The sequence below is a fragment of the Macrotis lagotis genome, chromosome 6 (genome assembly GCF_037893015.1).
Source record: "Macrotis lagotis isolate mMagLag1 chromosome 6, bilby.v1.9.chrom.fasta, whole genome shotgun sequence".
Taxonomy (NCBI): domain Eukaryota; kingdom Metazoa; phylum Chordata; class Mammalia; order Peramelemorphia; family Peramelidae; genus Macrotis; species Macrotis lagotis.
In genome coordinates this window covers 122,596,267-122,668,355 of record NC_133663.1, presented here as the reverse complement: position 1 = coordinate 122,668,355, position 72,089 = coordinate 122,596,267, and the positions used below count along the sequence as shown (strand labels likewise).

The 72,089-nt window shown below is 32.8% G+C and overlaps 2 long non-coding RNA genes across 3 annotated transcripts in view; both read right to left on the bottom strand.

Annotated features, from left to right (window-relative positions):
* Positions 1-30,763: 30,763 nt before the first annotated feature.
* On the bottom strand, positions 30,764-62,257 carry LOC141491813 (uncharacterized). Its single transcript, XR_012469773.1, has 3 exons — positions 62,109-62,257; positions 41,098-41,176; positions 30,764-30,837 (listed from the first exon to the last, which is right to left on the bottom strand). It is a non-coding gene; the product is annotated as an uncharacterized LOC141491813 (long non-coding RNA).
* An 8,347-nt stretch (positions 62,258-70,604) lies between these two features.
* LOC141491811 (uncharacterized) overlaps positions 70,605-72,089 on the bottom strand; it is a 12,110-nt gene continuing 10,625 nt past the window's right edge. For both annotated transcript variants that reach the window (XR_012469772.1, XR_012469771.1), the window contains exon 4: positions 70,605-70,749. This is a non-coding gene — a long non-coding RNA (uncharacterized LOC141491811). The remainder of the gene's footprint in view (positions 70,750-72,089) is intronic.

Genomic DNA, 72,089 nt, shown 5'->3' with positions numbered 1-72,089 from the left:
TATTTGCTGAATTGGCATTGCTGGAAGTAGTGCTTCCTATAAATTAGTGTCTGCAAACGTCGCTTTGAAAAAGTTAGCACTGATCAGCAATGTAGTGTTTATGATCCCCACTGGAAAGAAAATTGAATTTTAAACATTTTTCCAATAAGGGAAGAGAGAAGGGGAAAAAGACAAAAGAAAGGAGAAAAAATATGGGATGTTGGTAACACTGTATGTGGAAAGAAATTTGTAAGTTACAAAAGAAAAAAAGAATGAGAGTAGAAAAGGAAGAAAAATGAAGAAATTGAAGGCATGTCAAGGGCTTTGCAAAGAACTTAAGGAATTGGAATCAGTGCCATCAGCACTCATCCAAATCAATCTAAATCACACAGGATCAATTCATTCAAATAGCTTTTCCTTTTTTATGACTTTCCAGTCAAAGTGTTTCATGCTTCACTATTACTATTGAGGTGAAACAGGAAAAATTCATTTTTTTCCTCTTGACTTTTGGAAGCAACATAAACCATTTCAAAGAATTTAGAGAGGGAGATATCTAATAAGGCATAAGAGGTTTAATTTTGGTCTGTTTTTAATTGAAATATGTTGCCTGTGATTTTGAAAGTTAAGCTGACTGACTGAGAATCATATTATACAATTGTATAATTTTTTTCTGTATCAAGATATTAAAGAGAAGAATAAATGTTATATGCTTTAAAGAGAAGAGGAAAATTACTGGGGACAACTGCATTAGGAATACTTTGAAAGTGGTTGTCTAGTTATATAATTTGATAGTGTCTTCAAAGAGAAAAACACATATATCATTTCTCTCTCCTTAGTTATCTCTTCTTGATTTACAAAATAATATATTTCTTTCTTTCCCTTACCTATACATATTTTGTTTTTGTTGTTGATTTGTTTTTTGAATTCTCATTATTACAATCATTTCTTGGGAATGGGAAAATTCCCAAATAAACCTGTCTTTGTGCCCAAGAAGATCCGTAAGTGAAAACATATACACTGTGATCACATTTGACAAGATATGAAATATTTTACCCTAGTCGTTTACTACCACTAAGCCTGAAATAGTGATGTTTTATTCATCTCTGTTCTCCAGAGTCATCATTTCTTTTCCATTTACTCAGAATTTGGCTTACTTTGGGGATTTCTTAAAAATGTGTATGGTTCTAGTCCTTGGGTATTTTATCCATTTATGCCTATTTATCTCATTCTGTAAAGTTAATATAAATCTTAACATGTTTCTCAGAATTCCTCATTGTATAATTTCTTATTGCATAAATAAATAATATTATATTAAATTCATAAGGCAGTTATTTAGTTGATGGAGACTCATTTTTTCCCGTTGTTTGATGACACAAAGAGTGGATCTATGAAAATTCTGGTAAGTATTGAGCTTTTGCTTCTAACTTTAACTGCCTTGCAGTTAGTGAGATTGCTGCATCAAATGTATGGATATTTTAATTACATTTTTGTATGCAATCATACATTTCAGAAAGTTTAAACGAATTCACAACTCAATCAACTATAAATTAGTAAGACTGTGACCCTGCAATCTCTCCAGCACTGTCAATTCCTGGTTTTTGTGTCATTTTTTGCAAATTTTCAGAGTGGATCATAAAATCTCAGAATTGTTTGATTTGCATTTCTCTTATAATTTGTGATTGAAAGAAAGTTGTCAAATAGTTTTATATATTTGTATATACACAGTATTTCTTTTGAAAATCGTTATCCTTTGATCAAATCTATTGAGGTATAAATTTTAATGTTATATGTTGTATCAATCTTTCCCATGTATCTTGGACATCAGATTTTTCTCATGATAGTATAGAGTTCTCTCTTATTCTAGCTCTACTAATTTTATTGATTGATTGATAACTTTAGTCATCTTTTTTGTTATTTGGGGATTTTTATATTTTTTTGCCCTTTGTTAGATTAAAAATCCTTTGACTACTCATAATTGTAAAATATAACTCTAATGCTCATTTTTAAAAATTAAGACAGATAAGCAAATATTCCCTTTTAATATTAATGACAGCTAAGATTTATATAGCAATTTAAAATATAAAACTGTTATTTTAAACTCCAAGATTAAGAAGTTCATATGCTCTGAGGTCAAATGATATGTACAGTTCAGTCATTTTCTTGGCATAATTCCAAACTGTTCTTTAGAATAACACTAGAAAGTTGAAATACACTCCACTTCACATATATAAACCTTCTGAGTTTGCTTATCTCATCCTTTGTTCCCATTTATGCATCAGGATTCCAGGGTTAAGCTTGCTATATTTCCATCCTCAGTACTCTAGGGTATTTCTGAGGGGCCATTGGATAGCTTTTGGTAATTCTGTTAACTCAAACCCCCACTAGTGTGTTTTTTCATCAAGATTATTGGTTGAAAATCACTTTAGTCAGTCAGCCCTATGTAGATTTTAGAAATGGAAGTGGTACAAAAGAAAGATGTGATACCAAATATCCACAAAAATCTGTGACACATTCTACCAAAAATACATAAAAAGCATATAAAGAAAACTGGGATCAAACTTAGAAATCAAGTGTGGTAAAAAATTAAATACTCACAAATTCTTATTGGTACAAGTTCTCTTTTTTTCTCATTGCCGTGCACAAGAAGTACTTTTTGGTAATATTATGATCTTTTTTTTCTGGGTCTCTTGAAAAACTACTTTATCCTTGGCTCCTAGTGATATTATTTAGAATAATAATGAGGAAAAGAGTGGTCTACCATGTTCCAGACACTCTTCCAAGTCAAGGCTTCTCCTTTTCTATCCCCAATGCACTTGGTACTTTCCTAAAAGGTTCAGCTAGAATTCCACCCCAAAAATTCTGAAGTGAAAATCACTTGGGTGTTTGTAATTATACAGCTACACAAATATTTATTGAAATAGTTTTAAGAGTATCCCATTGAAATTAATTCTAGTTTTTAAGTTTAGACACTTATATACATATATGTATGTATATATATATTTCAATAATTTTAATGGAGCCTCTATCACTGTGATTTGTATGATTTTTAATAAAAAAAATAATATTGTAATTTGTTAAAGTCTTTTTCTACATTTACTGAAATTATTCCTTATTTCTTGTTTTGATTTTTAATATGTACCGAATAAATTGTAATAAAATTGCTAAAAAAGAAATTCCTGGATAATAAAATATCTATCAATTGGGGTTGCCAATATCACTGAAATTTATATTCTTAGATAGCAGCCTAGAGCATTTAAAAGTTACTTAGTAAGAGTCTCATAGTCTGTATGTGTGAGGAAGACTTGAACCATGGTATTCCTTGCTTTGAGTCTTTTTTTCATTAAGGTGAATAATTACTTTTTAAATATTAAACCAACCTTATAGTTCTGTAAAAATATGATTAAATAATGTTGGATTCTTTTGGAGATATTGCTTTCTTGTTTCTAATATTTTTATCTAACAGTTTTGAAACAACATATTGAATTTTAGTTCTCTTTGTTGTACCCTTTTCTTGAATAAGTAATAGTGATATATTTAAATCATAAAAAAGTTAAAATCAGATTTTTTCTTAATTTTTGAGAATAAATTCTGTACTTTAGATTTTAATTGTTCATGAAAAAATGAGATTTCTTCTGTAAATCTGGGTGAGAGATTCCCTTTTTAGTAATTATTTAACAAGTAGCTTTTTCATTAAAATTAGATTGTTTATCACCTCTATTTTATGTTCTCTGGATTATACTATATTGTATATTTCTATATATTCATTCTTTTCACTCAAGATCTGATTTTCAAGAATTTTATATAAAATTATCTGCAGTACATTCTGATAATTATATTTCTTACATTTATGCCTTGATATATTATTCTTTTTCTTTTTTCATTTCATTTTCTTTCCTTATCTTTTTTATTTAGATTACCAATTTGGGTATTTTCAAAGAAATAGGTTTCAGCTTTATTTTTAAATTATATAGACTTTTTTAATTCCATTTTAGCTTCCAGTATTTCTCCTTTGAGTTTAAAAATTTCTTCTTTTATGCTAATATGAGATTTATAGCTTTTGTACTCTTTAAACTGAATTTAGAATTTATCAATCCTTGTTATTCTTCTTAATGTGAGCTTATACTAATGTATAATCTATACTAAATACTAACGTATTTATTCAAAGTTGTCCACATTGTAGATTTCTTTACTTCTATTCTAAAAGTGTTATTGAATGCTGTAATTATTACCATTCACTTTCTCATAGTATTTGTTTTTATATTTTGTTCTTTGGTACACTAATTATTCAGGATATTATTAAATCTCCATTTTAGTCTATATCTTTTGCTTGTGTTCTCTGTATTAATAACTATTATTTTTGTGCTATACCTGAAATGGATTAAGAATTTCTGCTTTTTCATATTTATATATTTTTATATTTATCAAGCAGTCCTTTAGCATAAAACTTTCTAAATATCAAATCAAACTTGCAGTACTGCTATAAATTCAATTAGATAAGAAGTGAATTTTTTTGGACATGTTGCTATTTTTATAGGATTTTACTTATCATTTTTTTTAATCCACATATATTGAACTTTATTTATGTTTGTCCAACCCTTTCCTAGAGATTTCCCAGACCTGGGATGTAACATGCTTCGTTTCTCCCTCTCCCTGTAGAAGATAAATTGAACATTTACTTTTATTAAAAGCATATTGCCTAATTTGCAAATCAAATTGAAAAATAAGTATCATGCTTTCATCAGCACAACCTTTAATGCACTTTTTAAATTTGGACACAGACATTGTGTATATGTAAGTTGTCATTTTCAGCTTTGTTTGTTATTAAAAAATAAGTATTAAAACAAACTGAATAAAGAACCATTCCATCAAACTTCTGTATCAAATAGTTTTAAAACAAAATGATGTCTATTTGATTCATTAGACTGTGAGTTTCTGAAAAAAAAAGCTAATTTTTTGAGGAGGGGGAGGTTAACTCCTGGCATATCGTAGATATTTAATAAAGGCTTGTTGACTTATTGATTTGACTTGGCATTTCTCTCATTCAATATGTTTTAAAAAAGACAAAAGATTTTTGTATGTTAAGTCAATTCAAAAATATAAATTAAAATTTATTCAACTTTATTTTGCTTTTAAATGTCTATTGCTCTGTTTTATAATATGCATCATATACTACAAAAATAATACAGTTATATATGACTGAAACTTCTGGGGAGAAACTTTCTCTACCATGAGAAATTGATAACCTCTCCAATTTATAATATATCTTAGAGAATTATGTTAAGCACTAGGAAGTTGATATATGATTTTGCTCACAATTTTCTTAACTCTGAGGCTCTCTGGGTCCAAAAAACAAAGTCCTAGGTCAATATGTTTATATAACTAGAAAGATATAGATATAGAATATATATAAGATATATAGATCATTTATAAATGGTCAGGTGATATAAATAGATAGTTTTTCAGAGTAAAAATTTAATTACAGACAACCATATGAATTTTTTTTACAAATCATTGCAAATTAGTGAAATGGAAGTTAAAGGAACTTTGAAAGACTAACTTTTATCTCCCAGATTGGCAAAATTGACCAAAAAAAGAAGAAAAGAAAAAATGCTGGAGGAGATATAAGAAAACAAGTAAACTAATGCAACTGTTGTTGAAATTATAAATTGGTTCAAGCATTGTTGAAAGACATATGAAACTATGCCATTCAAAATTGCTAAACTATGCATTTACTTTGACTTAGAAATATCACTAATCGTTCTATACTCTTAAAATATCAAAGAAGGAGGGAAGAGAATCACACATATTTTATGATGAAAAAGAACTAGAAGATAAGAATGTGTTCATTAACTGAAGAATGATTAAACGAATTGTGATTTTTTGAATGTGATGAAGTACTACAAAGAAATAATAGTAGGGTTGGTTTCTGAGAAACACAAGAAGACTTGGTATAACTGATGTAGGGTGAAGTAAGCAGAACCAGGCAAACAATTGAGCAGTGACACAACTTTGAAAGACTTTAGTGCCCTTACACAGTATTAGAGGGCTCATGCTGAAACAGTTTACATACTTCCTTAAAGAAAGTTGATGAACTCAGGGTACAAACTGACAAGTACTTTTTTTTGGCATAGTCTTTCTGAGACTACACATACTTATTAAAACATTTTTATTATTTTTCTTTCTTATTAAATTAAGGCAATAGGAAATATGAGGGAAAGAAGATCATTTTTCACCAATTTAAATTTACTTTATTTTGCAATTATCAACATTTTTTCCTATTTTATCAACGGATGCCAACAAGGGTATCTTTTGCTCTTACAGGAGAGTTCTTAAATACAAGGAGATAGTTACTATGTCCTCTCTTGCACTTTCAAATGAATCTTTTGAAAGTATCTCTTGTTCTCATCCCTACTCCCAACCATGTGTCTCTTTTAAAATATGTAACTCTCATTTTTAAAACATCCTCTTTTAAAATGATCATCAGTCCTGTCATTATCCTCATTTTTTTTTCTCTTTGCTTCCTAAAACATAGCACTGCTAACTGAAATAGTAACCCAGATATATCTTTTGTTAACTGGTGTTTTATTTTTACAGATATGTTATAAATGCTTTTCAATATTCATCCATATGCATATGCATATTAGTAAGTTACATAATTTCCTTCCACCTTCCCTTCCTACCCCCCTCCCCTCAGTAGCAAACAGTCAAGTGGATATTATACATGCATACACGTTTGTGTTAAACATATTTACAGATTAATCATTTTTGGTATGAGGAATTAGGATTAAGGGAAAGAAATATATAAACACAGGCTTATTCTTTATAGGACTGAATGAAATACAACTTAGACTTTCTTTTCTCTATGATAGCTTTCTCTTAATGACATCTAGGACCTTGCGTTTAAGGTAAGATTAGTGTCTAATCTCAAAATAAATAGCACCTTTAAAAAATTATTATCATTTTAGTCAACATATATCTAGGACTTGCTTCTTATGCATATTTTTATATTGATCTTACTGTCTTAGAGAGTTAACTAAAGAACAGAGATGTTAAGTGCCTATATTTTATACTGCAGAGTGAAATTGAATAAAGGTCTTCATGCCTCTTACCTTAGTACTGTCCACTATGTCTCATTGCCACTTCCTCATCAATTATAAACACATATACACAAATTCAGACACACTGCTTTTCTTGTAAACTATAGTCTCCTTAATAGGTCAAAGAAAAAGTTGAATTGGAATGAGTTTGAAGTACATCAGCTTATTTCTTAGATTCCATTTTGATAATGACTATAAGTCAGTTTCATTTTGGTTATTATTTTTCTCCAACAAAATTCTTGCATAAATATGCACCATTTCCCACATAAGCAGCTCTTTGTGGGAAAAAGAAGTGTTACCCTGTTATCATATTTGAAGTAATTATTCATGTACTGTTAATCACATCACTAAATCTAATTCATCATCACCATTCATATAGATGACAGTTGGAGTCCACCACTTAATGTAGACATAGGAGAATACTTAAACTAGGAACTCAAGCATCACATTTCTTTCTTTCTTTCTGTTTTTTTTTTAGTAAAACATGACATATAATATAGTTAAGCAGTATCTTCATAGTCTAAGCCAAGTGGAGAATTAGGGCAATTGTCTGAATAATTCTGGTAAAACATGCACATTTACCTGAATTATATATAATTTTCAAAATTGCCAAGTACTATATAATTTAGCCATTGCTTGAGCTCAAAAGCTTTTGAAAAAAAAGGTTGCCTGGTTTGAACTTCAGCAGATTTCTGCTTTATTTAGTTGTGTTATGCCTTGACCTTTATAGTGTACTAATACCTATAACAGGAATTTTCAACTGTTTTTCCTATTATGTACCCCATTGTCAGGCTGGTAAGTCTAAGGATTCCTTTCTTACAATACTTTTATGCATAAAATGAAATCTATAGCATTATAAAGAAGAACAATTATATTGAAATGTTTAAGAAGTTTAAGAAATACTGACTTTGCAAATCTGGCCTCAGACACTTAATAATTACCTAGTTGTGTGGCCTTGGGCAAGCCACTTAACTCCATTTGCCTTGCAAAAACCTAAAAAAAAAATGTCCTGACTTTGAATATGGCAGACTCACAAAGTTTGTGTTTGTGTGTGTATGTATTTGTGTATATTGGGGCATGTACATATGCAGCACAGTAATAGAAAATGCATATTTTTCTCACTTTGTTCTCTATGACATAAATTTGTTCTATTTCTTTTTCTGGATTATTTTTAGAATAGGACTGGCTAAACTATCACCAGAATAAAAGTGAAAATGCCTTTAATTTTAACCTTGTACTTTTGTTATTGTAAGAAAAAGAGAACTTTTGTTGTTGCCAGAAAATGTAAGATTTAGAAGCCTTACATTTTGTCCATTTTTATTTTCATCATGGTTTCAAATTAATAAATAAGACTAGCTCAAAAGCTTTAATCTCAATTGTGGTATTAAGGCATATGCATTAGGCATTTCCTGTTTTCATTTCTACATTGCTTAGTTTAAAAAGTTTTTTTTTTACATTCATTGAAGACTATTGAAAATCTTAATGCACTATATTGACAGAGTAATAAAAATAGCAAATTACATTTCAGGCTTTGTGCCAACATCATTAAATTCCCAGTCATACCAAAAACAATATAAAGGGCAAAACAAAACCTGCAACCCTTCTTGAGTGCCAACATGATCCCTGCTGAGTTGCATTAAGTAAACCCTAATTCCTCTAACACTGAATAGAAACTCATGTATATTGTGGCATCACTTGTGTGACAATCCTTCACTTCCTTATCCCCAGATTTGTCTAAGTCATGTTCTATTGGTATCAATCCACGTTCTGTGCATCATTGCCTTGAATGTTTATGATTCAAAAAGGAGGGTGTAATCCTCCTTCCCTGCACTGTTCAGATTTACAACCAGAAGCTAATACTCTTTTTAGTTGAGGCAGTGACCCAGAAAACCCATTTCACAATTTTAATTCTCAACTTGCTGTCCATTTCAAACCCACCCATCACAAGTGCTATCTGGCTTTCTCTGCTTAAGAAACACTCTCAGCTGAGTATGAGTAGAAATTAAAGAAAAAAAACAAAAAATGTCTTGTTACTAGTAAGCTTCATTTGAAAACAACAACTATTGGCATGAAATAACTTTAATAGGCATATATTAGGAATTTATTAAATTTATCCAAAGTAGAGTAATATTATAAATTAATATATTTTAAAGGACAACTATATTTCAAAAGAAACAAATGTTAAAACTTTGGAAAATTTTCATATGGTTAGAAACTATGTAGATTCATCTTATTCATTCTGCCTAATGTCATATATTGAATTCATAATATTTATTATGGCATTAAATTAATAATAGAATCAGAGAGAATCTTATAAAAATGAAGAAAAAATTCTTGGTTGTTTTTTTTTTAATTGTGAGGGTTCTCGAGGCAAGACACATACCTTAATTCTCCAATGATGGCTCAGTTGTATGAGGGAAGTAAAGAAGGTTTAGTGGAGACATTTTGGAAACTATTCAAGCATCACAAGAGAAGCATGCCAGATTTACTCAGGACACAATTTTGATCTGTAACCTTGCCTGAAAAATACTTTGTAATAGAGAACTGTTCTTTCACAGTTGTAGAACTACTCAAAACTATTCTCCAACTTCAATCGCTTTATGTAATATCCCAGGAAATGGTTGAGCAGGTTTTCAGTTGCTAGAATGAGATTCATCTTCACTATTGATTTGGTCTTTCCCATGACAATTCTTCTATCTTGAAAGCCATCAGATCTTTGAAACCCTCATTTCTATTCAGTTGAACCTGAAACTTATTTACTTGAATTTCAGAGTTGTAAGGTACAGACTTGTCTTCACCAAGTTTATACATGATCTACTTTGGCCGACATTTATCTCTTTCAGTACTAATTCATGTGCTCTCTTCTCCCTTGCCCCTAGCCTTATGGCCCACTACTACATTAATATGATTCCTTTATGTGCTTACTTTGTGATGTTTTCAGGCATTTCATATTTCCTGAATTCACTTAACTTTTATTCATAATGCTTAACACCACAGGTCAATTGTGACCTGCTTTTTTTTTAAAATAGAGAATGAACTCATTTCATAGTCATTGCACTATACTGAGTTCTTCCCAAAGATACCTGGACCCTTTTGACATTCACAACTGGCTTATTACGGTTACCTTACTAGAGATAGATGAGTCAAAAAACACTGTACCTACTCCTGTATCATCATTTGAAAAGTTCCTGATTCACTACAATTTTCTATCAATGCTTTGTCTTACTGGTTTTCTTTTTTAAAGCATAATACTAATCACTAAATTAAAACATTTAAAAGTCTGAAAAGAGCACTTAAGGACATATCAAAAGCTTAGCACCCTGGAAAGTCCATCGGCTTTGCTAACTCCAAAAGTACCACTTAATGCCCATGTGACTTTCATATACATATGCATATACATATACATATATACAAACAAGAAATGTTGATTTGGATTTGGAATTGAAGATATTCCTAGAGGAAATTCATTGATATTAAATAGACCAGGAAATCCCTACTGAAGGTGAGATTTTAGTTGATACTTTAAGAAAGCTAAGGAGACTGAGAAATGTGATGAGAAGGGACCTTTGGATCTCTGGATCCCAGTTAACTCTTCTGTCATATGATGAGTTTGGACTGGATGATTTCTAAAGCTTCATCCAACTCTAAGTTTTATGATCTCAAATTTCATAGTTCCATTTTTTCCAAAACTAGTCCATATAGATTCATGATTATAAATTATTAATGGGTTCCATTAATCATAGTTTAAAATCTCTTATTATTTTATAGGTGTACTTCATTTAAGAGATTAATAAGATCATATAAGAACCTTAGATTCTAATTCAATGTGACTGTTCTGAAATGTATTTTTCATGCTTCTATATGCGATTTCACTGGAATTTTCACATTGACTTTTAGCTTTTTTGTTATAAAATTGTATTCTGGGCTGTGTTTCACTCAGTTTTGACTCAGATCAGGTCTCTGGTGGTTAATCTATTCTGGAACAAAATTAGACACATAGCTCATTCAACAATTTACAGGAGATTTTCTTAGTAATCACAGAAATATTTTCAGCAAGGATATACATGGCAAACACCTTTAATTGATTCAGCTGAGTAAAGATCCCTTGACTGAATTGGTTCACAGTGTTGCCCATAGCCAAACATTACAGTGAACCTGGAGTATTTCATGGATGTATGATACCCAGAAAACAAGGAAATTAGGTCAAAAGTCTGAGGTCAATAACAGAAAAAAAACTTAATATTTCACCATTTTACCTAAGTCCCTATATACATGTGAAAAAAAGAGAATTGTATTTAGGATCACAGTCATAAGGAGGCCCAAACTCTGCTGGCAGCATAGAATATAGACAATTTGATGCTTTATCACAAATATTACATAAACTGAAGAAATTCATAAGATATTCCAAAGAGTCTAAACTTAGAGAATAGAGTAGTTAAAATTGCCTTCAAGTACATGACTAGGAATAACAAATAGGGAAATCCATAATGGCATTGCCCTTTAGCTATATGAATATATACAAATATGTATGTATATTTCAAAGCTGAATATGTGGATCTATTATAAAATAATTAATTGTTGGAATCCCACCCCATTATGAATGGTTAGGATACCATCCCATTTGGTAGCTTTTAGCTGAATAAAATGGATGGGAACCCAAGTGCAACATTTGCTGTAAGATGAGATGAAGAAAATCTATTGAGCAAAAAAGCAAAAAAAGAAGAAATATATCAACAACCCAAGGACATACAAAGAATACAATATAATTCTCAGCTGAAAACTGATAGAAGCAGAAACAGTATAACATTCAAAATTGGAAAGAAGTAGGATTCACAAGCTGAAAACACTGTCTAGAAAGAAAAGAAGAACCCTAAACATCAGCCATCGCTGAAATAGCAATAGTCCTTCACTGACAGAAAGACAATCAACTACATGTGTTCAGTTTCAAAGACACTGTTCATCATTATTTGCAGCATCCCATCTTTGCTCATCTCAGACAAAGAAAGAGATGAACAATATGCAGTTGAAGGTCTTACAAATATATTAAAAAGGTCACTATATATAAAATCTTACATAAAATAGGAGTATAAATTTTATAATATAGATATTCCTTAGCCAACTGGGAAATCACTTTATATGAAATCACTTATATAATTTGTTTGTATACAGGTCATTTTAAGAAAGCATTTTTTCTTTCTTTTTATCTTCCCTACCACTAACAAAATCCACTTTTTATTTTCTTTATTATCCTATTGTAAAAGTCACCATAAACCACAATGAAACCATTCTTATTTTCTTTTTTTCCCCAAGAGAGAGAGAAAAGGACCTTAAAAATCCTAACTAACCACTTTCAAGCTTTGAAATTATTCATTTATTTCTGTGTTGTTTGGATTCAGGAAGGAGTTTTTTAATTGAACAAAACTTATTTGATAATATTGTGTTATAAAAGAAAGACAATATGACTATTGAAGGTAATTCAAAGGACATAGTCAACTGCTGTTAAATATGTAAGAAAAAATTCTCGATATTTTAAATTTTATCATGTAATTTTAATTATTACCTTAGTCCAGTTAGAAAGAAAAGTTCTATGTACATATATAATGAATAAATGAATAAATTAACTATATATACATATTCTAGTTTATACACTTCAATTTTATATAATTATCAATGACCTTTTGAGTTTAAATTTGTGAGTCCTTCAGATGCATATTATACATGTAATATACATGTAATATGTAAAATGTGAGCATTTATGTATGTGGGTATTCATATACATATATTTGTGCAAAATAAGTCCATGATTTGTTTGAATTTTTGACTCAAGTAATATTCTATAGGTTATACAATAATTTTTATGTCAAAGTCTTTAATATCAATTAGCTATTTATATTAATATTTTCAGTGCTTAGACTGAAATACATTTTTCACCATTTCACTTTTATAATCATTTTCCTTTTATTAATGGCTATTCAATATGTAACTTATTACTAAAAAAATCTCAATATACCTTTGGAATTGCTGGAAACATATTTACTACTTTTGTTATGGGTATTTCATAAGTACACAGTATGGAGTCTATTATATTTGACTTCTTTTTTTGCACATGTGACTTAGGTTAGACTATGTTAATAATTGAGACTAAGGAAAATAAAATGCTTCCTTCAACATTTAATAATATTAACCATAACTTCATTAGTCCATTATTATTTACAGTTGATTATTTTTGCATTCTTAGTAAGGTTTATTTAAACTATTCCAACTTTAATTAACTATTATGGAAAACATTTCAATGTGTCAAAGGAATTCTATTGAGTAATTGGTTGGAAATAAATATTATAAATGTGAACAAAAGGAAAATGACACTTGAAAATATAAAAATAATTTCAGCTGATTTTTCATAGCCTTGATACTTCAAGAATCACAATTAAATAATATGGTTGTGTGAATACTCATTCTACCAGAGCATTTTACAACTATTTTAAAACTGAGAACATGCATGAGAACATCACATATGACTAAAAGAAAAAAAATGCTTCATATTATAGAACTTAGGAGATTATCTCTTTTAGATGATAGACATGCAGTCCATTGCTACTCCAGGTCGCAAAGATTTTTTTTTTCCTTCTTGATGGGATCTTCTAAAGAGCATGCTTAATTGACATCATAGTTTCATCTTTATTAATTTATACATTTCTACATCAAGGTAGAAATTTATTAGGTTTCATAGTAGAGGAATAAAAATACATGATTTGTGGATCTATGTACAATTTTCTTTTCTTTTTTTCTTATCTTTTTTAAATTTATTTTTTATTCTCATTTTGTACAAATGTTTTTCTTTACGTTAATAAAATATACTTGTTTACAAGTAAACAAAATACCCCTCCCCCCATGAATATAGATAGACTTGCTTGGGCAAAAAAGTAAAGGGGGGAGAAAAAAATTAAAATTAAAAAAAATAATAGTAATAATTGTAGGTATGGCCAGGTGGTGCAATGGACGAAGCACCAGCCCTGGAGCCATGAGCACCCGAGTCCATATCCAGCCTCGAAATCCCAATAATCACCCAGCTATGTGACATGCAAGCCACCTGATCCCCACTGCCCTGCAAAAACCAAAATGAAGAAAAAAAGAAAGACCCAAAATAAAATAAAATAGTAATAATAGTAGGGGTGGCAGGGTGGCAGACAGAGCATTGGCCCTTGAGCCAGGAGCACCTGGGTCTGAATCTGGCCCCAGACACCCAATGATCACCCTGCTATGTGGCCCCAGGCTGGCCACCCAGCCCCACTTGCCCTGCACCCTCCCCCAAATAATAATAACAAAAAATGTGTTTCAGTCTTTGTTCCAATACCATCAACTCTGTCGTGAGTGGATCACATTCTTTATGATAAGTCCATCACAAAAGTTACTTCCATATTTTTCCAACGTTGCCATTGCTGATCGCAACTCCCTCCTTTCTTATTTCTCCACTACCATGTACTCTATTTTCTCTCTCCTTTCACTCTGACTCTGCTGTAGGGTCACTGAGTGGCGCAGCAGACATATCCCTGGTCCTGGGGCCAAGAAGCCCTGAGCCCCCATACCACCCCTTAGGCCCAGAATCCACCTGGCCCTATGGTCCTGGGCAGGCCATCCAATCCCAGCCCCTTGCAAGAAGTAAAAAAAGAAAATGTGTTATATCTGACCCCTGTCCCCCCTCCCCTCCCTCAGCTCAATTTGCTCATGCCCTGGGGGCTCCTGCTTACCAGCTCTGCCTGCTTCTGTTTCCTGGTCTGGGCTGCCCAAAGACCAAGCTGCTGGCTGTGTGCCCTGAGGGCTGGGCTCCATGTGCTCCCTCTGGCAGAGGTCCCCCGCTGTTCCCCCACTTTGTGCCGTTGCTCCCTGGGGTGCAGCTCCGGAGACTCCCCCACTGCTGTGAGCTGAGGCTCCCAGAATCCTGGGGCTGCCTCTGGGAGGCTGAAGATCTTTGGCTCTGGGGGCTGCCCCTCTGGCAGGCCATCCCTCTGGCAGGCCACCCCTCTGACCCCGGGGAGCAGAGCCTTTATGCTCTTTTCCAGGTTACCTTGAGTAGGAGAACTGCCTCACTGAGTCCCTTTGTGGGTTCTGTCTCGCGAAAGTTTAGAGTCCTTAGTTTATGAGTTTTTAATCAGAGAGCTCCTAATACTGGATCCCTTCATGTCGCCATCTTGGCTCCACCCCAATTTTATTTTCAAAACTAATTTCTTTTTCAAGAACTTCTTTCCAGGGCAGCTAGGTGGTGCAGTGGATAGAGCATCAGCTCTAGAGTCAGGAATACCTAAATTCAAATCCAGCCTCAGACACTTAATAATTACTTAGTTGTGTGGCTTTGGACAAGCCACTTAACCCCATGTCCCTTGCCAAAAAAAAAAAACTTCATTCCCTGTTGATTAGAGGAGGCAATATATAATAATGACTATATCACTTTAGTGGAAATAGAAGATTTCTGAAATTCCATCATACTTGTAAAATATAGTATATTTAAATTTTTTGATAATAACTGTAGGAAAGTTATGTGCATTTACATTTGTGAATCATTATGGAAATATAAAGGAAGAGTTCTTTCTTCTTACTTTTATTATTATAGTGCCAGAAAGGCCAGAGTATAATTGTAAGATGTTAAACTAACTATAGAAGAGGTATGTATTCCCTGATCCCTTCATGAGGTATAAAATTATTTATGATTGAATCCAAAGTAGACAAAAATGATTTACTAATAGAACAAATTATACACTGCTTTTGGTGGCTTTAAATAGATAAAATCTGATGAATTTTCAGTTAGAATATGTCAACAATTGAGACTTGTCTGAAGGTGAGAGATTTAGTAAGCTATGAGTTGCCTATGTTAAAGAGCGTCAGATTTCTTTCACTCCTATTTTTTCACTTTTCACTTCCCATTAACCCACAAATCCACACATTTGTCATGTAGCTTTAATGGGGAGATCCTTGACCAATAAAGAGATCATTTAGTAAGTAATAGAGCTGTATATTACAAAAGGACCTATATACAAAGAGAGACACCTGAGAGAGAAGGCAGTGGTTGATAGCAAAGAAGAAAGAACTATAGACTTAGGATAACACGCTAGGAACCTAATTATAATGGAGAAATGTTTTATAAGAAAGCTCAGAGTTAGAAAGGACACCTAGACCTTATAGGACCTGACATTATGAATTGACTTTACTCCATGATTATCCTTTCTTTTTTTAATTGAAGTTTTCTTTCATTTTTTTCCAATTACATGAAAAAGTTGTTTTCAACATTTATTCATTTGCAAGTTTGAGTTCCACATTTTTCTACCATTCTCCCTTCCCTCTACCCTCCATATAGTGGCAAACAATCTGATAAAAATTGTACATGTACACAATATCCTTTGCATTTTATATATTTCCATCTTAGTCATGTTGTGAAAGAGGAATTAAAATTAAGGGGAAGGGGAAAAACACAAAGGAAAGGAAAATCATAAAAGAAAATTTTTAAAAAGTGAATGCAGCATGCTTTGTTCTGTATTCAGACTCCACAGGTCTTTTTCTCTGGCTGGCATTTTTCTCTGGATGGCATTGTCCATAACAGGTCTCTCAGAATTGTCCTTAATCTCTAAACTGCTGAATGGAGAGCTGCATTCATCATAATTGATCAAGTTAAAATGTTTTTGGTAATGTATACAATGATCTCTTGGTTCTGCTCATTTCACTCAGCTTCATGCAAATCTTTCCATGCTTCTCTAAACTTTAGTTGCTATTTAATTCTTATATATTAATAGTATTCCATAACATTCATATACCATAACTTGTTCAAGTGATGGGGATTCCTTCAGTTTCCAATTCTTAGCCACAAAAAGAGCTGCTATAAATTTTTTTGAACATGTAAAACTTTTTCCATTATTTTATGATCTCTTTGGGTTACAGAGCTAATAGTAATATTGTTGGAACAAAGGGTATTCAATTTTTATTGTTCTTTGGCCAATGTTTCATATTGCTCTCCAGAATGATTCTAGATCAATTCACAACTTCCCCAACAGTGCAGTAGGTTCCCAGTTTTCCCATATCCACTCCAGCATTATCTCTTTCCCTTTTTTGTCATCTTAGCCCAGTCTGGTAGGTATCATTATTGTTTTAATTTGCCATGATTATAGTTTGTGCTTGAGGTTTATGACCATAATCTCAAAATAAACTATGTATACTGGTGAGAGGGTATACTACAGAATTGTGGGAGTAATATTTTTATAATAGATGTTTGTACTATAAATCACCCTAGTAAATATCTTGTAAAGATCTACTTGTATCTTTTGACATGACTGTTAATGGAAAGTTTAGTGTGTGTTCAGGGAAGACTAGTCCCTCTGGTGCGAGGGCTACCAAGCCCTTTGCAGGGTTGCTTTGGTGTCCACCTGGTCTGCCTAACTTTTACCTGTGGCTCTAAGAAACTGTAGCATGCATAGCCTACAGCCTAGTAAACCATTTTGGCAGACAGGCTAAAGCAGGTCATCAATGAGTTGGGTGAGGGTGTCTCCTTCAAGAAAGTGAAGACTTTTCCTGCTGGAATAGGCAGATGAGAATAAGTTATTTCAATGATCATGAAGGCAATTGAAGCAGGCATTATGGATGGCTTAGAGCTACATAAAACATCAAAGATGCCAAGGTCATTCAGTGCACCTTGAACCATCAGAAGTCTTGATCCTGAACTATGATGACTAGAAGAGAGAGTGAGACCACTGACTTCATGCAACTATGCTTCACTTAAATCCAGTTTACCTACAATCACAAGACATTAACCTTGGGTGCTGCAAAGGATAGAGCACCAGCCCTTGGAGTCAGAAGGACCTGAGTTCAAATCTGCCCTCAGACACTTAATAATTACCTAGCTGTGTGACCTTGGGCAAGTCACTTAGCCCCATTATCTTATATAAAATTTTAAAAATTATTATAAAAAGACATTACCCATACCATTTAGCCATATTTACCTATCCCATAGTCCTGTGACAACAGGAAAGTGATGTAACAGGAGGTACAGATACATTAGGAGTTGCCACATGGACACATATGGCAAAAACCATGATTATCTTCTAGCTGGAAACAGCAGTGGGAGCCTTTTAAGGACTATACTGGTACCTCCTGGTGTGAGTAAGAGACTAAAAAAGGTGCCCCAAATCTTGCCTGCTTACCCAGCCCTGGTCTGATTATCATAGCAAATGGGGATCCCTCACTATGGCTGAAACAAAAAAAAAAAGTACTAAATTTCTACAAAGATGATTCCACTCACCATCGGTACATGGAATGTGAATATACTCATAGACAATAAAAAATCCAATAGGAAGACCATGACATCAAATGAGTGATGGCATGACACGTACATTATGTTGATTATAGTTGTGGGAATTTTTTTGCGAAATCATCCTTCTCTTTGCCTTTACCAGAACTGTTATTACCCTATGGCCTGATTTAATAGTAAATAGGACTTCTGGTGATGACCTGGATATTGGGAAGCAGTCCTTGAACTTAAAGGGTACCTCCTATATCGACAAGGCATCACGGCACTCTAGCATTGTTAAACAAAGTGCCAATGTAACAACAGAGTATATCCAAACTGGTATCTGGAAAGGTTAATCATCGGTATTCTCTATATGTCCCTTGGAACTCAATGACTTTGATTGTGGGTCATTTGAATAACGCCCCCGGATAACTAATTGACATCATTTAGGGATGAAACTACAAAGGTATCTGTTCATCTTCAAACTTCTGACTGTTGCTTTTAATTAATGAAAACAGTCCTGGCAAATGCTTTTGCTCTGATCTGTCCAGTGCAAGAATTTCACCGCTATTATCTGCAACAACACCAACATCCTTCTAGTCATCATACTGTGGAAAAGTCTATTTACCTCGACTGTATAATTTACAGACATGTATACATTGATAATGAGGTTGAGATATGCATTTCAAGAACTAATTTAGTGTTTGGGAGGCTCTGAAGGAAGGTGTGAGAGAGAAGAGACTTTAGATTGACAAACACTCTGAAGGTCTTCAGAGCTGTGGTACTGACTTCACTGTTGTAAGCTTGTGAACCTGTATAGATAAAAAGTTCCAAGCTAGGAAACTGAATCACTTGCATTCGAATTGGCTTAAGAAGTTTCTAAAAATCACCTAGCAGGAGGTCTTTTCTCAAACTAAACTGTCAAGTTTTTAAACTCTCCTACAGGGAGTGCAACTCTGATGGGCTGGTTATATAGTCAAAAGCACACTTGCCAAAAAGATTATTTTATGGAAAACTTACACAGGGCAAGTGCTCACAAGTGGTCAGGAAAAAAAAAGATAGAACACTCCCAATGTCTTTCTTAAGAACTTTGGAACTAATTGTGCAACATGGGAACATGGACTGCCTAGAATGAATGGCATGCCCTCATCAGGAAAAATACTGTGTTCTATAAGTAAAGCGGATTTGAAATAGTCCAAAATAAATATGAGATGTAAAAATTTTAAGAATCTTTCCCAAATATTCACATGACATTTTTTGTGTTCGACCTGTGGTAGAACATTTCAAATTCCCATTAGTCTGATCAGCTACGGTTGGACACACTGTAACTTGAATCTAATATAGTGATGTCATTTTGATCCTTTTCAAGAATGAAGGACAACCACATAGCATAATGGGAAACATCCCAGTACTTTTGTGTGAGTTTGTATTTTAGGAGAGGGGGTGCCAAAGATTATATAATTGAATTTTGAGACTAATCACTCTTTGGTGAACAAAACTCTGGTGTATATCTATGTGTTTTGGGGGCATAGCACAGAAAGGGGTGTTTTCAGATAGGATATATGCAATCCATGTATTTGTTACTGTTTTTCTATGCTGTTAGCCTATACAGTTAGTGGTGTCATATGCTCCAATACCTTGTACAAAATCATTCAATTTTATTTTCTCTCAACAATCTGACCAATCTTAACTCTTCAGACTAATGCTACACAGGATATTTTACTAGAGGATGAGAACTCGAAGACAATATTATTTTTGTTGTTTTGGGATCAATGACTTTATATTGGAATCTTGGAAATGACAAAACTGCAAATTTCATATTTTATTCAATCTGGACAAATATTTATGTTGACAAAAAATATTGACTATCAACCAGAACTTAAGAATTCAATAATAATAATTTACTATATAAATGAAAATGAAAGAAATATCAAGGCTGTGTCCAAATGACACCATACTTGTCATCAATTCAGTAAAAAATGTCATTTTAATTATTTGCATTCATGTAGACAGAACTACTTCAAAAGAATTATTTGCAAATAATAAATGTGTAGGTCAAGACACAGTGAAGCGGTTTTTCCACCTGAATGAAAATTAAATAATATTTTAAATTTAAAATAAAGTCCATATTTTAAGCTTAAGAATATATTTAGCATAGGTTTTTTGAAATGTACAACATCTATTATAAGAATTTGAAACACAGAAATATTAAAATAGCTACACATTCACAACATTTTAGTCAATCTTCAAATATACACTGACTTTTCACAAATATCTCTGTACTAGTCTTCACATTCCAATATACACTATTTCAAGGTTTTGGCTATAACATGCTATATTAATTCAAGAAACAATTATTCTTGAAAAAATTTTGCATCTTAGTTTTATGCCAAGAATATGTTTGTTTTTATGTATGCAAATGTGTATGCATGTATGTATGGGGTATGTTTATATGTATGTATCTGTCTAGTTATATTATCTTCACACTCAGTTCTACATTTTAAGCTATTCTCTTTCTTTATTGGTCCTTTGCTTCTAGCTAATTCTGACTTTCAACCTTAGTAGGAAGTACTATATGATTAATATTAACATCCTTATTGCAAAGTTAAAGGAACTATAAAACTGGTATATTATTATAAGAGTAAGTGTTGGCCTGGAAGGTTTCACAAAAACACTTAGTAAACTCAAGTGATTAAGGATTACTCTAGACCTAGGGATGAAATATCTAAGGATGGTTAACTAAGCTCAGAGAAATTTTTCACCATGTTGGCCACTTCACTGGACAGGTGACAGATTTCTTGCCCAAAGAAGCTCTGGAAAGAGTGCTTATTTTGGAGTCAAAAGAGTACATTTTAAATCCTGCTTCTGATAATTACCACCAATATGAATTTTATAAGCCATCACATAAGACTATAGGTCTGCAGATCACAGAGGTCATTGAATTCAACTACATCATATTTATGAGGAAATTGAGGCTGAGCGAGATTAAACTATTCAGTATAACATAGCTAGGAAGTGTCAGAGATAGGTATGAAACCCATTCCAAGTCTAGCACTCGATGTATCATGCCAAAGTGCCTTATCAACAATTTCTCTAGCTCTTAGTTTCTTCATCTAATAAAGTGGTTGAATCATACAGGCTCTAAGTTCCTTTCCAATTCATCCAGATCTATGGTCTCAAAATTTTGTGACCTTTCTTGTTGATTAGTCATTCAAAAAAAAAAAAAAACCCTTCTCATTAAACTCTCAGGATACACAGAAAGCTACAGTAGTTTCTGCTGTGTAGAACCCCGAAATAACTAAAGTGGCAGAGCACCAGTCCTTAAATCAGGAGAACCTGAGTTCAAATTCAGCTTTAGACACTTCTGTGAGACCTTGGGCAACAACAACAGTAACAACTCGATATGGTAGATCTTATATAGAGGGTAGAGGCAAGATACTATGAAAGTGTAAGGCATTCATAGCAGAGGAGAAAAGAAATGATTTTCTGTATGTGGGATGTAAATTTAGTCTTGTAGGAAACTAGGAGACTGAGAAACCAAGGTGAGAGAGCAGAACATTCTAAGGATGTTAAACTATGCTGAGTCAGAAATGAAAGAGAGCTGTGTCCAAGGAACTGAAAGCAAGCCAGGGTGGACAATATTGTCCTAAAATGGTATTATAATAGATTTTGTAAAAGTAGAAAAAGATTTTACAATAGACCAGAAGTCTGGAGAGAATGAAAGTAAAGGATTAGGTAGGTGATAGAGTCTGAGTGCCTAGGAAGATTCTTTTTTTTTCTTTTTTTTTTTTAGGTTTTTGCAAGGCAAATGGGGTTAAGTGGCTTACACAAGGCCACGCAGCTAGGTAATTATTAAGTGTCTGAGACTGGATTAGAACCCAGGTACTCCTGACCTCAAGGCCAGTGCTTTATCCACTACACCACCTAGCCACCCCCTAGGAAGATTCTTTAAAAGGAATAAGGGAAGAGGGAAGGTTTTGGAAAGTGGCGATGTGATGAGTTCTCTTTTGAATATTTTTAATTTTAGTTGCCTGTGGGACATCCAAATGAAAGGTCCAAAAGCATATTTGTAATGTGATATTAGGTTTAGACATAGCAACCTAAGAATCATTGGCATAAAGTTATCGATTGAAACAAAGGAAACTGATGGGATCACTACGGGAGATACTATAACTAAAAAATTAGAATATCGTGCAACATAGAGCCTTGGGGTATGAAGGTGGGTTTATTTTGTTGTTGCTGCTGTTCATTTTTCAGTCATGTCTGACTCTATGTAATCCCATTTGATATTTTCTTCGCATAAAATCTGGAGTGATTTGTGTTTTTATAGATGAGAAAACAGAGACAAAGAAGGTTAAGTGATTTATCCAGGGTCATAGAGTTAATAGGTGTCAGAGACTTCATTTGAATTAAGAAAACTGAGTGTTTTGAACTCCAGGTTTCATACTCTAACTACTGTGCCACCTAGAACCATCAAAAGGGAATGAGGGGCAGTCAAATAGAATAATCAAGAGAAAATTGTCACCAAACTCAGAGAGGAAAGACTATGAAGAAGGTTAGGTGAAATCAAATTTCTAGTAGATTATAGAGAGAACGCAACCTGAATCAGTGGAAAGAATGTCAATGTGATGAAATTTGAGTTAAAAATCAACAAGATGATCATACAATAGTAATTGACTTGCATTTTGTAGTTTTGTATCAGTGGAAAAATAATATTTGTTTTCACTACACAGATCACTTTTTTTTTGGGGAGGGGGTTTTGGCAAGGTCCATGGTTAAGTGACTTGCCTAAAGTCACACAACTAAGCAGATCACTTTTTTGAACTGCAAATAAAATCATCAGTAAAGAATGCAAAACTTGTAAAGTTACAGCACATAGAAAAGAGTACAGTACAGGTAAAATGTTTTTTTGGTTTCTTTTTTATTTTATTTATTTTCATCAATATGCACATGAATATATTTAAGTTACAAAATTTCCTTCCACTCTCCCTTCCCATCCCCCGCCCCTCAGTGGCAAACAATGTTAATTGTACATACTTATTTTGATAAACATATTTCTAGATTAGAATTAAAGGAAAGAGATACATAAGAGATAATTTTATAAGGTGTTAATCAGATTCTGAAGGGTATTTTTTTCCTGTATTTGTGTTTTGTTTTGTTTTATTTTTCTTACTCTGGATGGGGATAGCATTGACCATAGTTGGTCTAATGCAGCTATCCTAGCTGAGGAGCGACTTCCATCAAGGTTGTTCATCACGCAATAATGTTGTTGATGGGTTCTGCTCCCTTCACTGAACATAAGATCCCATAATCATTTCAGGCTTCTTTAGAGTCCAACCATTTATGATTTCTTACAGAATAATAGTTTTCCATAGTATTCATGTACCATAAAATTTTTAGCCATTCCCCCACTGATGATGAGGGCATTCCCTCAATTTCCAGTTCTTTGCCATTACAAAAGAAAAGCTGCTATGAATATTTTGGACATGTAGGACTTTTCCTATTTTTTATAATTTCTTCTGGATATAGACCTAGAATTGGAATTGTTGGGTCAAAGGGTATGAACAGTTTTATTGCTCTTTGGAAGGTAGAATGTTCAGGTATTGTGTACCTTTGAAGCTCCATCTTCTGACAATTAAACTGACACCAGAGAAGAAACAAGAAGATTCTATTATTACACAAGAGCTCCAGTCCTGTACATGAGAATTTCAAGGTTTCCTTATCAAAAACAATATATTCACTTCTAAATAAGATGAAGTCATTTTATTGTCCAGTGCATAGAGGATCATGAATGGATCATTACTTCTTAGGCTTCCAATCACCTTCATGCCTTACTTCATTCTTCACTAGACTCACCCTGTCTTTTTCCCTGATAACTTAAATAACGGCACACCATCTGCTTCTCTATTCTGTAGATGCTAGTAACTGAACAGTTATTTAGAAATTTGTTATTTAGGCATATGTGGGCAAACAAAAGAATGAATTTTAAAGTTACAGGATGGCTCCATAATTTCTCCATTTAAATGAATGAAAGTGGGATATTTTATAACTATTTTTATCTTGCTGGCAGTTTTCAGGAAGCAGATTTTTAACAGTGTAAAATAGATATATTCGCACAATAAAAATTTGTAAGGAAAAGAATGATTAAATATATTTGTATCATTCTTGGTAGCCTTTTTTTAATCATTAAGGGCAATACAAAGAAAAAAGTAAAAAATGATCTTTGCTTTCAATAAACCTACAATATGCATACCAAGTAAATAAAGGTAACCTTAAAGAGAAATGCAGTAATAGTGGGAGGGATAGGTGAAGGGTTTCTTATAGAAAATGACATTTGTACTGTCTTGAGGAAACTAGGAATTCTATGAGGCTGAAATGAGGAGGGAGAATATTTGAAGTTTGAGGAACTTCCATGAAAAAAAACACTGATATATGAAAAAAGGTCATGTATTAAGATGAGGAACTAGGCCATGGCAAGACAGTATGTAGTCTGTTTGGGAAAATAAACATGTAGAAGAAGATAGGGCTATGCCAAGTTGTGAAAAGTTCTAAGTTCCAAAGAAAGAAGCTCATCCTAGAAGTAATAGGAGTCAAATGGAGTGTATTAAGAATGTGGTTCTATCTGTGTTTTAGGACAATCATTTCATTAGTTGTATGAAGTAAGACAAGGAGTTTACTTAGAAAGCTGTTCAGACAATGCATATGAGAATGACTAAGGGTCTGAATCAAGGTGGTAACCAGGTGACTAGAGGGAAGATAAACTGATACAGGGGATGTTGTGAAGATAGAATTTACAAGAATTGAAAGCACTGAATATAAGGGGTAATTGAGAGTGAAGAGTTGAGGATGACAAGGAGGCTATGATCCTGGGTTACTGGAAGAATAATGATGTTCTTAATATTAATAGAGAAGTCTAGAAGATGGATGGGATTTGGTAGAAATATAACGAATTCTGTTTTGGACATGTTGATCATTATTTAACTAGAAAATTTTCTTAGAACAAGAAATCAACTCAATTCAATAAAACACTTAATGTGTCTAGTTTGTATAAAACAGACATGAAGTAAGCTACATAGTTTAGATAAGATATTCTCTTTTCTACTGTTAAATTCATGGAAGGCAAGCAGGCTGTTCTATCACAGCTAAAGTCAGTATCAAGACAAGTAGAATGGTCAGGGGAATTTCCTCATTAATTAAGGGAAGACAATTCTAGCCAATTGTGGACTGATGATGGGGACTAAGGAAGATAAATCAATCTGTTGGTGTTAATCCTTTAAAATGAAAGCAATGTACTGAAAACGAAACAAAAACCAGTGAAACAAAGACCAAGTTGTATGATTTTATTGATTAAATATAATCAATGAATAATTTAGTCAAACAACTTTCACATTCTTAACATTGTTTTAATCTGAGAATTCAAATAGTTATCATAAGCATTCCCTTCATTTTTCTTACGAAAACACACAGGAAAGCCTCTGAGGATTTATAAATTGGAATTTGCTTTCATCTGACTTCAGGCATAAATCACTGTCCTACAAATAAAGAAAATGAGTTGAATATAGTTAAAACAATAATGTTGGATCAAGACATTAAATTCAATTAAGGAATCCGTTATCCATGGAAACTATAACCGAATTTCAATTTATGAGGATTCCCCTTTCTGTTCATTTCAAAAGATTCAAGCTAGTCTATTCCTTTACAACAATTGTCTATGTTTCTAGGAAGCTAACCCCAGTGAACCTCAGTCCATCTATTTTTCTTAACCATCTTCTTGAAAAAGGAAACTGATGCTTCCTTAAATGATGAACATAAAAATATCAAGTAAATCCTTAATTGCCTAGCTGGCTAGGTTTAGAGAAAAGTACTGTAAAGCCAATTGGTGAATTGATTTTGTCATTTTCTTTGGTTTTCTGCAAACACCTAATCAATTGGATAGTTTGTACTCATACCATATTTGGTCTATTGAATTCTATATTAATTTTTGGTACAATTTTGTCTTTGACTAGGGTAGTAATTTTATTGACTGTAAGAAGAATCTTATGCTTTTGAATATTTTGGCTGACATATACATAAATGAAAAATATGCTATTTTTCTTCTTGTTATTCTTATAATTTAAAAAGTTTCCAGATCACTTTGGGAAATGTTAAGGACCATAATAGTTAAGTTCTGAGAGATGCATAACTAGATTGGACAAAGGATGATGAATTTTTCAGCTATATAAACTCCCGAAGATTTTCCAGTAAGTCATAGAAAAGGTGTAATTAGCATAAGTGGAGGGAGTCCTTGTACTTTAAAAATATCAGGTAGTTGAATTATTGACGTATATATATCATGCATTCAAGATCCATTTGTTTCCAAACATTGTGCTAGGCCTTAAGGATACAAAGATAAAAATTAAATAAAACAGCTCTCAAAGAGTTTTATTCTTTTGTGGGTGACAACATGTAGATTTAGAACTATATTCAAAATAGAAGTAAAAATAATTTAAAAGATGGTTTAGGGAGGGAACAAATTAGGAGTTGGGGGAATGAAGAAAAGTTATTTTTTTCTATAAGGTTGAGTTATTATTGACCCTTGAAGGAAACTATAAATTGCCATAAAATGATTTGAGTGGAGGGGGAGGGCGGCTAGGTTGCACAGTGGATAGAGCACGGGCCCTGGAGTCAGGAGTACCTAAGTTCAAATCAGGCCTCAGACACTTAATAATTATCTAGCTGTGTGGCCTTGGGCATGCCACTTAACCCCATTGCCTTGTAAAAACTAAAAAAAAAAAAAATTGAGTTGAAAGTGCTTCCAGAACTGGGGTAGACCAGTGTAAAGATAAATAAATGGAAATGTTGTTGAGGAAGAATAAATGATTGGCTAGCTAATACAATGCATGAAGGGAAATTAAATATAACAAGGTTAGAATAGTAGCTTGGGACCAGACTGTAAAAGACTTATTACTGAGCTTATTACTCACATTTATATTTTATCATAGAAACAAAAAAGTAGCTTCTCATAAGCATATAATGTTCCCTCTACAAATCATTTAGTAACCAGAAAGCATTTAGTTTTCTTCCAAGTTCAGTTGGAATAACATATGTTTCCTACACACTAGATCATTCCTGCTTCCTTTAGTTTTTAGTTTTCCTTTCTTCAGCAATACCTTACATTTAATTTTGTGTTCCTAGTACTAATTTATACATGTTAATGCTATATATTCTCCCTTATTAGAATATGACCTCCTTGAATATTGAATTTCTCTTATAGCACCTAGCATAGTGCCTTTCACTAAGCAGACAATAATTAAATTCATGTTAAATTAAACTGATGAATATCCAACCTACTAGTCTATTTTGCTTCTTTTCCAAGTAAAAATATAAAGACTGGAAAAGGCAGAGTAAAATCATCTAAAGGGAGTTAAATTTGAAAATATGTAGGAAGAAATTAAGATACTGCCTAACTGTCTTTAAGGAATCATCCCATCATCATACCTAACTGTCCAGTCCATGAGTTAAACATTGGCGTTGTAATGAATTGAGACCATTTCTTTCAGCAAGGCTGTAGAATGGATTCATTTCGGAATAGCTTTTCTGACTTTTATTTTTTGTCTTGCTAGTGCTCAGTTCACAAGTCAGTACCAAGCCTGAGAAACAAGATGATGCCTACTGAATTCTACTATTTCTACTTAGGAATCTATGTGAATTGCTAGTCATAGTCCAATTAAGTTTCTTTGCATTTTAAGGGGAAAAAACCTAGTCTAAGCTATATTGTAAAGATTAATTTCTAAGACAGGAAATATATGAAAAGTGGAAGCTTTAATTGTTTAGGAAGGTTAAATTACTGTAGTATAAGAAAGGCGCTATAAGAACTCAACACATATAATTATCCCCACTTTACAGTTATAAAAATATACTTAGGGCCATTTGTAGTTCAAGAGTTTCTGACTCCAAGTCTAGCACTCTATTCACTGTATTAGGTATTGCCAGTAGTCACTGATTAGATTTGGGGGAAATTAACAATATTGGAGAAAGTCAAATTTTTTTTTCTCTAAAAGGGAAAGAAAATAGTGACTGCAAAGTATCAACTGATAAGTCAGACTTTTTCCTGGCCCAAAAAAAACCACCAACACAAAAATAACGTGAATATATTAAAAGATAAGTTAGGTAACATCGAGAAATTTAATTGTTGATCACAAACTGCCAGATTAACTTTATCAGGTAGAGATTATGCCAAATGAATCTCATTTCCTTTCTAGCATGTTCACCTGAGTGCTAGATCTATGAGGATTATTCAGAAATAGTTAAACTAGATGTAAGCAAAACATTTGACGATCTCTCCTGATAGTTTTACAAAAATGATAGAAAAATGGGGGCTAGACAATAGTACAACTAAGTAGATTTAGAACTTCTTCATTGTCAGATACAAAGAGTAGTCATCAAGAGTGAAATTACAGTCAGAAAGGGAGTCTACAGTGGAAAACCCCAAAGATCAATGCTTAATATTATTGTAATCAAATGTTTCTTGTAATGACTTGGATAAAGGCAAAGAGAATAGGTTTTTCAAATGTACAGACAATACAAAGAGAGACAAAGGTAATATATTAGAGGATCAACTCAGGATCCAAAAAGAGTAACTCATCAGTCTTGGACTGAATTAAAAATATGAGATTTAATGTGTATAAATGTAAATTTTATACAAGGCATGACTGAAAATAGTTCCTTTGATACAGGTGACAGAAGCAATTACAAAAATAGATTACTTTGATTACATGATATTGAAAAGTTTCTAAACAAAGAAAATTGAGCCATCTTGAAAAAAGGATACTGGTCAAATGGGAAAAAAATCTTTGTTATTTAATTTCATAAATAAGCAGTTGACATATAAGAGATGTAGAAAAATATATACATACTTATGTATATACATATAATGTGTATTTTTGTGTATAGATAGCTATATAAAACCAAAAGCCATTCTCCTAATAAACAAAATATATAAACAAAATAATTGCAAATTATTAATAACAATATAAATTAATGCTTTAATTCAATAATAAAAAATAAAATTACATATCAAAACTCACTGAAAAAATTCATGAAGATAACAAAAGATGAGATTAATCAATGCTGGAAAGTTTGTGGAAAATACAGGTATCAGGGGCAGCTAGGTGGCACAGTAGATAGAGCACTACCCTGGAGTTAGGAGTACCTGAGTTCAAATCCAGCCTCAGACACTTAATAATTACCTAGCTGGATTTGGGCAAGTCACTTAACCCATTGCCTTGAAAAGCATAAAAATAAAAGAATAATGTAGATTTCACAATTGAAAGCATTTTGGAAAGCAATCTGAAATTTTGCAAATAATGTGACTAAAATATTCATGCTCCTTTACCCATAAATTGTATTATTAAGTATTTATCTGTACAGAAGTAAAATAGAAGAAATTCCTCTCTGAGCTCCCTTCCAACTCAGGTATTCTGTTAATCTATGACAGTGGAAGGAATTGATTGAAGAAACCATGTGTGTTTGTGTATTTGTGTGTACAGGAGAAGGGAGAAGTTCATGCATAAGGAATACTTTGACAAACAAAGTGTTTGAAAAATGAATCATCAGTTACCACCTGTGATAGCTCTGGTGTGGGTCTGGACACTAACTTATGAAAATCAGGACTAGTAGAGACATATTCACACATGGAAGGTTGGGATGCAAGAATCTACTAAATTTATTTTTGGAAACTCAGACTTTTTATAACAAAAACTTATCTCAGGAATGACCGGTTAAAGGAGATCCAATTTCACAATTTCCTGGGTAAATTTACAATATCTGTTCTTATAAATCTGCATACTTCTCTATCAGAAAAGTCTTTACAACCACCTCTGGGACCACAGATTATCCCAGGTCAGGATTCACTGGAGAGCCAACAAATCCATACAGTGAGCAATAATACATACAAATCTCTGATGGAAAAGGTCACCAAGGATATGTAAAAATCACTACCAGGAGCTGGCCCTCTACAATCAGTGATAGAATAAAATAGTTAATTGCAGTATTTATGACAGCAATTTTGGTGGTAACAAAGAACTGCAAACAAAGTAGATACTTATTCATTGTGGAAAGTCTAAATTTATGATACATGAGTTTGATGGAATATTTCTGTTCTCTAAAAAATGGCAAATATGATGAACACAGAAAGACATGGAAAGATTTGAAATAAAGCAAAAAAAGCAGACACAAAAAAGACATGACACAAAAAATATTCAGAATAATTGCAACAATTTAATGGGAAGATCAACAATCACAAAACACTTGAAAATTAATGTTGGAGAAGAACAAAGAACAAGCATTGACCTAGGAAGAAGTATGATTGGATATCTCCTCCCATTACTTTGCAGAGATGAGAGAAATGAGTGGGACATTGTTTCCTTCCTTCCTTCCTTCCTTCCTTCCTTCCTTCTTTCCTTTCATTCTTTCTGTTTCTGTTCAGTTTTATAAATTCCTTTTTCTTTTTGCCTTTAAAAAAAAATATTTGTTTTGGAGAGATGGCTCTTTAGTGGAGGAGCATATCCAAGGGGACAGTTAAGTAAAAAGAACAGATTAAATAACTAAATTTATCTTATATAATATATGGTTATTATGTATTCTATTTGAGATATAAAGGTATATATAGAACTCTGGAACAAGAATTCTATAATGAGAAAGATCTGATGAACCTTTAGGAAGATGAGAAGAAAAAAGGAGAAGAAAATATAGTCCTTATAGTCTCTGGGTGTTTTTATCTCAATTACAGTAAAGAGTCAAATCCCTTAGGGGGCTATATATCTCCCTTCTTTGGCTTCTAGGAATATCCCTGAAGGTCAGTGAGATTCTTATTATTTCTTTCTGACACATTTTCTATAATATAAATCACCAGATATAGTTAATATCTCTCATGTCATTAATTGATCCATATCATTTCATATCATTTATTGATGAACACATAAATATCATTTAAACAATTAATGCCAATTAAATTCCTTGAGTGATATTTACTGGGATATATCAAGAACATAAGTACATTTCCCACAGCACCCAGGATTCATTCCTCCCTTTATTAATCCTATATTACTACCTCAGACCCTAGAGAGAGCAGACTCAACATTAAAAGTTGTTAAAATGCAATAACTTTAACTCCTTGAGTTAATCTTTTAACTATAGAATCCATTATCTTATCTGTAGGATTAAGCAACTTCTGAGTTAGGTTCTAGTTATTCCTGCCACGGGCAGTGATAGTAGAGCAGGCTCTTCTGTCCATCAACTATGCTATGAATTCTAGTTCCTTGACCTCTGTTAGATCTGCTGTACTTTCAAAGTTCAAATGGCATTTCCTCAAAAAAGTGTTAAAGACAAGACTAACACCAGTTCTTTATTAGTAAACTAGGTACTAAACAGTTATTACTAGGAGACTTAATTATCTTTATAGCCAAAGATAATCTCATCTTCCTCAGGTCCTCCATAGTACTTGGTTTATTGTTCAAATATGGAAATTAATGTCAAAAATATTCTTAACTGTATAATATTCTATACAGGTATAGCAATACTTAAAAGTATTGCTATATAATATAGATATATACAATTACACACATATACATGTTTTATGTTAATAAAATAATAACTTGTATTTGTTTTGTTTATTTAGTCTTATTCATATATCATTTCTCATTAGTATTATCTCATATCCCCTGGACTCTAACAACAGCCTTTATATTCTCTCACATTATAACTTAGAAATTTTTTTGATTTGATTTGAATTAATTGATATTTTATTTTTCTAAATACATGTTATGAAAGTATTTTTAAACATTTATCCATAAAACGATCTATATTTTTAAATCACAAAATTTCCTTCCACCCTCCTCCTCTCAGCAGTGGTCAGGTTAATATTATACATACACGTTTGTGTTAAGTATGTTTATAGATTAGTCATTTTCAATATGATTAATTAAGCCTAAGGGAAAGAGAAACATAAGATATATATATATATATATATATATATATATATTTAAGTGAATGTAGGGGGAACTGAAGTGGCCCAATGGATAGAGCACCAGCCCTGTCAGAAGGACTTGAGTTCAAATCCAACCTCAGACACTTAATAATTACCTAGCTGTGTGACTTTGGGCAATCCCTTAACCTCATTGCCTTGCCCCCCCCCCCCAAAAAAAAAAAAGTGAATGTAGTGTTCATCAGATTCTGAAGGATTTTGTTTTGTTTTGTTTTGTTTTTCTTCCTCTGAATTGGGATAGCATTGTCCATAGCTTGTCTAATATGGCTGTCCTAGCTCTCTGAACTGCTGAGAAGAGCAGCTTGCCTCAAGGTTGATCATCTCACAGTGTTGTTGATGTGTACATTGTTCTCTTTGATTCCCTCAGCTTCAGATCCTGTAATTCATTCCATGCTTCTCTACATTCTAACCTTTTATTATTTCTTATAGAACAGTAGTATTCCATAATATTCATGTACTATAACTTATTTAACAATTCCCCAATTAATGGGCATCCCCTCAGTTTCCAATTCTTTGCCACTACAAAAAGAGCTGCTATGAATATTGTGGAATATGTGGGATTTTCCCATTTTTTAAAATTTTTTTTCAGGATATAAGCTAGGAATTGGAACTGCTGGGTCAAATGTTATGAGCAATTTTATTACTCTTTGGCCATAGTTCCCTATTGCTCTCCAGAATAGTTGGGTCAGTTCACAACTCCACCAGCAATGCATTGATGTTCCAGTACTCCCACAACCTCTCCAACATTGATCATTTTCCCTTTTTGTCATTTTAGCAAATCTGATAGGTGTGAGGTGTTATCTCACAGTTGTTTTAATTTGCATTTCTCTAATCAATAAAAATTTGGAACATTTTTATATGATTATATATAGCTTTCATTTCTTCATTTAAAAACTATCTGTTCATATCCTTTGACTATTTATCGATTGGGCAATGACTTGATCCAGTTCTCTATATATTTCAGAATTGAAACCTTAATTAGAAGAATGCCTATCTGGGAAGGTTATTTCTCAGCTTTCTGATTTCCTTCTAAACTTAAGTTTGGCAGCATTGTTTTTATTAGTATAAAAAATGTAATATAGTCAAAGTCATTCATTTTGCAGTTTATAATGTACTGTATTTCTTGTTTGGTCATAAATTTGCCCTCTTTCCATAGATCTGATAGAGTTGTTCTTGGTCTATTAATTTATCTATGGTGTCACCCTTTAAAGCTAAATCCTGTACCCATTTTGACCTTATTTTGATATCATCTGTGAGATGTGAGTATGTTTAATTTTTGCCATACTATTTTCCATTTTTTCCAATATTTTTTGTCAAATAATGAGTTCTTATACCAGGAGCTAATGTCTTTGACTTTGTCAGACAGTAAATTACTGTAGTCATTTGCTACTGTTTCTTTTGAACCTATCCTAATCCACCAATCCATTACTCTATTTCTTAACTAGTACCAGGCAGTTTTAATTACTGCTGTTTTATAGTATTATTTTAGACCTGGTAGAGCTAGGTCACTTTCCATTACATTTTTTATCATCAGTTCCTTTGGTATTCTTGACCTTTCATTGCTCCAGATGAATTTTGTTACTATTTTTTATAACTTGGTAAAAAAATTATTTGGTAGTTTGATTGGTATGGCATCGAATAAATAATTTAATTTGGGTAGAATTATCAGTTTTATTATATTAGCTTGACCTAATCATGAGCAATCGACATTTTTCTAATTATTTAGGTCTGGCTTTATTTGCATGAGAAGTACTTTATTATTGTGTATATACAGGTTTTGGGTTTTTCTTGGGAGATAGATTCCCAAGTATTTAATGTTCTCTACAGTTACTTTAAATGAAATTTCTCTTTCTATCTCTTACTCTTGGACTGTATTGTTCATATATAGAAATATTGATGATTTATGTGAGTTTATTTTATGTCCTGCTACTTTGATGAATGTGTTAATTGTTTCAAGGAGCTTTTTAGATGATTATCTCAGGTTCACTAAGTATGTCATCATATCATCTGCAAAGAGTGAAAGCTTTGCTTCCTCATTGTAAATTCTGATTCCTTTAATTTCTTTTTATTCTCTTATTGTTAAAGTTAACATTTCTAATATTATATTGAATAGCAATGATGATAATGAGCACCAGCCATTGTTTCACCCCAGATTTTATTGGAAATGCTCCAAGTTTATCCCCATTACCTATAACATTTGTTGATGTTTATATATATATATATATATATATATATATATATATATATATATATTACTTATTTTAAGGAAAACTCCATTTATTGCTATACTTTCTAGTGTTTTTAAAATGAATTAATGTTGTATTTTATCAAAGGCTTTTTCACCATCTATTGAGATAATTATTTGATTTCTGTTGGTTTTGCTATTGATATGTTCAATTATGTTGAGGGTTTTCCTAATATTGAACCATCCCTGCCTACCTGGTATAAATCCTACCTGATCATGGTGTATTATCTTAGTAATAATTTACTGTAATCTCATTGTTAAAATTTTATTTAAAATTTTTGCAGTAATAACAGAGTTTTTACATGAAGGTCTTATATATGAGACAGTAAACTCTAGTACAGCCTATGATCAATGTCTTAGAGTTTGAAGGAATCTCAGAATGCATGTTATCCAATTCTCTCATTTTATAGATGAGGAAACTGAGATCCAAGATGATTAGCCATCTTGCCCAAGGATACCCAAATTAGTAAATATCAGAAGGGTTGCCCTTTTTTCTGTTTTTCCACTTCAGATTGCCTCCTCCCTTCAGTTTTTCTTTAGAGGAGGCATTCAGTTCATATTTATGGAAGAAAAGAATACATGGTATAAAATGGCAGTCTTTTTAGAAAACTCTCCTAGTCTTCGCTCTGTAACCAGAATTCACAAAGGATCTTTTAAGCAGATGTCACAGATTTCCAGAGACAGTAAATGAAGCTGACAAAAATTTAGTGATAACTGTACATTATTAGTGTCACTCTCTCAATACTATGTATACATTAGCAGCAAATACAAAAAGATTTTGCAGCCTCTTCCCAGAACACCTGGTCCTATAATTTTACATATTATAACATAGAGGAGAAACAGGCAAAGTGAATTGTTTTGGCAAACAAATCCAGCTGATTTATTGATGTTTCACTTTAAAGCCCTTGCATTGAAAATTATTCATTGGTATTGAAATCAAATTTCTTCAGACTTTCTTTAGAGCACATTGCAATGGTCCTACCAGGGGGGTAAGTACTCTAGGCTAAGTCATATCTTCATCACCCACTAATGTAACTCTCCCTCTCTCTGACAATGTAAACAAGCTAAGTGGAAAAATGCCGCCACATCTGTCTCCTCCAGGTGGCACTTGTGCTTCCTTCCCTACTGTTTTCTTCATTAATGTTAATTTAAGCCTTTTATGAATTGGCAACATTTTTACAAAATTTGGGTAAATTTCTCCCTTAGAGGAATCGATCTGAGAGCAAGTGGGCCTGATTAAATTTTTAAAAAGTACTTTATGCAGTAAGCCTGGTAGCCCCAAAGATATTGCACTGTTGCTCTCTGTTTCCCTGCCTGATTGTGTAGTATACTGGCATGATTTGCCACATTGTAAACAAATCTGTATTCCAAAAATCTTTTTCCAGGAGGAATTGGTAGAGGTAGTTTATCCAAAACAATTTGCTTTTTGCTTTTTAAAATAAATAACAATCTTCTCTCTATGTCACCTATCTCGCCCCATTCATATACTCAGACCTAAATACTTTATTTTTTTCAAAGTTGATTGGCTCCTTTGTATAAGAATAATTAGAGGTCAGCATCTATACTGATCCCTTTAATCTTAAATTTTTTATAAAAATATACTTTTGAATAGTAAGATCAGTTTGGGAAATGATATTTCATTTTTGTCCCTGGCTCTACAAATAGGGATAAAAATATTTACCCTTCTTACAACAAAGAAATATTAAAAAATGATTGTTTTAATTGACTCTTAATCCGGAAAACCAATTTATAAGACAATAAAATAATTAGATTTCACATAGACATGATTTACCAAAATTATTCACAAAATCCTTTTAATAAAGCACATACAAGAATATTGTTATTTAACATTGTATATTTTAAATTATTTTTCTACAATGAACATGACTAAAAGGAAAGGGATGTATGTCACTTGCCTTTGTTTTGTTTCACTGTAAGAATACATTTCCACATTTCCAAAGTTAAAGGAATATAATCGCCTTTGATAAGGAGCTTTGATTCTTTTCCAACTTAGCAATATTTTCAAAATCATAGGACAAATAAGAATACTCCTAAAAAAGGGAAGACTTTTCTAAATTGCCTTCTTTGACATCATTTAATAATTTGAGGATATCCATGATCTTACTTTTCATTTTACTCATTTCCTACATATTCCCTACATTAGCACAACTTCACAAAGAATTGAAATGTCAAATATCATGTTATATATATATATATATATATATATATATATATATATATATATATTTGTGTATACATATACAAGTGCATATATATATGTGTGTGTGTATAGGTATATTTTATATATGGTCATATGTGGTTACACATATAATTATTCTCTGAGGGATATGTGTATGTGCATGTCTATATACACACATATACTCTTAAATAGATATACATATAAACTCACATAAGGGTATGTGAATATAGTTGTATGGAGAGAGAGAGAGAGAGAGAGAGAGAGAGAGAGAGAGAGAGAGAGAAGCAGAGGCAGAGAGACAGAGAGACAGAGACAGAGACAGACACAGACACAGAGAGGATTATAATATCAGAATTGTCTCTCTCATTTGGGATTTCCCTGGCAAAGATACTGCAGAGTATTTCTCCAGTTCATTTTACTGAGGCCAACAGAATTGGACTTCCTGATATCAGATCCAGAACTCTGTCCATTTTGCTACCTAGCTGTCCCTTATTCTGCCCAGATATAGATTAAAAGTGAGCCCCTACCACCTCTATAGAATGTGTTCTATCTCCCCCTCCACCCCAGCCCCACCCCCAGGAAAATGACCCTTGAACACATTAATGTGTTTGTTGTTGGTTTGTTTTGTCATCCAATAGAAAGGATCAGGTATTTTATTGCTGCAGAAATTTATAACAAAAAGAAAAACAACAACCAGAAAAAGTCACTGGTCTTTTTTCATAACTTCCTCAAAGAATACAAAGGATAGGATTGGAAGAAGACTGAATATCATCACTCATCTTCTCAACTTTAACCAGCTACTTTGAAGTTTTTCTAAGTAGATCCCCTAGGAATAATATGCTTGAACCAAATATAGGAAGTTAATTAATTAATTAATTTCTAAAATTAATTAATATGGGGCAGCTAGGTGGCACAGTGGATAGAGCACTAGCCCTGGAGTCAGGAGTACCTGTGTTCAAATCCAGTCTCAGACATTTAATAATTACCTAGCTGTGGCCTTGGGCAAGCCACTTAACCCCATTGCCTTGTAAAAAAAATAAATAAAATAAAATAAAGTTAATTAATTGTGGTTTTCCTAGCCATAATTCAGTTAAACTTTAAACTAAAGGATGCAATAGAGATCAATACAAAAGACAAGTCTGAAAATGCAAGGAAGCTGAGTAAATCAACTAATGTCACAAGGCAATAAGAGACTTGAGATTCAAACCCAAGTCCTAAATGTTTATTGAATTTCTGAATGTATTCTCTATTTCTCCAAGTTCTGGATATACCTGGTTAGTACATGAACCTACTTAGTCTCTTCAAATTAGTTAAATTTAACACACAATGTGGAAATTAATCATGTTTGCATGTGTTGCCTTTTATTTTTGTTACAAAGGAAGAACCAGCAGTCAACTTACCTGCTGTTAGCAATTGTTGATTTATTTTTTGAGACTAGCTGCTTTAATGTTTTTGTTGGTATTAGAAACATTTAAAAACAATTAATCAATAAACATTATTAATCGCCTACTGTCTATAAGGCACTTTGTTACTTACTGGGGGTAAGAAAACTGGCAAAAGTCAATCCCTGCCCTCAAGGAGCTCACAATCTAATCAGTAGACAAGGTATAACCAAACATATAAAAAGTAATCTATTTACAGAATGAATAGGAAATAATTAACAGAAAGCTGATGCTAGAATGAATAGGCTTTGAAGAAGGTTTCCCATAGAAGATGGGACATTAAATTGACTATATAGGAAGCCAGGGGGTGCATGGAGTAGAGACAGGACTTCTGGGACTGATGGATAGCCAGAGAAAATGCAGAGAAATGGAACATCCTGTTAGGGGCACAACCAGTAGATAACCATCATGAAATAGAAGAGTACATGTGAATTATGAATATTGGCTTTAAATGCCAAACAGAGCATTTTTTTGGTCCTGAAGGTAATAGGGAGCCATAGGAGTTTACTGAGTAGGAATGTGACATAGTAAGATCTGCACTTTAGTAAAATCATCTTGGTGAGTGGATGGAGAGTAGATTGCTGTGGGAAGAGACTTGAGGTAGGTAAATTCACCAGAAGGCTGTTGAAATAATCTGGACATGAGGTGATGAGGACCTGTATGAGACTGATGGCATAGTCAAAAGAGAAAAGGTGAAACTGGCAGACCTTGGCAATAGTTCGGATTTGGGGTGAGAGAAAGTGAGGAGTCTAATATGACTTCTAGATTGAGAACCTGAGGGAATGGGAAGGATGATGTTTTTCTCTACAGTGACAAGAAAGAAACAGTGAAAGGAGGGCTCAAGGTGAAAGCTAAAGAATTTGGTTTTGAAAATTTCAAGTTTAAGATGTCTACTGGACATGTAGTTCAAGATATGTGAAATGTAACTAAAGATAGGAGATGGGAAATCTGAATAAATGAGTGTATAAATAGTAACTAAATTTGTGGGAACTTATGGGATCATCAATAAAATAGAAAAAAAAAAGGAGAAGAAAATGGTCCAGGAAAGAATTCTTATCTTATAAATAGAGAGTGTGATCTGGAAGAGAATTCAGTCAAGGAGAGAAAGGAGTGGTAGAAGAAACAGGAGGGAATAGTGGCCACCAAAGCTAGAGAGAACAAAGTAAGAATTGACTGTGAAAATAGTATCAAGGAGTTGCAGAGAAGGCAAGGAGAATAAGAATTAAATAAAGGTCACAGGATTTGATATCATTAGTAATTTTGGAGAATTCATATTTAGTGAGATGATAAGGTTGATTAAATATAAAGGGTTAAGAAGAAAGTGAGAAGAGAGAAAGGGGAGTATTTTATTTTATTTTTCTGGTTGAAGTTTTTTTTTTTATTTTTTCTATTACATGCTCTGAAAGTTTTTCAACATTCCTCCAAATGTATATGCATATTTTAAGTTACATAATTTCCTTCCACCCTCCCTTCCCATTCCTCTTCCCTCAGTGGTGAATAGTCAGGTGAATATTGTACGTCCATATTTGTGTTAATCATATTTACCTATTAATCATTTTTGGTATGAGGAATTAAGATTAAGGGAAAAGAAAAAAAAAAAACCATGAGATAGGAAAGAAAAACATAAGAGAATTTTTTTTTAAAAGAATGTAGTATTCACTCAGTTTCTGAAGCGTTTTTGTTTTATTCTATTTTTTCTTCCACTGGATGGGGATAGCATTTTCCTTAGCTGGTCTCCTAAGGTTGTGCTAGTTTTCCATCAAAGTTGTTCAGCTTACAATGTTGTTGTTAATGTCTACAATGTTCTCTTGGTTCTGCTAGGAGGGAGTAGTTTAGATGTCTTTTTTGAGTTTAGCAATAAAAGGCAGGAGATAAGTTGATAATGGGAATGAAAAAATAAAGTGACAATGTTTTGAAGATGGAGGAAACATGGGATTGTTTATAGTCAGTAGGGCATAGAAAGAGATTTAAAATAAATAAAAGAGTTGGGGTGACAATGTTGGGTGGTCAATGTTTTGGAGGAGATGGGATGGAATGGAATTACTAGAAAAACTAGATAGTTGGATATCAATTTGGATGCCAGTAGAATATGAGATGGGAGACTCATGATCAAATGGTTGGTCAGATGGGAGACTGCACTTCACAGTTCCTCCAGCCTAAACCAATTCAAATAAGCTTATCAGTAGAAGGTTTTTAGGCAACTAATCATCCCCATTCCTGTACAACATGCAGACCATGTCTTGTCATAGAAGAGTCATCCCACACTAGTAAAATCATGGATATTTAAAGAGTTAAAGAATGTCAGTTCTTCACAAGCTTAAACAAATTATTTCCTGTTAAGCATATTTTAATTTTTCCAGTCAAAAGTTCATTCCCATAAAATGTCTGAAGACCTATGTCTTAATCATGTTCATTGGTCAGTAAGTGCCTTAGGTTCACTGATTGGTTCTTTGTGAACTTGATGATCTTTTCAACCATATATAATCCATTTAGAGCAAGGGCAAGACCAAACACACTTAGGCTCATTATCCTTGGTTTATGTTTAGCTCTTGGTGCCTTACAGATTTAAATTAAAGGGCTACTTAAAAGATATCAGACAAGCCATGCCCTTATTTGTGAAGGTCATGCTTCTATCAGTAGATCAGTTAGACCATCAACTTATGGTCAAATCATTTGCCCAGGGTCATGGTCCATGTAAACATGACCTATTTTCCCCCAGAGCTATTCTAGGATTTAAAGGGGTGATTTATGTAACATAAAGAGAACTTTAAAATGTGTATTTCTATCCAGTATTCAAGAAATAAAAATTGCTGTAGGTACAAACTTGGTGAGGGGTATTTACCACTTTCATGAACTGAGAAACAAAGCTTCATTCAGCATCAAATATGTCCAAAGCATAAATCTTCAAAGAATTCTCAGTACTGTGGAACAAGAGAAATAAAAATTATGTGAAACAAAAAATGAGATTTTTTTTATTCCCTATTCTCTACTCCAAATAGGAATTTTTTTTTATAAGGCACTGTATTTATGGAAAAAGAGAGGACCATTATTATACATTTGTTAAATTGAGGAACATATTTTTTGCCTAATTCCTTGGAGAAATAGTTCATGAAAAGTTCATCCTTATGAAAAATAGAGGCTTTAATACCACCAAAATCTGTATGGGAGATTGTCAAATAATAGCCTCTTCCCCACGAGGCAATGCAGGAGGATCTATATCTTATTCATAAAGACAAAAGCTTGACCATTACAATATATCCACTTTCCACTTTCAAATTGGACTACAGCTAACAGACTACTTTGGAAACACTCTGAGGCTGAAGCTTATTTTTAAAGTCACAATAAGCAACCTGATGGTGAAAATGAGTCAACACTGAGTTACTTTCTGACTACTATTCCATTAAACCTGCTCATTATGTTTCATGCTGAAAGTTCATGATTTGCATAACTGAAAAAGAAGTATCAGTTAATAATCTCCTCCATTTAAAAATAAACCTATTTTATGGTTTGAAACAGTCAAAGAATGCTATTTTTAGCAAAATACATAATGGGGCTCTGATTGAAACTAAGAATCAGACTATTCTGATATAAATGAAAGGAGAGAAATATGATGTTGACCTGTTTAGGAAAAATTTTCTAGATTTCCATTTCTTGGTTACACATGACTAAGAATCTTTATTTTTAATAATATTGTTAAATTATTCTTTTAAATGAGATGCCTTCAATTTAATATCCCATTAATATCTGAATATATTTTTAAATATTCCATATATATATAGAAATCTATACCTTTAAAAATATATTTCAAAAGGGGAAAGAAAGCAATTCATTGGAAGAAGCTAACATCAAAAGTATCTGACAGTGTTTGTAATGGTCCACACTCATAATCAACCACCCCTATAGAAAAAGGAAGAAAATTTATTTCCTCATCTCTTCAAGAGGGGTCGAAGTTTGATCATTTGGATTATACTAAATTTAATTCCACTTATTGATCTTTTGGCTTAAATTGAGGCATTTTTCTATGATTTTGGATGATTCTGTTTGTTTTATTTATTTCATTCTTCTCAACTTTTCTATGCTTTCTTATAGTACAATAATATTCCATGACATTAATGAACCACAATTCGCTAATCAGACCCTAATTATGAATATCTTCTTTATTTTCATTTCTTTGCTACCAAATCAAAAACAAAAAAGGTAGGAAGTGGGTTAAAACAGTATAGCTATTTTCAGATTTATGCTGCCTTCCTACCTTTAAGATTAGGATTTTGGGGACAGTGGACTCATTTTATTTCTTAATTTATTTATATATTTTAACTAGAATTATAAACTTATTTACATCACAGCTGAACTAATTCACAGCTAACTGATAGTTTATAACTGTGTCTAATTTCTCAAAATCTCTCTAAACTTGAATATTTCCATCTTTTTCAGCTTTGTCAATATGCTTCATGTGACCTAAAACTTCAAAGCTGCTTCATATACATTTTTTTTCTCATTACTATTTTGGAATAGTCTTTCATATGACTATTCATAATTTGTGATTCTTCTTTTGAGAATTGTTCAAGGTTTGTGATCACTAATATATTTGGCAATGTCTCCTGGTCATATATTAGTTGCATTAATGTACAGTATACCTTGAATATCAGAAAATTATCAGAAATATTTGATGTAAAGTTTTATATTTTAAATGCATTGGTTCCATTCACTTTCATGCAGTAAAATTATCTTTATTTTATTTTTTATGATATCTTCTGACCCCTTTTTTGGACAAGAATTCTTCCCATCATTAGAAATGGAAAAGATACTAAAATCCATTTTTCCCTCTATCTTTATGCTATTTTTAATGCAATATCTTTTATTCTTAGATAATTTCTATTTGGAAATTGCTATGTTATAGTGTGCTACATGATGGCCTAAATCTATATATTATCAAACTGTTTTCAGTCTTCCTAATAGTTAATATCATATAGTTTTTATTCTTATCTTTATCAAATACTGTGATAGGGAGTTTGAATATATCTGATTCTTATCTAGTCAATTCCACTGATTTACTTTTCTATTTTTCTAACCAGTAACAAATAGTTTTGATTATCATTGTTTTATAGGTTAATAAACGACCTGGAAGTACTTTCCATTTGTTCTTCCATTTCTTTTTTTTAAAAGTTTTTTTTTTTTTGCAAGGCAAATGGGATTAAGTGGCTTGCCTAAATCCACACAGCTAGGTAATTATTAAGTGTCTGAATTCAGATTTGAACTCAGGTACTTCTGACTCCAGGGCTGGTGCTCTATTCACTGCACCACCTAGCCACCCCTTATTCCATTTCTTTTTACCCTTGAATTTTTATTTTTTTGTCTTTTATTCAACACTAAAGTGTTTTGACTATTGCTTTATGGTAATTATATTACTGTTTTACATCTATTCTGAAGTATAATGCCTGGTAATACCTCATTATATCATAATATTCTTCATTATTGAATAGAAATTCTAGAGCTTTTGCACTTGCAAATTTATTTAACTAATTTATTTTTAAAATTATTATTCAAAGTCAAATTATTTCATGAACCATTTGTACCTCTCCCCACCAAGCCTCCCTCAATCCCCCTTTAGCTCCCCATTCAGGATACTTAAACTCTTGTTAACTAAAGTATAGATCCAACCGTTCTAGGTAGGTTCTCATCGTCTGCTCCTAAATTCACTTCTGATTTAATTAATTATAGAATCTCAAAGTACTCAAAGTACTCAAAGTACTGAGACAATCTGGAGGTCTCTGTTAAGAACCTTACAATTGATTGTAAGATTTGGGAGACACTGACTCTGGACCACACCAGCATATGATATCCTCATCAGACAAGCATTAAACTTTGTGGGCAAAACAGAATTAAAATAAGTCAAAAGGAAGCTGAGACATTTACGTTTAGAATAAAAACCCTTGCTTTTTTTCATCAGGGCTTTTTGTCTCAAATAGTGATTCATATTGGTCCTCTTCAATGGAGAGACAAGAACTTACCATACCCATATCCTCTAAGTCCATTATCTCCAATTATATTCATACTTTAACTATCTGAAGACAAATACCATTCTCAAGAGTTACAAATGTTGTATCTTCCCTTATAGGGTTTTATACAATTTGATGATCTTGACTAACATTTGTTTTGTTTTGTTTATTCCTTCCACTTTTCATTTACCTATCTCTTGAGTCATGTATTTGACAATTGAATTCTCTGTTCAGTTCTGGTCTTTTTATTAAGAACATTTTTGAACTCCTCTATTATATTGAACATTCATATTTTCCTCTGACTGGATCTGTCGAATTTTGCAGAGAGGTAAATTCTTGGTTGTAATTCCAGGTCCTTTGCCCTCCAATATATGGTAGTTCAGGTCCTCTAGTCCTTCAATGTTGAGGCTGATAGGTCCTGTGTAAGTCTGATTGTGTTTCCTTTGTATTTAAATTGTTCCTTTTTGATGCTTACAATATTTTTTCCTTTATTTGAGAGTTCTGGAATTTAGTTATAATAGCCCTTGGAGTTTTTATCTTGGGATCTCTTTCTGGAGGATTTCTGTATTTTCTATAAATGACTATTTTGTCTTCTTCTAGCAGATTTACACAGTTTTCCCCTGATAATTTCCTGCAAAATGTTTACTAGATTCTTTCAGGCTTTTTATTTTGTTTAATGTAATATTATAGTCTCATAGATCCATTGCTTTTTATTGTTCAATTCTAATTTTTAGGGTTTTTATTTTCTTCAATTAACTTGTGTGTTTCCTTTTCCACTTGGTCAATTTTATTTTTGAAGAGTTATATTCTTTTTCCAGTTGGTTATTTTACTTTTATAAGAGTTGATTTATTTGGGCAATTTTTCATAATTTTTCTTAATGACTCTCATCTCTTTTTTTTCCATTTTTCATCTTCCTCTCTTCTTTTGTTTTTTTTTAAATTCTTTTTTAAGCTCTTCTATGAGGTTTTGGATGTGATTCCAATTTCTTTTGACATTTCCCCTATGAGTAATTTTTCACTGATTTTTTTCTTCTGACATAGTGTTGTTATCATCTTTATCTGCATAGTAGCTTTTTATAATGAATGCTCTTTTAGCTCTTTAGCTCTTTTTGCTCATCTTCAAGTGTCTGAGCTCTGACACTGGCATAAAGGGAGTATAGGTCCCAAATTTTTTATACTGAGGCTGGAATCTGATACCTGTCTTGTCATTGGTCACGATGTTGCCTATGCAGTCCAGGCATTGTCTTTGCAGAGGTCTATTTCCTCTTCATGTCCAGGTTCTGCTTGTGCAGTGATTTGCTCCCAAACCAGTCCTGTCTTTTCCTCTGGGGTTGCCAGGCTTCAGGTTTTATTTGGGATTGGGACTCTCCCTGCTGTCTTGCTCTCTAGCTACTCGGACCTATGCTGTGGTAGAGCTGTGGAGACCTGGACTACACTATGGCTTGAAACATCCTGCTAGCTTTCCCACTGTCCTGCCTCACTTGGCTTTACTTCTCCTTTCCCCCCAAAGAGACAAAGTCAAGATTCTTTGACGATCCTTCTGGATGTCTACCGTGGAAAGTTTCTTTAAATCTTAACCTTTTTTTTTTTTTGATGGGATCTGTAGCTTTAATGTCTGTGCAGAGGCTTCATTGAACTTTGGTAGTGAAAAACCCAAGGAGCATTGTTTGTCTCATGCTGCCATCCTCTAATCAATTTTCTAAGTTTTTTAATTATCACCCTGGTATTTTGGTTAAATTTCATTCTTTATAACTAAAATTAGGCATACATTTATTTATTATCATTATGTTGTCAGGATATATCATATATCATGGATATTTCTGAAATTATTTAACATTATCTGTTTAAAGAATATTGTATATACATACATATATATGTATGTATATAAATATGTGTAAGTGCAGCTGGGTGTTGCAGCAGACTTTGAAATCAGGAGGAGGAGAGTGCGAATCCAACCTCTGATACTTACTAGTTGAGTGTCCATGGGCAAGTTACTGCACCCTTATTGCCTTGAAGCATCTTTGGTCACTGGGCCCAGATAGCTCTGGAGGAGAAAGCGAGGCTGGTGACTTAGCACAATATCCCCTCCCTCAAATCGAATTCATGTGCTTATCATGGTATTACTTCCCTGATATCCTGGTCTTTGAAAATGAAGGACAAGCATTATGTATATAGAGTATGTCTTTGTATAAAATGTATTTTATGCAATTTTTCATTATTTTAAATGAGATTTTACTTTCTATTGTTTCTCTCATTTTGTTATTGCTTTATTTAAATATTTATTGCTTTATGCTTAGTTTAAATACTTATTCCTTTATTAAAAATATGAATTACCTCAATTATTTCTTTGCTGTTTCTCTAGGGGAGTCTAAGGAAATCATCACATTTTCAAATACAAATTATTTGATATCCTCTTTCCTGATGATTTTGTTTTTAATTCTCTCTCTCTCTCTCTCTCTCTCTCTCTCTCTCTCTCTCTCTCTCTCTTCCCCTCCCTCCCTCTCTCTGTCCCTCCCTCTCTTTTTCTGATACCAGCATTTATAAAAGTAAAACCTACTACTATAGAATTTTGGCATACTTAAGACTGATTACTGTCACACTTTATATCAAATTATGATAAAAATGGACGCAGAAGTGAGACACCATTATCAACTAATAGACCAATAAAGAATAGCCAAAGAAATATAAATAAATAGCCAAGAAATACTCTGTTACATCTATAGAAAAGGGAAAAATTTATGACCAAACAAAATATATGTAACTGCATTATAAACTGCAAAATGAATGATTTTCATTATATTACCCTAAATAGATTTTGCACTAATAAAACCAATGCTGCCAAAATTAAAAGGAAAACAGAAAGCTTGGAAATGATTTTCACAGCTAGGGGTTCTGGAAAAAAGGTCTCATTTCTAAAATATATAGAGATTTGTATCAGATTTATAAAGTTACAGGTCATTCCCCAATTGACAAATGGTCAAAGGATATGAAGACAGTTTTGAAACGAAGAAATTGAAGTTATATATAACCATAGGGGAAAATGTCCTAAATCATTAGTGATTAGAGAAATGAAAATTAAAAAAATAATAGGGTATCATTTCACACCTATCAGATTAGCTAAAATGACAAAATAAAGGGAAAATGATCAATATTGGGGAAAATATAGGATTGGAAGTTTAATGCATTGTTGGTGAGGTTGTGAACTAATCCAAACATTCTACATAGAATATGGAACTATGTCCAAAGATCAATAAAACTGATCATACCCTTTGACCCAGAAATTCCAATACTAGGCCTATAGCTAGAAGAAATCATAAAAAAAATGGGAAAAGCCCCATGTTACAAAATATTCATAGCAGCTCTTTTTATAGTGGCAAAGAATTGGAAATTGAGGGGATGCCCATCAATTGGGGAGTGGTTGAATAAGTTATGGTACATGAATACTATGGAATAATATTGCTCTATAAAACCATAAACATTCAGATTCTAGAGAAGCAAGGGATGAATTGCAGGATCTGATGATGGTCAAAAGGAGCAGAACCAAGAGGACAATGTACACATTAACAATATTATTGTGAGATGATCAACCTTGATGGAAACAGCTTTTCTCAGCAGTTTAGAGAGCTAGAACAACCTTATTAGACTGGCTATGGACAATGTTATTCCCACCCAGAGGAAGAAAAACAAAACAAGATAAAACAAAGAAGCAAAATAAAAGCTTTCAGAATCTGAATGAACACTAAATTCACTTTTTAAGAAATTTCTCTTATACATTTCTTTCCTACCTCATGGTTTTCTTTCTTTTCCCTTAATCCTAATTCCTCATACCATAAATGACTAATATGTAAACATGTTTAACACAAAGGAGTAAATACAATATTAACCTGACTGCTGCTGAAAGGGAGAGGGATGGGAAGGGAGGGTGGAAGAAAATTATGTAACTTAAAAATATACATATGCATATGGATGAATGTTGAAAAACTTTTGTAACGTGTAACTGGACAAATTAAAATAAAATATCAATTGACTGATTGACTTTTGATCTGTTACAGGTTGAAAGGATCTCTCCAAAGGTGATTTCATATTTGCCACTTCTTGTTGAGCAGAGGGTTTGGGATACATATATATATATATATATATATATATATATATAAATATATATATATATATATATAATATATATATGCATATATATATGTATGTAGAGAGATGGATATAGATATATAGATAGATATAGATATATACATACCTGTATATATCTATATATATAGAGAGATATATCTAGCTATCTATATGTATGAAAATATATATATAAAGAGATATCTAGTTATCTATATATATATATATATATGAATCTCTCTCTCTCTCTCTCTCTCTATATATATATATATATATATATATATTTTTTCCTGCCATGGGAGGAGCAGCAGAAAAGTACTCTTGTCCCCCTAAACCCTAAAGATAAGACTTGTGACATTGTTTGAGTGGTATACTGGTTAATTTTTTATAATAATCTCTCTAGAAAAACAACAAAACTTGAAATACTTTTACATTTAATCTGATTGTTAGCATTTTCTCTACCATATCTAAGTCTAGACCACCATAAAAGAAGAAATCAACTCCTTATTTTAGATGTATGCTGATTACTTAGAAACAAATTCTCACATTGATTTCATCCAGATACAACAGAGATGGTAGGAAAAAAAGCCAAATTAATAATAATATTAAGAATAGTCTCTCTACCTCTCAAAGGAAAACCGTTCCAGACTAAATGAAATGATTCCTACTCCTACCATACCCAGATACAACAGATTTAGTGTCTTCTCCCCCAAATTGCTTTATATGTTGTCATTTTTCTCTTCCTCTCCAAAAGAACATAAATAGATCCCTCAAAGTCAGTTGATGTCTTACTTTATTATTTGTAAAACGAACATCCAACATAATTCTTTGAACATACTAAAGACATAATAAATATTTATTGATTGACTTTTGATCAGTTACAGGTTGGAAGGATCCCTCCAAAGGTGATTTCATATTTCTCTGGGTTGGTTGCATCCTATTATTGAAGAAAATAATGTAGGATAATGGGATCACTTTTTCCCCAGTTTTCCTTCTTTGCTTTTTGTTAGTTTTTTTAATTATCTTAAAGAAATTTTAATGTGGTTGAAAATGGCTTCAAAGTGATTCTTTCTAGAGAACTTGAGGCTAGAATAACAAATAGAACTATAATTGCAGTACAATCTTAACCTAATGATAGATAGAATCCCAGGGAATAGCAGGAGTCAATGTGACATTACTTAGGGAGAATCCAAGACTTTTTTTCCTTTATATCTGGCTTATTTTGAAAGCTTTGAAAAAAGAACATTACACTTCCAGAAAATAATTTATAAACAGAAAAATTAAGGGAAATCTTACAGGCATTTAAAAGAATAAATACTTTGAATGTGGGGAATTCAAAATCAGTGATCAAAACTTGGCAATATAAAATTTTTCAACAGAGCTATATAGGTTTAAGATTCTGATGGCAAAATGAGCTTCCAGGACATAAACTTAGAAGGGACCTTATATATCATCTGGTCCAACCCAGTCCAACCCCTTCATCTTATAGTTAAGAAAGTTTTGGGTTTTTCTCTCTGATGAGCTTTAAAAAGTTCATTAATATACACATCAAGACGGTGAGTTGAAATATATAAATCCTTTTGTTGCTATGTCCTTTATTGTTATCCTTCCCACAACATAATACTCAGAACACTCTCAAGCCAGATTATATTGAGAAGTAACTAGGTGGCATAGAAGATAGAGTGGTGGGCATGGAATCAGGAAGATTTGAATTCAAATACTGCCTGACCTTAACTATGTGACCCAGGTGTGTGAATTTGGTCAAGATATTTAACTTTGGTTTCCCTGTCCATAAATGGAAATAAGATGGCACCTACTTCTCAGGGCTGCAAGGATCAAATCAGTATAATATATACAAAGTTCTTCACCAACATTTAAGAGTTATTACATATATGTTTGTTACACCTATAATATCCTCTGAGTAGAACAAAAAAACTAGCAAATTTCATGACTGGGCTATTTGACACTCTTAAGCAGTAAGGTTACTGGACCTAAAGTAAGGAAGACTCAACTTGAATTCAAATCTGTTCTCAGATGTTTACTAGCCGTGTGTTCCTGGGCAAATCACTTAATTTTTTTAGCCTCAGTTTTCTTGTCTGTGAAATGATTTGGACAAGGAAATGCAAACCACTCTAGCATCTTTTATTTTTTTTAATTTATTTTGAATTTTACAGTTTTCCCCCCGAATCTTGCTTTCCTCCCCTCACCCCCCACAGAAGACTATTAGTCTTTACATTTTTTCCATGGTATACATTGTTCTAAGTTGAATGTGATGAGAGAGAAATCATATCCTTAAGGAAGAAAAATAAAGTATAAGAGATAGCAAAATTACATAAGATAACAGTTTTTATTTTCTAAGTTGAAGGTAATGGTCTTTGGTCTTTGCTCAAACTCCACAATTCTTTCTCTGATTGCAGATGCTATTCTCCATCGCAGATACCCTAAAATTGTGCCTGATTGTTGCACTGATGGGATGAGCAAGTCTATTAATGTTCTAGCCTCTTTTTCAATTTAGCAAAATTTATTTGATTGATTTCTTTTTTAAGAAATGTTTTTTTAAATTTTTTCTTTAATTTATTTACACATTACTAAAATATTCTTGTTTAAGGGTAAATGTAATACCCCCGTCCCACAAAAATATAAAACTTCATGAGAAAGAAAGTAAAAGAAAGAGAAAAAATGTGTTTCAGTTTGTGTTCTGATACCATCAGCTCTGTCTCAGCTAGATGGCTTTCTTTATCATAAGTCCATCACAGAAATTACTTCCATATTTTTCCAGTTGCTGTTGCTGATTGTAATTCCCTCCATCCACTCCTCCCCACTACGATCTATTATATTTTCTCTCTCCTTTCACTCTATCCCTTTTTTAAAAAAAATGTACTGTGGGGCAGCCGAGTGGCACAGTTGACAGAACACTGGCCCTGGGGCTAAAAGGCTCCAAGCCTACATGCCATTCCAAAGACCCAGCAACCACCCGGGCCCCATGGTCCCAGAAAGAGCACCCAATCCCAGCACCTTGCAAAAAGTAAAAAATAAAATTGTTATATCTGACTATCCTCTCCCATGATCTACTCTCTCCTCTGACCCCACCCTTCCCCCATCCCACTTCTCTCCTTTTTCCTTCTAGATATCCATATCCTATTGAGTGTATATGCAGTTTCCTCCCTAATTCATTTCTGCTGACAATGAAGGCTCCCTCATTACCCCTAGCCTTCCCCCTTCCATATCATTGCAAAAGCTACATGAAATATCTTTTTTATGAAATTTATTAGCCTATTCTACCTCTCCTTTCTCTTACTCCCAGTACATTTCCCTTTCACCTATTGACTCCATTTTTATCATATATCTTCAAATTCAACTCTCTCCTGTGCCTCATCTATAAAAGCTCCTTCTATCTGCTTTATTAAATGAGAAGGTTCATATGAATATTATCAGTATCATCTTTCCATGAAGGAATATATGCAGTTCATTATCATTAAGTCCCTCTTAATTTATCCTTCTTGTCCACTTTCTCTATGCTTCACCTGAGTCCTGTACTTGAAGATCAAACTTTCTGTTCAGATCTGGCCATTTCAACAGGAACATTTCAATTCTCCTGTTTCATTGAAAATCCATCTTTTTCCCTGGAAGAGAATGTTCACTTTTGCTGGATAGTTAATTCTCAGTTGCATTCCGAGCTCTTTTGCCTTCTGGAATATTATATTCCAAGTCCTCCAAGCCCTTAATGTGGTTGCCACTAAGTCCTGTGTGATTCTGACTGCAGCTTCATGATATTTGAATTGTGTCCTTCTGGCTGCTTATAATATTTTTCTCTCACTTGGTAGTTCTGGAGTATGACTATAATCTTCCTGGGGATTTGTAGTTTTTTTGGATCTCTTTCCAAGGGAGATTGCTGGATTCTCTCAATTTTTATTTTGCCCTCTGCTTCTAGGATATCAGGGCAATTAAAAATGAAGTCAAGGCTCTTTTCCTGATTATGACTTTCAGGTAGCCCAATAACTTTAAAATTATTTTTCCTGGTTCTGTTTTTCCAGATCAGTTGTTTTTTTCAATGAGATATTTCTCATTTTCTTCTATTTTTCATTCTTTTGGTGTTGAATTATTTTGTCTTGATTTCTTGCAAAGTCATCAGCTTCCTTTAGCTCCATTCTACACCTAAAGTATTGGTTTTCCTCAGAGAGCTTTCTTATCAACTCTTCCATCTGGACAATTCTGCTTTTTTTTAAGTAGTCTTCTCCTCATTAACTTTCTGAACTGTTTTACCCATTTTACTTAAGCTGGTTTTTAACATGTTATTTTCTTGAGCATTGTTTTAGATATCCTTGACTAAACTGCTGACTTCATTTTCATGTTTTTCCTGCATCTCTCTCATTTCTTTTCCCAATTTTTCTTCTATCTCCCTTACTTGTTTTTCAAAACCTCTTTTGAGCTCTATCATAGCCTGAGCCCAACTTCTATATTTCTTGGAGTCTTTAGATACAGAAGCTTGGACTTTCTCATCTTCTGATTGTGTGGTTTGATCTTCCATAGTACCAAAGCAATTGTCTATGGTCAGGTTCCTTTTTTTCTGTTTACTCATTTCCACAGCCTGTGCCTGGTTTGGGGGGTGCTCCCTGAGCTTCTGAGTATTATTGGGACACCCCTCCACACAAGGTCCTCTGTGTGTGAGGCTCTGATTTGTCTCCTAGTCTTTCAAATGACCACAAGAGCACCCTTCTACCCTGGGGCTGTGAGAGGGATCCCTGCTCTATGTGGGGCCCAGACTGCAACCAGGGTCTGAATATAGTCAAAGCCCCAGAGTCCTGTTCCAAGAACAAAGAACAGACCTTGACAGCTCCCTCCAGTCCCTTACCTTCCTAGGCTGAGCTCTCAGGGTGCAGTTGCCTGGAGGCTCTTGTTGGGTGGCTCCACAGTCCTGTCTCTCTGCTTACTGGGATCTGGGCTGATGACTTTGTACATCTGTGCCTCACATAAATTCAATTCACCCAGGAGTCATCATCTTGTGATGTCATTGGTATTCAAAAAGGAAGGACAAACAACAACCTTAAAGGCTTGTAGAGAGGATTAATTGCCTCAAGATTTGCAAAGCACTTAGAGTACAACCTATATAGATGCTTCTTCCCATTCTATACTGGTGAATTCCCTTCTTTTTCATCATATGTATCTTTTGAGGTCCACATTATTTCAAATGAATGTCTCAGTTCTGTGTTGGCAATGTAAGTATAAGTTTTGTTAATATTATTGGTTGAAATAGTCATATGGACTAGAAACCATTATACCCATTATGATAGGCAGACAAACACTGAAAAATAGTTATACTATAAGATCATAAATTTAGAGCTAGAATGGATCTTAGTATATGTAGCTAAGCAGATTTCTCCCTCTTTTCTTTAAATGAGGCAACTGAGGTTCAGAGAGGTTAAAGGAACTATTATGGCTCAGAAAATAAATGACAGAGGCAGGTATTCCTGATTCTGTGCTCATAATTTATCAAATATTCCACCACGCATGAAACCCAGGCATCAAGAGAGTATGGAAGGTAAACCAACAGGAACCAAAGGAACAAAAGATGAGAGAGTAAAGGTACCAGGCAGACTAAAATTAAAACTATCTAATTTTAGGGAAAGATAGATTTATTCAATAAGGATAAGAGGTAAGAGGTAGAATACTAAGCTTAGATTCAGGGAGATCTGAGTTCACATATTGTCTCAGAGATTCAGGGAGCCTGGGCAAATGACTTATCCTCTCTGTGACTCCTACCTCCCCTATTACATAAGGGAATTAGATTCGTTCTCTATTCTGAGTATCCTTTTATTTCTAAATCTATGATCTAGCCATTATATGAGCATCTACCATGTACCCAGCAGCATGTCATTTCTTGTCCTAAAACAGATGCAAAAAGTAGGAGAGAAATAATTTCTGTCCTCAAGTATATATAATCTACCAATAAATTAAGAAATTTATTAATTAAATTAAATTAAAAGAATAAATTAAGTATGTAAAATAATTCTACAATAAATGTGTTAAAATTTAAGGAATGATTTGAAGAAAAATAATCTTTTTTATTGATATTTTATTTTTCCAAATACATGTTATGGAAGTTTTTCAACATTCATCTATATGCATATGTATATTTTTAAGTTACAGAATTTCCTTCCACCTTCCCTTCCCACCCTCCTCCCCTCAGCAGCAAACATTCAGGTTAATATTGTACTTAAACATTCATGTAAAACATGTTTACAGATTAGTCATTTTTTGGTATGAAGTATTAGGATTGAGGGAAATACATAAGATTTTTTTTAAAAAGTGAATGTAGTGTTCATCAAGTTAGAATGATTTTTTTTTGTTTTGCTTTTGTTCCTCTGGATGGGGATAACATTGTCCATAGCCAATCTAATAGGGTTTTCCTAGCTCTCTGAACAGCTGAGAGGAGCTGCTGCATCTATCAGGGTTGATCATCTCACGATGTTGTTGTGAACATGTACATTATTCTCTTGGTTTGGAAATGGGTTTTGAGGGCTACAAAAAACACAGCCACAGTTCCTAGGTTCTTATCCAAAGAGATTAGTCCTCTTTCATCTCTTGTCTTGTTTCAAAAAAATAAAAAAAACACACAAAACAAAACAAAAAAAATGAAAAATTAAAGGAACCAGCTAGGCAGTGCAGGAGATAGAGGGCTAGGTCTTGAATCAGGAAGACAGGAGTTCAAACACAGTTTTAGACAGTACTTTATTAGCTGTATGTGCCTGACAAATATTTTAACCCTGTATAACTCAGTTTCCTCACCTGTAAAATGAACTGGTGAAGGAAATGGCAAACCATTCCAGTGTCTTTACCAAGAAAATCTCAAATGCAATGAAGAAGAGTCAGATACAATTGGAAAACAACTATTTTCATCATCTAGCCTATATCCATCAAAACTTACCCTTTCCCCCCTTTTTTCTTAATAGTTTATGTAGCCTTTTTTAAAAAATCACTTTAAGAATTTGCAGTTTTGTTCATGCTACTACTTGTAGATAAACCCATTCACTTCTAGAATCTTCAATTATATTGTGTTCCTTTTAGTCATCCCTGTTCAATGTTGAAACACTATCACAAATCCATCAAATTCAGCATTTATTAAGTGACACTAAAGCACAAAGTGCTGTTGCTGCCCTCACTGAAAATATTGGCTATCACCACTACTGTGCCACTGTGGTATTGACCTTCATAAAAAAAATGGTTCTAACTTTGGCTCCTCTTGATTCTGATTTTTGACCCAGTGGGATTAATTTCAGGTTCCTAACTTTGACTTGTGAGTGATCCTCAGTTGATATATGGTCCTTCATTCATGACTTGCCCAGCTTCTTCCAATCAATCAATCAATAATTTTATTAAGGGCCTTAATAAGGTGGTTATTATAGGAATAAAGTGGTTATTCTTTAGGGAATGACACAATCCTTTTCTTTGACAATTTTGGATTCAAAACACTACACTTTTTTATTATCATCCTGAGGTGTTTTTGTTGGCTTTAGAGTATTTGCTTGCTTTTTGTTTTTCACCAGACATTTGATTTTACTGGAAAACGTAGAGAATTTCAATGGAATAGGAAGCACTATCTTTACCAAAACAGATAGGAAACTCCCCTGAAATTAGCAATCTTAAAGAGAATGGTCTGGCTCATTGACATGTTTAAATGATTAGAGAGTTGATTCTACAGCATCCCTTGGAATCTGACCTGCAGTGCCTTCTGGTTTAGGTGACACAGAAGTAAAATGAAAATCTGTTCCTGAATCTGGAATATTCTTTTCAATATCAAACATTCTCATCAGTCTTCTACTGATTACAGCAGTGACTCACCTATAACTCACACTAACACTTAGTATGCCAGAAGCAGTTTTCTTGAACCACCAAATAGGAAATAAAAATAATGATCTGCAATATAGTGGGAATATGCATAAAGATTAAGGTCAAGTATTTATTACACAGAGTGACTTTTCATTAAAATGTGATCACTGCCATATTTTTCATTTCCTATCATAATCTGGGGATTTCTGGAGCAGAAAAATAGACCAACCTTGTTTTGAAATACATAACAATAAAGAAGAGGAAGGATAAGTAGCAACTTGAGAAAATATGAGTCAATGAAAATATTAATGCTTCCTATCAAAACATGATTGTTAAGGATGAAGGTTTTAAAGGCAGGGTAGTGGGAAATTTTAACATGAGGGGAGGGAAAATAAAACAAAACAAAATAATCTTTGGAACTAATTTAATTAAATTAATTTAATTAATTTGGGGTTAATTTCTGGTTCTGATACTAAATTACTGAATGACTGAGACTGTAGGCTTTATTTTCTTTATGTGTAAAATGAAGGAGCTAAACAAGAGTATCATGGATCTATTTGGTAGAATTTGGTAGTCTATGGATCCTTCCAAAAATAATGCTTTTTAAAGGCATAAAATAATAAAGATCAATTCTAAAGAAATAAAGATATATTTTTACTCTATTCACTCTATACCCAGGTTAAGAAACCCCAACTAGATTATTTTTAAGTTTCTCAAGTTTCTCAAATATATGAGAAATTAGTATTTTTAGTGAATTCCTATTTCAGAATTAAATAGAATCTCTATGAAGACCAGTTCTATTTTACCAAAAACATTTGTTTTGAGTATATGCAGTTTTATCAGTCTCTTGTTACCTTAACTACTCTTTCTTCTCTCTTAGCCCCCATTTGCTTTAGAAGTTCTTTCTATTAAATTGGGTTTTGACTTTTTTTTCACTAGGACTAAAATGCAAATGATTTAAATCAAGCCAAAAAGTGACTGAAATATTTTATTATCTAAGGTATTATCCCTCCCAATCCATTCCAATATGGATTTATTAAGTACTTACTATTAGATACTTTACTAGACTGCAAATATAAAGGTAAAAAATGAATAAAAAAAAATCCTTGTTGTCCTCCAGGAGTTTACATTATGGTAGAGTCTGGAGCATTGATAAATATGCATTTAATACTGAAAATATGTTGTACTGGCAATATGAGTTGAGGAGGGAGAAAGAACTCACATTTTTCAGGATCATTGTAATAGAGATCACAATCTTAAAGACTAATAAACTTGCTTGCATCCATTGATAGATAGCACAAGATAGGGACATGTAGAAACCTGTATATGTGTTGCCTTCTCCTGAAATCACACTATTCATTTTGAAATAACTAAGATGAATCTTCATCCAATATCATGAAAAGATTTATATTTTAAGTCTATTAATTTAGATGTTTATCTTGGGATAGTTTTTCCCCCCAGTGAATATCACCTCAAACAAAAACATTTAAAGTTCTGTTAAAGTAGATATAATTTAAAGCAGCAAAAATGATTCAAATGTTGAGGCCTGCAGTTGAAAATCATCTAGAAATACATAAAGAATGAGTAAGGGTTGGTTTACCATCCAGATCTCCTGTTCATGGCCGGGGGTAGGAAAGGACAAAGAAAATCAACTTGAAGTCAACAGTGATTTGAAATCAATGAAGGCATTAGATAGGGTAAGATGTTAAAATGGAAAAAAAAAAACTGGAATTACATTCTGCTCAGGCATGAGTGCCAGGTATACCTAACTCAAATGCCAACAGTGAAATCTTTCAGTTTCTCCTATCCCTACAGCAGTTCTGAGACAATGATATATGAAAATGTATTGACTTGAAAGGAGAAATTAATTAAAAATGAGAAATTCATAAACGTTGAGGCTGGAAAACTCTCTAGGGTCATTGCCTTCCTGCAAAGGGAAGTTTTCTTCAGGTGCTCACAGTGAGTAGTAACTCCCTCTATGACAACTTCGTATGACTGAAATGAATGTAAAATCTCCTGGCCAGCTTGGGTGCCTGCACTTTTGTTTCCATTACCTGTTCAGGTAATCAGTCAGAGAAAAATCTCAACGCTTTTGCTCATGTCAATTAAATTGGGTCAAAAGTGTAACAGCAGGAAAAAAGAGAGAGAGAGAGATCAGACAGTTACACAGTGAAAGCCCAAGACACCCCAGTACCTTATGGTAAGTGCAAACAATTCACTACACAATTTCTAAGGAGAGTAAGCTCACAAACTGTTGAATGCTGTTTTCCTTTGGGTAAAATTTTAATTAAAAAAGCAGCATGGATGCAGGTTTCAGATCGTGACTATTCAAACAGCTGAGAAAGCTGTTTGAATTTTAAAACCTTATAGTATGTCATTTAAAAATATATTGTTTGCATGAATTTAAATATAATTTCACCAAATTTTGTAGAAGTCAGCCAGGATTAACAGCAGAACAAAGATAATCTTCAAGAATATTTGTAGAATGGCTCCATAGGGATTAGTTCTTGGTCAGCCAGTTGTTTTAGGTCACAGTATCAGTAGTTTCCTTTTTAAAATGATCACAATATTTACTCATTTTAGAACTGCCTAAAGGAAAACAGAACAGATATCTTCTTTTCTTTTGTAAATCAATCATGAACTAATGTAGAGAAATTGCCCAGGGAACAAGGACACATTACCCACTTGCTTCCCTTAAGAGGTTCCTCTGCCCTAGGTCCATATTCCCAGTTAGATTAGGTTCAGTCCTGGGGGAGCCCAGACTAAAATAAGAGGAGAAGCACCAATGTCCCCCTCTCTCACATCTTGCTTCCAGATCCTGGCATGACAGGGAAAAAATTATAACTTAGATTTTTGGTTATATATCCAGGTTCCCTTAAAGGAAGAAACAAAAAAGCTCACTCAATATACAATATATATATATATATATATATATATATATATATATATATATATATATATATATATATACCAGGTATGGGGTAGGTATTTATTTCAAACATAAAAACTGAATGTAGAAAGACACAAAAGATAGTAGCATTGACAGAGTGACTTAAAACAAGATTATGTAACAATTTATTACTACTATGAAAACATCTTAGGTAGCTGATATTGTAAGCCTCATCAGCATTTAAAGAAGTTTTTAGGATTTTTAGGATTGCTGCTGGTAAGTCATTTTATATTTCATGTCAGTTTTGCTTTATCTTCTTTAAATCCTATGTCTTCTAGAAAACAAGACCAGGACCTTTTGTTACCAACTGATCTCCAAGAGCATAGGAGTAGTTAGTGGAGAATGTCCTCCTTGCTGTGCAGGTCAGCTTTATTCCAAAAAACACAGAACTTCTAGATTTCTTAAACTCAAAAGATCACCTCTAAACCTAGATATCTCATTAGATAAGCATTTATCTAAGATAAGGAAAGAGTAATCACAAAAGAGTGGCTAAAACACAGGCAAAGACTTGTCCAGACAGAATATCTGCCATTGGCCACATGGTAGCCAGGTTGTAGGATACATTAACCTGACTTTCAGCTGTCAGGCGAAGCAACTCAAAATGGTATGTAAAATAAATAGATAGATAAATAAACTCAAAATGTTACGTGATACAAATCACAGAATCCAAAGTCAGAGCTATGAAAAAGAAGTTACTCACTCCCCTTTAAACATTTATTAAGTCCATCCATTCTTCCTGTTCAGCAGCCAGTAAATGACCTGCCTGAATACTTTTCAAAGTGTCAGTCCTATGTTAGGCACCTGTGGTCAATATGAAACAGAAAGGTCAGCTTCACATATGTCTGTTTAACCTTTGCTCTGATGATAAGAAATAATTTTTTTTTGTTTTTTGCAAGGCAGTGAGGTTAAGTGACTTACCCAAGGTCACACAGCTAAGTAGATATTAAGTGTCTGAGGCTGGATTTGAACTCAGGTCCTCCTGACTCCAGGACTGTTGTTCTATCCATTGAGCCACCTAGCTGACACAAGAAATAAAAATTCTTTCGATGAATCGAGAAAACTACTTTTCCTTGTAATTGGAAAAAAAATTAAAATAAAAAAATTACAAAAAGAAATAAAAATCTTCCTTGGATTCTTACAAACTATCTAACCAAGTTATGAACCCCATGATTGATTCTATCTCATTATTAATGTTATGATGATTTAATTTGTAATATAACTGATGGAATTTATGATAGATTTGTAATGGATAGGACATCGGACATAAAATGAGAAAGACCTGAATCAAAAATCTTACCCTAGACATTTACTAGGTATACTGGGAAATCTATTTAACTTTTCTGTCCCCCAGTTTCCTCAAATATAAACTGAGGGTGTTAAATTCAATGACCTTTTAATACTTCTTTCAGGTGTAAGATTCTGATCCTATAATCAATGAAAAAAGCAAAAGTAATTATAGTAAAAGGTTTTTTTTGCTGTCTTCTTTATTCAGTCCTTTTAGTCATGTCCAACTCTTTATGACCCCATTTTGGGACTTTTTTGGCAAAGGTAAGGGAGTTACTTTGATTTGCTTCTTGAGATCATTTTACAGATGAGGAAACTTAGTCAAACATGGTTAAATGACTTGGGCAGGTTCACATAGCTGGTAAGTGTCTAAGGCCAAATGTGAAATCAGGAAGATTTTTCCTCACTACAGATCTATCCACTGACTCTAATTTTACCAGTGGCCTTTATAGAATTTGCATTCAATTATGGAGATATCAGTTTGAATGTACAGAGAGAATTAAATAATAAATACAAAACAAGTACACAATAATTTTGAGGAGGGTGATCCAAAATCAGGGAAGTCAGTAAAGATCCATTGTAGTAAATGTCACTTGAACTGAACATTGAAAGGAACTAGGGTTCCAAGATGTGGAAGTGAGGATGAGATGCCATTCCAGGCATGGAAGCTGCAGATGGCAGGTTGCTTTAAGAAAATAAAAAAAATGGCTCAATTTGACCAGAGCTGAGAGGGGGTAACCTATGTATAAAAAGCATGGAATGTCTATCCTTCTCATGCCATAGATAAAAGTTAGGTAAAAGAAAGGTAAATTAACTTTTTTGTCATCTAGGTATTGAATTGAATAGAAATTTGGACCTAAGTCTTCTAAATTCAACCCAGTAGATTTGGATTAATTTTAAACCAGTTACTTTTTACTTCTTAGATCTCTTGTATAATAGATATTATGTAGAGATAAATAGATATTACATACTCATATGGTTGTTGTTCATTAGTTCAGTCACATTTAATTCTTTGTAACCCCATACACCATAACATGTCATGGCTGCAGTTGCCATCTGCAGTGAACTTAGAGCCCAAGAATATAAAATCTGACAATGTTTCCCTTTCCCCCCCCCTTTTTGTCAGGTGCTATGTTCTTAGTTTTTTTAATGATATAATATCTATATACATATAAACATATTATACATACATGAATACTATGTGTATGTTTTACCCATACATTATACACAAGTATATTCATATATAATATATACATATGAATTATATATACACATATGCACATGTATATTTTTGTGTGTATATGGATAACAGAGTAAAAGATTGAGTCCCTATTCCAGGGCAAACTCCTGCTGCTTTGTCAGACTAAGTCCTACAAAAGGTAGTTGACTATTTGTTTCCTGAAGAAGAGCAATAACACTGAGAGGGACTAGATTTCAAGTATACTGCTCATAAACCTCCATCTGTTAAGGTGTCAATTATTAATTAATAAATTGACATCTATTGGTTCTTCCAAACAGGATTTATTATAATAAAGGTTAACAAAAACTATAGTAATAACCACCTTCACCCTCCCCAAATTGCTGACCACAAATCAGTAGTCTTCATACATATGATCTTCTGGTCAACAAAAGGTTTAAACTTTAAGTCCAGCATATCTGTGACCACAAGATTACCTCCTAGAAGTCCTCTTGTCCCAGAAGTCCTCTTCTTCCTTTGTGGAATCTTCATCGCCTTCATTCTCTTCATTACAAAGGATCGCAATAACTGAAGATGTTAAAGTAACAAGATACTGTCTTTCTAGCTCAATTGGATTTTTGCCACTCATGCTCTGGCAAAGTTTCCTAGCAACCAATTCTTGTTGCCAGAGTGATTTGTGATGCTTTGGGTGGATTTCAGAAACTTATCTGTTATTTGGGCACTGCCATGTGAGTATATCAATTCATCAAAGATCAAGAAAGAACAAACACAAAAGTAACATATATTCATAGCACCTGGGAAAAACCAATAGTTTCCCTTCCTGACAGAAGTCTTTACTTGAAAGCTGCCAATAAAGAGATGGAGAGGTCATCATTTGATTTTTTTGGTAGACCCATTCCCTTTTGGGTCAACCTCTCCTGAGCCATTAGTATTTTGGGTTCTGAAGCCAATCAGATTTATAGATTATAGATCATTTAGATTTATTCCAATACTTAGTACTAAACCCTAAGATACTTCAGGAAAAAACAACAACAAAATCAAGAAAAAACCAACTAACTACAAATTTCCACATTGCAAATGAGTAGGAGGCAGAGAAGATCTGTGTGTGCTTCAGGTTCTGAGCCTTCAATGGCTAGTTCCCTACAAATATAGAGAGGCAGCACCGTGAAGCAGGATAAAAGGTGAGTCTTTATTCCAAGTCCTGCCTCAGAAATAAATATCCTAGACACGTGACTATGGTCAAACCATCTTACCTCTTAATTCTTTAGACAACTCTTTAAGACATTAAATTGCAGAAAAGTTGGTGGAGAGATTTTTCATAGCAGAAATTCCCTCCATCTAGGAGGTCAAAATCTCATTAACCAAAAATATGGCTAAAGTTAGACATGAGGATGTTGACTTTGATGAACTGAAACACAATAATGCAGATCCCTAATCCACAAATATATAGGCATTTTATTTTTAAAAAATATTTTATATTATTCCTCCTATTTTAAGATCTACATACATTTCTTTCTTTTTTGCTAATAGTATAAAACTTTTGGCAGTGAAATATAACATCAACTTATAATTAAAGACTTTATTTGTCTCTTTTGAGATACTCCATTGTTATACCCTGAGTAAAGTTTGTCATTTTAAACAGATTTAACATATACACATCTAATCTAGAACATACATTACAGATCTTTGCTTGTTATTCACATGAAATTGTTGCTAACAAAAGCATTTTCTACAATAGGAAGTCTAGGTAGTCAAAATTTTATTTATATAAATTATACACACACATAAATGAGGCATCCAGATTTATGCTTTGTGTGACCCTTTTAACTCTCTGTACTTGCAGTTAAGTTGTATATTTTTCCATAGGAGTACAGTAACTCACAAGAAAATGACTAACATTGAAAACTCAGTTAAGTCTCAAAGATAGGCATTAGTTCTCAGACATGGCACTCCTTTTGGGAAATCAAAGTTTTTATTGCTGGATAAATTAATGTTTCAAATGTATGAATACAGATGCTGTTTGCAAATTTGTCACAATCTGTCTTCCAGCAGGAAGAATTTATACTGTATACAGTAATGGAAAACAGAAAAGTGCATATTTCACTAAATTGCAGCTGTGTGGAAGATTTATATGGTTGTTTTTTTGTCAGTGAAACATGTACTGAAACACCCATGTATTTCACTTGTATGTTGTAAATGGATTGTGTGTATTTATTTTTAAACTAATTCTCCATCTAATTCGCAGAATGCATAATATTCTATGTAGGTTACCCAGAAGTATATCAAATTTGTCCTTTGTAATTTCATCATTTAAAAAGATAGCTTGCATTTTAAATATTGAACATTTAACTTTTAGCATTATAGTGCTAAACTTTATAGATTTTATCCCATGAATTTTCTTACTTGTTGATATTGTATCTGCATAAACAACAAAGTCAGGCAGCTATCTGACTTTTACTTGAATCTCTTTGCTTAGATTACATAACTAATTAAAACTAGATTACTGCCCAAAACTCCAGAATTATTCATCTGGACTCTACTTTGTTATTTAGAAACCCAAATATAACTTTCTCATCAATTCCACGGAATGTTAGCATAGTATTACTGTTACTGTGCTCTAACGAAAATGGAAAAACTTCTAGTATTAATTATTTATGGAAAAAGCATAATTATGATAACAATTTTGAAATAACCCAAATACATATAATGGTACTGTGACCCATTAGAAAGATTACTTTAGTTACAGAATTGTCCCCTCAATTTTTTTCTTTAAGTATAATTTCCTTTTAGAAAAAAATCAAAACAAAGGCCAACATTTTTCAACTGTGAAGTATTGGATCCAATTACTCTCCGCAACTAAAAACAGAGTTTATTTTAATAGGATTTGCAATAAAACAAGGCATATAAAAATCAGATGCATAGGCAAAGATTTTTCATCTTTAATCATTAAGCTACCAGTACAAATTGAGCCTTGCAGTTGTTTCATTCCCAAAGGAGATCAGAGATTTAAAGAATTCAGAGGGATTAAACATTCGTGTTTGAGTGAACATGCTAAGTGTTTTTGTGCCTACTATCATTAAAACTGTATTTTCAATGCTTTATTTTAGATGCATGTAACACTGCCCCCCCAAAAGCAAAAGGTTGTAACTCTTTCTAGGTATTAGCATTAAAGACTACTTTAGTGGATATCCAAATATTACTTCATTTTATTCCAGCAATGAAGAAGATGCAGCATTTCAGAGAATCCTTCCCTTTTCCCATCATTTTCTTTCAAATTGTTATGTCGCATATTTTCTTCTGTTTATACATTATAAACTTATGAGAGCCAACCTGTTTCCCCATTTTCAAGTAGCTGTCCACAAAATTCTTTCTTTAATTTAAATGCATATAAGGTTATGGAATGTGTGTAGGTCAAGGCCCAGTTTAGAGAAATCCCTCTGAATTTTCTAACATTCCTTATTACACCATTTATTCTTGCATCTCAGGTTTGCTGCTGTTATGGTTATTGTTTAGCATGGAAATCAAGAGAATATTTGTGATGGTAAAAAAGAAGAATCTATATCTTGCTACCTCTTTTAGTGAAAGTTTTTTTTTTTTTAAAGTAAGACATTTAGTATATTAGACATTCATGAAGATATGGGGAATTAATCCAATGGAATATTGAGCTTTTTGTAACCATTTCATCCATAATAGTTTATATGCACTGAAAAACAATATTTCTATTAGCTAGGACAATGTTCTCCAGCTATATAGTCATGTCAGAAACTAATTAATAGACAAAAATTGGAAATATAACATTGAACTGTGGTATGAAAGTTCATTACTTGCTAATTAATAATGTCAGATGAGCAAATAATTTGACATTTTTATCTGGGAATATTGGGAGAAAAAAGTGGTGGAAGGAAAGGCTTTTCTCTTTCTCTTTAATTATGAATTAGATTATAGCTGGAGGAGGTGAGAGAAAAGACTGAGTCTTTCTAATTAGGAGTAAGGGAGGGAAGTAATACTTAAAGCTAAAGAAATATCAACTAAGCTAGTCATAGGAGTTTCACTGTCAAGCATGTACTTAGCATGGTTTCATTATATTATTTTAATGATTAAAAATAAGTATTCTATTGCCAGTAGGTAGAAAACACTTTAGAAGAAATGAAACTGCAATTGTTTCTTTAAAACATAGTCATATTTTAAAAATGTTGGGCTGCTTATGCACTCCTGTTTTTATTTGTTTGTTTTTCATTTTTTAATGGAAGCTAGATTGCTCAATGGATAGAGCAGTGAGTTTGTAGTCAAGAAGATCTAAGTTCAAATCTAGACTTAAGACATATGACCTTAGTGAAGTCATGTAATTTCTAGTGTCTTAGTTTCCTTCACTGATGATAATCATAGTATTTACTTCTCAGGATTGTTGTATAGTTCAAATGAAATAATATTTAAATAATTTTCATATTTAAACAAAAATTAGTAATCAATTAATGTGATTTTCTTAAATGAGATGACATTTTTAAAGTGCTTGGCCCACAATAAATACTAATGCTTATTACTTTCCTTTCCCTTTCCTTTATGGTCCTTAAAGAGACATAAACAGGTGGGATCAGATAGTGATAGATCACTGAATAGATTTAGATAATTGTAAAAAAAAAATGAAATATTTCCCAAAGCTTTGATTTTAGGTAACACCCTTATACAGTGTCTTCTTTTTGAGGTATTCCATATGAAATAAAATCTTACTACAGATATCTCCACAATCATTTTCTTTTCCAAATTATTGTGATTCTTTCAAGTAAGTATTGTAAATTGCTTTCAATAAAGTCATAACATCTATAGGAACTCAAAAGGACTACTAAATTCTGATCATATCAAGAGGTAAAATCAAAGAATTCCTACTAAGAATACTTTCCAAATGATCTGATGTGCAAAGTTAAGTGTTTTTATACCAGTGTTTGTTGCTGTGCTTTTTTGTAAACATAATATATATATATATATATATATATATATATATATATATATATATATATGAAACAATAATTAAAGAGAACTCCAATTAAAGCAACTATGTGGAAACAGGCTTCCATCAGTGTTTGTACTCCCTTCCCTGAAATAGATCCCACAATAATTCTAATGTATAGTTCTCAGAGAGTTGCTTTATTATCAATAAAGCTAAGCCTTGTCCATGGGCATGTAAATATTAAGCTTAAGAAGAAGGTTTTTAATATCATCCCTTCCTGATTCCAAATCAAGGTTGTTATCCAAATCTAGGATAATGTGGTTTCCCCATCAACTTAAAAACAGGCATAAGTACTATACCACTCAAGAGAAAATATATTTTGAACTTTTCTGAACAAGTCCAAAGGGATTTTTGAAGTTCCTAATGTATAAAAGGTTTTAAATGACCATAAATAGCTTAATTATAAGTAAAAATGAAGTAATCCTAAAAACTTTTAATTATATTATATATATTCAATTATATATATATTCAGTAACAATTCAGCCATTGTTATATTAAGTACTCAATGTTACCAGAAATCCTTTTTTTTAAATTATAAAAATTATTTAATAATTTTTCAAAAGCCTGTTAATCATTTTCAAGAACATAAATTTCTTTAATGTATATAAAAATAATTGTCCTTTCATCAGTATGTCTGATTCTAGATTTCTGAAGATTGCAACCTGTCTATGCCTTAATTAATAGCTACATTAATTCCTGTGATCAATAATAAATCTTCACTTGGTGGTCAAACCTTTCTGGTGATGAGTCTCTCTAGACTTAGTCTAGTCATTGGATAATAATCACACTGTCTACTCAGAATCTCTTGTATCTTAGTTGGAACTACATATAGTTTACACATGGCTGGCATAGTTTTCCAGAGTACAAGGTCAAGTCTAAATTTCTGTAGCAAAATAAACCAGCATAAAGACATACTATATTTTTTTTAACATTTGGGAATCTTAAAGCACTTCAGGATCATAATTTTGAAGATAACCACTTATACTATATTTATAATTATAGATAGAAGATAGAAAATACTACACTGGAAATGAAAATTCTCCATTTTTAAAACTTTTAAAAAGTAACCACATATTTTATTGTTGATTTTATTTTATTATTTAAATTATTAAAAATATATAATTTATAAAATAGAAATAATACAAGTATTATTAAAATTATTATAAAATTATTTAAAAAGAAAAATGGTGCTTATGCTTAAATCAGGAAGAAATAAAACAGCCTAAGAAAAGTATAAAATTTCCCTAATAATCTCCTAATGAATCTTCCTACTGAATACTGATACAAAAATCTTTTAAAAATTTTAGCAGTGAGACTACAGCAAGTTATTACAACCATGGTCAGGTTGGATTTCTACCAGGTGGGCAGGGATGGTTCAATATTAGGAAAACACTCAACACAATTGAACATATCAATAGCAAAACCAACAGAAAAAACATGATTATCTCAATAGATGCTGAAAAAGCCTTTGATAAAAAACAACATCCATTCCCATTAAAAACACTAGAAAGTTTAGAAATAAATGGATTTTTTCTTAAACTAATAAATGGTATCTCTCTAAAACATCAACAAATATTATGTATATCAGGAATAAACTTGGTCCATTTCCAATAAAAACATGGCTGAAATAAGGATGCCCATCATCACCATTACAATTAAATATAGTATTAGAAATGCCAGCTTTAGCAACAAGAGGGAAAAAAAGAAATGGAAGGAATCAGAATTGGCAATGAGGAAGCAAAGCTTTTTTTTCCTTTGTAGATGATATGATGGTGTACATAGAGAACCAAAGAAAATCATCTAAAGAAACCACTTGAATTAATTAACAAATTCAGCAAAGTAGCAGGATGCAAAATAAACCCACATAAATTGTCAGCATTTCTATATGAGAACAGTAAAGCCCAAGAATGGGAGATAGAAAGAGAAGTTCCATTTAAAGTAACTATAGACAACATTAACCTCTGAAGGCAAACCCAGAGACTAATAGATCACAATTATAAAGCACTTCTCACTCAAATAAGGTCAGATCTAAATAATTGGAAAAATGTCATTTGCACATGGTTGGGTCAAGCTAATATAATAAAAATGATAATTCTACCCAATTAAATTACTTATTCAATGATATACCAATCAAACTACCAAATAACTGTTTTTATCGAGCTAGAAAAAAATAGTAAGAAAATTCATCTGGAGCAACAAAAATTCAAGAATAGCAAGGGACGTGATGAAAAAAAAATAAGAAGGAAAGTAGCCTAGCTCTACCAGATCTAAAACTATACTATAAAGCAGCAGTCATCAAAACTGCCTCATATGGGTTAAGAAATAAAGTGTTGGATCAGTGAATTAGGAGAGGTTCAAAAGAAACTGCAGTAAATGGTTGCAGCAATCAATTATTTGACAAATCCAAAGACATCAGCTTCTGGGATAAGAACTCACTATGTAACAAAGATTTTGGGGAAAACTGGAAAGTAGTATGGCAAAAACTAGGCATAGACCCACATCTCACATCCTATACCAAAATAAGTTCAAAATAGGTACAGGATTTAGATATAAAGGGTGACACCATAGATTAATTAATAGACCAATATATTATCTGTCAGATTTATGGAATGAGGACACATTTATGACCCAAGAAGAAATAGAGTACATTATAAACTGTAAAATGAATGATTTCAATACATTAGTTAAGAAGTTTTTACACTAATAAAATCAATGCTGCCAAAATTAGAAGGAAATCAGAAAACTGGAAAGCAATCTTCACAACTAGAAGTTCTGAAAAAGGTCTCAATTCTAAAATATATAGAGAATTTTACCAATTTATAAGGTTATAAGTCATTCCCCAAATGACAAATGGTCAAAGGATAGGAATAGACAGTTTTCAAATGAAGAAATTAAAGCTTTATATAATCATATGAAAAAATGCTCCAAATCACTAGTGATTAGGCAAATGAAAATTAAAATAAGAGCTATCTCCTCACACCTATCAGATTGATTAAAATGACAAAAAAGAGAAAATGATCAATGTTGGGGAAGTTGTGGGAGGACGGAGAGATTAATGCCTTGTTGGTGGAGCTGTAAACTGATCCAAACATTCTGGAGAGCAATATGGATCTATGCCCAAAGAGCAATGAAACTGCTCATTTCCTTTGATTCACCAATTCCAATTTGAGGCCTATATTCAGAAGAAATCATAAAAAATGGTAAAAGTAACACATGTTGCAAAACATTCATAGTGGTCCTTTGGTAGTGTCAAAGAATTGGAATTTTTTTTCTTGCTAGCCTTTCTTTTTTTTTTATTTTTCATTCATTTAAGGCAATGGGATTAAGTGACTTGACCAAGGTCACATAGCTAGGTAATTATTAAGTTTCTCAGGTGGGATTTAAACTCAGGTCCTACTGACTCCAGGGCCAATACTCTTTCCACTGTACCACCTAGCTGCCCCAGGAATTGGAAACTGAGGGGATGCACATTAATTAGAGAATGGCTAACCAAGTTATTGTACATGAATACAATGGAATATTATTGTTTTATAAGAAGCCATAACTGATTGGACTCTAGAGAAGCATGGAATGACTTACAGGTCTGATGCTGAGCCAAGGGAGCAGAACTAAGAGAACAATGTTCACATTAACAACATTGTGAGATGATCAGCCTTGATGCTAGGACAACTGTATTAGACCAACTATGGAAAAATGCTATCCCCATCAAAAAGAAAAACAAAACAAAACAAAGCAAAAACCCCTTCCAATCTGATAAACACTTTATAAAAAATATTTCTCATATATCTCTTTCCCTTAATCCTAATTCCTTATATCAAAAATGACTAGTCTGTAAATATGTTTACCTAAACTATATTATGTCCATGCTCACCTACTGTTCACTGCTGAGGGGAGGGTATAGGAGGGAAGGGTGGAAGGAAATAATGTAACTTAAAATATATGTATGCATATGGATGAACGTTGGAAAAACTTTCATAACATGTATTTGGGGAAAAATCAATTAAAAAAGGACAAACATCATCATCATCATCATCATCATCATCCCTCCACAATTCAGGGGACAGCTCTGCTGTGATCATCTGTGCTTTAAATAGGAAAAAGCTAAAAAGGTTCTGCAAAAAAGGAAAAATAGACAAATATTAGTTGAATGTTCTATTTATTTGAATTCAGGATATCTCTATATTAAGTATTTGATATTGCATTCAGTCTGATCGCTACCAATAAGGAAAAAAATGACTAGAAGTTTCAGATAATTTCAGTGACATTAATCATTGTCCAATTTGATCATTGTCAAAGCAGAGCAGAGAGTTGAGGCAACATAATTACATAAGAGACCTCACTTTGTTTTAGCTTGAATCATCTAGATTACTTGTCAGCACAGGCTAACATCACCAGGTGTTTCGTCAAAAAAAAAGTTACTGCCACTTTTTTCATCAGAAATATATAGAAAAGTTGATTGATTGATTATTGTGCTATTACTCAAAAGGTTAGAGTAAAAACTAGAACTACATATGGTATAATGATTTTCACCCTTTTTTTCTAATAACTTATATAACATGAGTCATTGAGGATTGTTCTGTGTAGGACCATAGACTTCACAGCCAATAGAAATTAAAGGGTTTTTCCCCTTTGGTTCCTTGTTTAACATAAATCTTAGGAATGTAATTTTAATATTATATTTTCCTGAAATGCAACCATACAATATAATTCAACAGGTAGGTTATTCATTTTTATATATTTACCCCAAACATTCACCAGCATCCCTTGAATTGTCTTACTCCCAAGTAGACCCAAGTCAAATTCTCCCATAGATATTTTTTTAAATTTACACATAAACAGAGTGATACAATTAAATTTGTAAGGGATTTTTAGAAACTATCTAGGCCAGGGATCCTTAGCTTAGTGCTTGTGAAGGTATTTTTCTTTTTTATAAATGATAATCATATTTCAATATTATTGATTTTCCTTGTACTGCTCTGTATTTATTTTATGCATAGAATTACAAAGAAACTTGATTTGAGAAGAGGTTTTCTAAGCATCACTAGTCTACCAACAGGTTATGTGACACAAAAAGATTAATAATCACTTAACTATACTCACCTCCACACTTTTACGTCATAGAAATGAATTATCTAAGTTCAAATATGTACTAAGTAACCAAGAATGAACTGAGGTTCCTTTAACTCCAAATTTTGTGCTTCTCTTTTTTTACAACATACTGACTTAAAACTATTCAATGGAATATTCTACAAAATAGTTGCACTTTGATATCTTGCATTTTCTAGTGTAATTAAAACAAGCTTAGCATTAGTGAATGAATAATTAAATATGGGCATATGCATATATACATATATACACACGTATTTTTAAATCATTTATTAAATAATTGCTCTGGTCAGCATGCACTGGAGCATGTATTCTAATGAGGTGAGTCAATAAGTTCAAGAGAATG